General features: G+C 39.1%; 4 protein-coding genes and 2 pseudogenes across 6 annotated transcripts in view; 2 read left to right on the plus strand and 4 right to left on the minus strand.

The window, feature by feature from the left end:
- The window catches only part of cactin, a 15,993-nt gene extending 9,305 nt beyond the window's left edge, over nt 1–6,688 (minus strand). Inside the window, exon 1 of the mRNA XM_017495212.3 lies at nt 6,369–6,688. Within this exon, the coding sequence (XP_017350701.1) occupies nt 6,369–6,646 (278 nt within the window). The 5' untranslated portion in view covers nt 6,647–6,688. The remainder of the gene's footprint in view (nt 1–6,368) is intronic.
- An 8,385-nt stretch (nt 6,689–15,073) lies between these two features.
- On the plus strand, nt 15,074–30,286 carry LOC108262362 (semaphorin-4E-like). Of its 2 annotated transcripts, none has more exons than XM_053673731.1 (15): nt 15,074–15,252; nt 16,395–16,640; nt 17,121–17,266; nt 17,927–17,989; nt 18,953–19,051; nt 19,199–19,298; nt 19,569–19,679; nt 19,875–20,026; nt 22,112–22,284; nt 23,918–24,074; nt 24,526–24,748; nt 24,906–25,021; nt 28,003–28,166; nt 29,269–29,321; nt 29,520–30,286. In XM_053673731.1, exons 2-15 carry the CDS (start codon nt 16,532–16,534, stop codon nt 30,110–30,112), a joined length of 2,259 nt encoding a protein of 752 aa, XP_053529706.1. In that variant the 5' UTR covers nt 15,074–15,252; nt 16,395–16,531; the 3' UTR covers nt 30,113–30,286. The 2 variants fall into 2 exon arrangements, with proteins under 2 accessions (XP_053529706.1, XP_053529705.1); XM_053673730.1 differs by having other exon boundaries at nt 15,076–15,252; nt 27,997–28,166.
- A 57-nt stretch (nt 30,287–30,343) lies between these two features.
- Nucleotides 30,344–31,747, minus strand: LOC108261787 (splicing factor Cactin-like; annotated as a pseudogene).
- Nucleotides 31,748–32,275: 528 nt separating this feature from the next.
- LOC128628852 (splicing factor Cactin-like) lies at nt 32,276–37,191 on the minus strand. The gene is made up of 3 exons (XM_053673826.1): nt 37,110–37,191; nt 32,516–32,708; nt 32,276–32,416 (listed from the first exon to the last, which is right to left on the minus strand). Exons 1-3 carry the CDS (start codon nt 37,189–37,191, stop codon nt 32,290–32,292), a joined length of 402 nt encoding a protein of 133 aa, XP_053529801.1. The 3' UTR covers nt 32,276–32,289.
- A 6,388-nt stretch (nt 37,192–43,579) lies between these two features.
- On the plus strand, nt 43,580–58,843 carry LOC128628838 (semaphorin-4E-like). Of its 2 annotated transcripts, none has more exons than XM_053673781.1 (15): nt 43,580–43,695; nt 44,841–45,086; nt 45,567–45,712; nt 46,396–46,458; nt 47,413–47,511; nt 47,659–47,758; nt 48,029–48,139; nt 48,335–48,486; nt 50,568–50,740; nt 52,386–52,542; nt 52,994–53,216; nt 53,374–53,489; nt 56,485–56,654; nt 57,850–57,902; nt 58,101–58,843. In XM_053673781.1, the coding sequence occupies exons 2-15, from the start codon at nt 44,978–44,980 to the stop codon at nt 58,691–58,693; spliced, it is 2,265 nt and encodes a 754-aa protein (XP_053529756.1). In that variant the 5' UTR covers nt 43,580–43,695; nt 44,841–44,977; the 3' UTR covers nt 58,694–58,843. The 2 variants fall into 2 exon arrangements, with proteins under 2 accessions (XP_053529756.1, XP_053529757.1); XM_053673782.1 differs by having other exon boundaries at nt 56,491–56,654.
- A 109-nt stretch (nt 58,844–58,952) lies between these two features.
- LOC128628839 (splicing factor Cactin-like) lies at nt 58,953–60,684 on the minus strand (annotated as a pseudogene).
- Between the last annotated feature and the right edge of the window lie 6,085 nt (nt 60,685–66,769).

Consider the following 66,769-nt stretch of genomic DNA (forward strand, 5'->3'; position numbering starts at 1 on the left):
CATTAACACAACCATGTGTGTGTAATTTTATATATATATATATATATATATATATATATATATATATATATATATATATATATAAATAAATATAAATATATATATATATATATATATATATATATATATATATATATATATATATATATATATATATATATATATTTATTTATTTTTTTTTTTTTTTAAACTGATGCTCAAGAAAGTAAGAATTAAAACAAAGAAGTAAAACAATTTACACCGATCATCCTGTTCAAAAGTTTACAACCCCTGGGCTCTTAATGTATCGTGTTAACTTCTTGAGCATCAGTGAATGTTATTAACATTGTTTCTATTTGCGTTGAAGCTTTTAGCTATAGATGAAACCTGTTCAAGTCAAATGAAATTCAAATTATGCTTAAAAGAATAGTAGCTAAATATACAATATATATGACAAGTTTCTTAGTCAGTAACAGTTATCTCTGCAAGGTTTTTGCTCACAGACCCCACGTTTAGTGACAAATTAAAGAAAGTCAGAAGTGTTTTAGCAATCAGAGTCACTGCAAATCAATACAGCATTATTCTGACAGATCACCTTTATCAACTGTGTGTGGGTAATTTTTTATATTATATTATATTATATTATATATATATATATATATATATATATATATATATATATATATATATATATATATATATATATATATATATATATAAATAAAAAACACACACACGCACACACAGTATCTCACAAAAGAGAGTACACCCCTCACATTTTTGTAAATATTTGATTATATCTTTTCATGTGACAACACTGAAGAAATGACACTTTGCTACAGTGTAAAGTAGTGAGTGTACAGTTTGTGTAACAGTGTAAATTTGCTGTCCCCTCAAAATAACTCAACACACAGCCATTAATGTCTAAATCACTGGCAACAAAAGTGAGTACACCCCTAAGTGAAAATGTCCAAATTGGGCCCAAAGTGTCAATATTTTGTGTGGCCACCATTATTTTCCAGCACTGCCTTAACCCCCTTGGGCATGGAGTTCACCAGAGCTTCACAGGTTGCTACTGGAGTCCTCTTCCACTCCTCCATGACATCACGGAGCTGGTGAATGTTAGAGACCTTATGCTCCTCCACCTTCCATTTGAGGATGCCCCACAGATGCTCAATAGGGTTTAGGTCTGGAGACATGCTTGGTCATTCCATCACCTTCACCCTCAGCTTCTTTAGCAATGCAGTGGTCGTCTTGGAGGTGTGTTTGGGGTCGTTAAGCTGGAATAAGGGAGGGGATCATGCTCTGCTTCACTATGTCACAGTACATGTTGGCATTCATGGTTCCCTCAATGAACTGTAGCTCCCCAGTGCCGGCAGCACTCATGCAGCCCCAGACCATGACACTCCCACCACCATGCTTGACTGTAGGCAAGACACACTTTTCTTTGTACTCCTCACCTAGTTGCCACCACACACGCTTGACACCATCTGAACCAAATAAGTTTATCTTGGCCTCATCAGACCATAGGACATGGTTCCAGTAATCCATGTCCTTAGTCTGCTTGTCTTCGGCAAACTGTTTGCAGGCTTTCTTGTGCATCATCTTTAGAAGAGGCTAGGGATGTCACGAGAAGCGGTACTTCGGTACCAACATTCTTAAAATGTGACGGCACTGGTTTTTCTGCAGTTCCATTGGTACCGTTTGTAACGAAAGTTCCGAAAGTAAGGAGGTTGCGATTCTTCCGAACCTGAAGGGGGCAGCAAATACGTGCAAGTGTTTTAGTCGGTCCACAAGTGGTAAAGAAGAACTACGCATACGGGGGAAAAACTACAAAAAGATTGCTATGGCGACAAGTTCAGCTCCTCCCCGACTCGTTGAGAGGAAAAAAGGCAAAAGTCGAATATGGAAATACTTCGCATTCGAGGCGGATAAAAACGGACATATAATTGATGCTCTGAGGCCGGTGTGCAAACGATGCCATCGTACACTTCAAACAAAAGGAGGAAACACCTCGAATTTGGCGAAGCACCTGAAAGACAGGCACCCCAATCTCTTCAAAGAATTCAAGGTGAGTGAGTTTCAAGTCATATTAACGTCAAACTGTAAAACTTCTGATCCTCATCCTGAAAGACGGTCCTATATTATGTTTGTTTGAAGCTGTGGGCATTGTAGCCATGAAACGTTATGCTCCATGTAATGTTAGCAATAGCCTGTTATATGTTCACAATGCTAATGCATTGCAGTGTTATAAATTACCTCCTAATGGGCCACCATGCATCGCCATTCAGCCCGTGTCCTGTCAGCTAATGTAGCTTAATGTCACTAGACTAAATAATTAATTTAATTTTAATCGTTTTAATCAATCTTTTCGGCCTGAGACCATGTCAGTGAATTTAAACTAATGCTTGCATTCAGCGTATAAGGTGTGTGTTTAGGAGTGCACCTTAGCACCTGTAGACTCCACTGTTTGTCATTGTCAGACAGTGTTTGATAACTAAAATCTCTCTCTCTCTCTCTCCCCCTCCCTCTCCAGTATCAGCCAGAGGAGGATGTCCACCAGGAGAGTCAGGATCAAAGTCAGCAAACATTAACACAGCCAACCTTAAGAGAAGCTTATAAAAGGCACAGAAAATATGACAAAAACTCAAACGAAGAAAGGAAACTGGATAAGGCAGTTGCTGAATTCATATGCATGGACCAAATTCCTGTCTACACTGTAGAAAAGCATGGATTCCAGCAAATGCTTCAGCAGTTCAACCCCAGATACCAGCTACCAAGCAGAAATTACTTCATGTATACAGAGATCCCCAAAGTATACACCGAAACCAAAGACCTCATTTCAGAACATCTCAAAGAAAAACCATTTTATGCCTACATATTTATTATATATCTATTTTGTATTTTTTTTTATATTATGTGACTGTTGCCACTATTGTTTTTTATAATGCTCAAATGTTTAAATAAAGGAATTAATGTTTAAGTATTATTTATTTATTTTTACACACCATGGCATCGACTTTGGTATCGAGTATCGTGTATTTTTGCTGGTATCGGTACCGACTTCTAGATTTTTGGTATTGTGACATCCCTAGAAGAGGCTTCCTTCTTGGACGTCAGCCATGCAGACCAATTTGATGCAGTGTGCAGCGTGTGGTTTGAGCACTGACAGGCTGAACCCCACCCCTTCAACCTCCGCAGCAATGCTGGCAGCACTCATACGTCTATTTCCCAAAGACAACCTCTGGCTGTGACGCTGAGCACGAGCACTCAACTACTTTGGTCGACCATGGCAAGGCCTGTTCTGAGTGGAACCTGTCCTGTTAAACCGCTGTATGGTCTTGGCCACAGTGCTGCAGCTCAGTGTCAGGGTCTTGGCAATCTTCTTATAGCCTAGGCCATTTTTATGTAGAGCAACAATTCTTTTTTTTAGATCCTCAGAGAGTTCTTTGCCATGAGGTGCCATGTTGAACTTCCAGTGACCAGTATGAGGGAGTGTGAGAGCGATGACACCAAATTTAACACATCTGCTCCCCATTAACACCTGATACCTTGTAACACTAACAAGTCACATGACACCGGGGAGGGAAAATGGCTAATTGGGCCCAATTTGTACATTTTCATTTAGGGCTGTACTCAATTTTGTTGCCAGCGATTTAGACATTAATGGCTGTGTGTTATTTTGAGGGGACAGCAAATTTACATTGTTACACATGCTGTACACTCACTACTTTACATTGTAGCAAAGTGTCATTTCTTCAGTGTTGTCACATGAAAAGATATAATCACATATTTACAAAAATGTGAGGGATGTACTCACTTTTGTGAGATACTGTATGTGTGTATTTATTTATTTAACTAATGCTCAAGAAAGTAATAAGTAAAACAATAAAGAAGTAAACCAATTTACACCGATCATCCTGTTCAAAAGTTTACAACCCCTGGCTCTTAATGTATCATGTTACCTTCTTGAGCATCATTAGCTGTGTTTACATGGACAACAATAATCCACTCTTAATCCGATTAAGACCATACTCTGATTAAGAAACTACCATGTAAAAAGCAATTTTTTCTTACCTTAATCTAATTAAGGTCATAATCGAAGTAAGCAATAATCTAATTAAGACAGGTGGAGTACTCCTGTTTTAGTCACATTATGGACGTGTAGTAGTGACATGTAAACACCTTAATCACATTATGAACATCATGTGAGAGTTTTCACCGCATTTTGCAACAGGACACGATCACACACGGCAGTTTTACGTTTTACGGCGGACAAGAGAGTTCGGCCGTGTCCCAAATCGCATACTTGCCTACTATAGGCAAGTAGTAGGGAAAAATACATGTATCTCGGCTACTATATAGAAGGTAAATACGCGGTTTGAGACACCGCCCACGGCTTCAAGCAGTTGTCTATTAGCACATATAGCATGACAAATAATTAACTGCATTTAAATCGTTCATAAAAAAATGAAATAAAAACACCCAAAACTGTATACGGTACCATAATGAAGACGAACTGTATGTTGATACGTGAAATCCTGGAGGGATGTCGGACGGCGTCGCGTGGTGACGTAATGACGTGTGCCGTTAATCTAATTATGTTCTATGACATGTAAAACGGGAACATGACAGTAGTATTCTAAAAGCGACTCATGTAAACACCTTAATCACATTATTATCTTACTCAGATTAAGATCAATAATTAGATTAATGCTGTCCATGTAAATGTAGTCAGTGAATGTTTATACCTTTTGTAATAGTTTTGTCTGAGCCCCTCAGTGTGAAAAGATCACATCATACAGCCGCTGTTGGAAAGGGGTCAAATACGCAGAATATGATGGAAAAATAAAGAATGTGCAGGACCTGGAGGATTTTTCTGAAGAACAGTGGGCAGTTTAACTGCTCAGGACAAACAGGGGACTCATGAACAACTATCACAAAACATAAAAACAGTCGTGGATCATCCAGGTGACGACACACGGTATTAAGCATTAAGTGCGTGTAAACTTTTGAACTGGTTGATTTGTGTAAATTCAGTTATTATTGTACTTGGGGGGGGGGACAACAAACATTCATTAAATTCATAATGGTTATAATAGGAATTGTATTGGTTTGAATGGAAACTGTAATGTGCCCTGTGGGTCTCTACTGGTCATTTGTTGCCTTCTATTGGTGGCATGTTATGTCTAATGGATACCATTAAGGATGAATAATGGTAATCGTTTTAATGGTTAGATGATAGTTCGTAATGGTATTTATAGTGGAAACAATTAGAATTTCTGTGATGGCTTCAATTGTTTTTTTTCAGGGCTGTTAGAGCAGACAACATGGGAATATCTAAAGATAAAAGATCAAAAACTGAGTCTCGTGCTTATGTGACAAAACTCTTTTTTGCAAGTGTTTGCTCTTCCTACAGGAAAAAGCTTACTATAATATACAGATATACGACAAGCCAAAACTGTTTACACTGGAATAAAGTTGGTTTGACGTTCGAGGATATGCGGAAATTAAGGGACCGTCTCTAAAAAGTTACATACGACATTGTTAAACACGTTTCTAACTTCAATACCATTTGAAGGGAATGGCTTACAGTCACAGAACCAACTGTAAAGTGTTCATCTAGGTGTCAGGTATGAGGCACACCTTTTAGATTTTTGATATTCATTAAAATATGCTATTAAATCATATGTAAATTAGACACTACATAATGGGCTCATACGCAAAATATACCATAATTTAAAGCTCAATAGCATTTGAAGGGAATGACTTACAGTCACAAAACCAACTGTAAAGTGTTAATGTAGGTGTCAGGTATGACGCACACCTTTTAGATTTGATATTTAACCCTACAATGAATGAACCAAAAAAACCTTCACGAATGCATAAAGGGGGTCAACATGACCCGTACTGGATTGAATTGTTTTCTTCAAAAAATAGATGTCCCTTCAAATGCTATTGAGCTTTAAATAATGGTAGATTTTGTGTATGGGCCCATTCGGTAGTGAAAAACATTGCAATATTTATATATGATTTAATAGCTTATTTTGATAAATATCAAAAATCGAAAAGGTGTACATTATAGCTGACACCTAAATGAACACTTTACAGTTGGTTACATGGCTGTAAGTCATTACCTTCAATTGCTGTTTAAGTTAGAGTCGTGTTTAACAATGTCGTATGTAACTTTAGAGACGGTCCCTTTTTTTCCGCATTTCCGCGAATATCGAACTTATAACGTCACATCAACTTTATTCCGACAAGCCAATCAGAACACACAAGAAGTTGCACACAAGCACCAGGACCCGCTCGTTAATTACAATCAGTGCGAGGGGGAAAAAATGCATAAATACATTGGTTTCATGAATATGTTCAGTGTTATCACATACTTGTCTCTGTCTCTAGATCCTCCACGAGAGCGGGGTCTCCTCCGCCCGTTGTCGCTGTCGGAATCGCTCGAGCGGGCAGCTGCTCTGTGTCTTCGCTCTCTGGAAGCGCCGCTGCTTCTCGACCCGCTGCTCTCTGACCGAGCTCTTCTTCGAGAACTTTCTACATGTCGGTTTCTTTCGTGTCTGTCCTCCGGAGATCGTGATCTGAATACCCGACTCTTATTTCTTTCCCTAGAGCTAGACAGAGACCTGGACCGCCGATGTTTCTTCGTCCCCATGTCTGTTCGCGTTTACGTTGGGGTCCTTTTAGTACCGGGTCGCGTAAATAACTAGTCAGAGACTTTGTAATAAAATCTACTATATACTATAATTGTACGTTTTAAATGCAGGAATATAGCTTGTAGTCTGTGAGAAGTACTATTCTGTTGTTGTTTTTTTGTTTTTTAAATTTCTGAGTCAATTCGAGCAGGCAAAGATTAGGATACCACATTCTGGGGGGCCTTCTTGATCAGTTACTACGTATCAAATCTACGTATGCCTTGCTTTAAAATAAATTGTTGTCAGTTGTTTAGTTGTTCAAATAATAATAATAATAATAATAATAATAATAATGTCTACTTTTTACAGTTTACATTTAAATATATAAATAAATGTTATATATTTTATAAATAGTACATATAATATGTATTAACAAATATTGGCTAATTTTACTTAAATTGTAAAACTACATTTGTATTGTTTTTATTCATGTAATTAATTAATTACTATTATATATAAATTTTAGACCGGGTAAGTGCACATAACAGCGGTCGATATTCGCAGATATGCGGAAATTAAGGGATCGTCTCTAAAGTTACATGCAAAATTGTTATACAGGTTTAGAAGGTCACTTTAACAACCCTGGCTACTGGTTTTACACTAAATTATGATTAGCCTACCAACTAATGAACTCTGTTACAGCTGTAAGTTATCTCCCTGGAGAACTTAGCTAATTATTTAATTTACACAATATCGCAGTGAGTATAAAGGTAATTAGCTCGATGAACTCGGTTAAAGGTTTTAATAATTCGACAGTATAATATTTAGACTGATTTGGGTGATGGACAGGAGGTTTTAGAGAGTTTAATCATGTCACCTGTACAGACACACGCACATACACACACTCTTTCTCTGCCTCTGCCTGTCTCTGTCTCTCTCTCTCTCTCTCTCTCTCTCTCTCTCTCTCTCTCTCTCTCGCTCTCTCTTGTTCAGACGTGTTTTCATTTAACATTAGTAAATAAAACATGTTTTTAATTAGAAAAAAACTACTTGGTAACACCAGAGTATCATCTGTGTGTTTGGGGGGGAACTCTGGTCTAACATTAGCTACACTGCTAACAAACCTGGCTAATTAGCTCGGCAGCTAAGATTAAGATAAATATTATATTGAGCAGAGTTAAACATGAAAATGAGTAGCTGGTAAAATATTCCCGTTTCCTATTAATGCTGGGACATGAATTATACAATTTAATAGTTAGCTGAATGCTGGTGCATTGGAAAATATGGCTACCCATAGTTTTAGGATTACAGTTACCGTTTGAATTCACGAGATTTCTGAGTGACAGAAGCTACCACGGCATTGGGAAATTGTGGGGTGCTGTGGGCAGATGTATTTTCTGCTCCATAACTAAGCAAAGGCGTTCAAAGAGAAAAAACATTTTAGGAAATTTTCTAAGAATGTGATACAAAGATGTAGAATCTTTACAGACACATGCAAGCAGGTTACTTCCGATTCCGATCGCACCTGCCAAATAGAATTATGCAGTTTCCAGTAGTAGCAAATAGAATAACTTTTAATGGGTACAAATTACATATCCAAAATATGTTTATGTAAATGATGTGACTAGAACAACCAATGCTGTACTTGAACATATGACAGATTATTCTGTTATCAAATTTAAAAAATGCAATAGACTTCCAGTAGATGTCCAACTTTATTATTCATATATTTTTATATTAAAGTAAGTATGCATTTACATTGAAAAGTGTAATGTGAATGAATGACGTATAAAAAATGAAAGTAAAAACCTTGACAGACAACAAAGGTAAAAGCAAAGTTATGAATAATCTTGTTGTAAATTAAATTATGTGAGTGTTGAATGAGTGTTGGCATCAGTGTCAGCAGTGTAATGTTAGATTTATGGCTCTCTGGGTGTAAAAATGGGGTGAGTATGTGTAAAGGTACTGCAGCTACAGACAGTGCAGCAAGGGGTGGAGATGGAAAGGTATCCTCTAAATAAATGACCCAAAAACTTGGAGGCCCTCATCATTGAACTCAACTAGGCTCTGACAGATTTGTGTTCTGTCCAATGCATCCAATTTCTCTTGATGCACATGGCGAATGGTAATATTGTTTAGCCGCGTCTGCGTTATTGTAGTTCTCAGCCATGTCTTGAGTGTCTTTTTTGTTAGGGACTGGGTCTCAATGAAGCAAGTATTGGGCTGGTGTGGGCAGGTACCAAGCTCCTCTAAGCACTGATCTAAACTACTGCTCTGTCCATCTGGTTCTGTCCCTACATCCCTGTGAGTCTCCTGAAATAAACATAGTATGTAGTGTTGAAATAACCGCATCTTATCACCAATGAATCAGTGACTGCAGTTAAATGGACGGCAGTATGCTGATCTTAAGATTCAAATAAGATTCATAAAACTGCGATAATCCATACACAAGATGGTTAATAAAGGCACAAGATGCCTGCAGTGCCTTTACTAAGGTACCTATTAAGCTAGGTAGCTATGTGCTCTACTAAACTGCATCATTGTCCACAACATAATTTCTCACCTGATCATCTGCTTGTCCACTGCATTCAGCTTGTCTCTCCCTCTCCCTGTCTTGTTGCTGTGCTGCCTGCATTGTGACCAGGTACCATTAACTTCCCAGAAGAGCAATGACTGACTTAGATAATCATTTTAATTTGATAAACTGAATATTCTGCTTGTGTAACTGGTGTCATTTATTATTTTAATGTCATCATGCTGTTTAGCTTGCTATGTAATAAGTGTACAAAATATAGTGGTAACCTGAAACGTTAGCTAATTAAAGGGTACTGGAGTTTTCTTCTCATAATTCTGAAGACAAACTGCCATAACTAGTTCTGAATGGATAGCTACAATATGGTCACAACTCAGACGTTAATTCCATATCTCTCATTGCCAAGCTAGCACATCTCAGCATTATGTTGAGCCTTATATTTGTGAAACGTTAATAAAAATGTGTGTAAAATGACAAAACACAGTACACAGTAACAAATTTACTGTTTTGTCATTTTACACACATTTATTAATTTATTCAACAAACTTGTTGGAGATGTTGTGGATATTAGAGGTCATCTTTTTCATTTGGAGTGTGTAAATGATCTAACCTTCATTAGGAATGTCAAAAACCAAGCCAGAACCTTGTGCTTCACTGTTTCACATGCAACAGGGTGGAGTAGCAAAACCATGGCCAAAACAAAGTGTATTATAGGAGCTTGATCTAAAACTGACACTAAATGCTGTGAAAGAGCACCACCTACTAGTCATGCAAAGAAGCAGCCTGAACTCATGACCTTTTACTTCAGCTGTTTTCACTTCACCACTAAATAATCAGATAAATAATTAAGAACTGCAGGATGGAATTTTCCAAACCAAACAAGTAAAGATGCTGACCTTATAGTTTCAAATGGCACATTAAGAAAAGGAATTTAAAAATGCTATAAACTTAGTAGTGTTGTGTTATAGTGTTGGGCAATAAAAATAGCAGTGTTCGAGATCAAAATCTTGTTTAGGTTTTCAGGAAAAAAAAAAATTTGCATTCCCCACTTAATTCACATGGGATTAAAAATGTAAAGTTTTAGAAAGCATCTTGGCATGTTGATTCCCTTTAATGTGTTTGTTGTGTATCATCAAATAAAAGTGGTTTGCCCACCTATTGTCTGAATGTCTCCACTCAGTGCACATTTATGGTCCATGAGGTACTACTACTTATTCTTCATTAAGTGTAAATATAAAAAGATACGAAAAACAAATGGTATTGTATACTTCATAAATGTTAGGGTTTTAGACTGCTCAGAAACCCGTTCTGTTTTGTGTATGCACAAATCCGACTTGAACTAGTTAGAGCAATGTTAAAAAGAATCCTAGATAACTAATCTGGCACTGTGAAAAATTGGTACGTGAGGAAATGCTGTACACGCTCTACAAGCAATATTTATTTAACCATATTTATAACCATCCTTAACCATAAATATTTTCCCATATTTATTTAACTTAAACAGTTAACCAACGAACAAAATTAACAGGTGAAATAAAACCTAACGCTTGACAAATTACATTGCATTTTACCAAAAAAACAGCTATTTCTCAATTTTTATGTTTCTAAATAATAATAATTTTAAAAAAAGAAAAGAAAAAAGAAGTCATGCTTGATGGGATGTAAATGTCCCAAAACTAGAAACATTAATCAACACATTAACATTAATAATCAACACAAGTTGCTGAGTAACTGCCAGACGGTGACGCGTGTCCTTTCACAGATAATAGAACAACTCATCCAGGTTGATGTTGGGCTCTCTGTGGATGCTCTGACCAATCAGGAAAGCCAGTTTGTGGGCATACTGACAGGGCGTAGGAACTGGCACAATCCCCTACATGAGGGTCGGGGGTTGGGAAGAGAGATGCTGCCACCTGCCACTAGTACATATATTATATCCACTCCCACAACAACTAACAATACTTATATTCATGTTACTATAACTATATATACTGCAATTATATCATGTAATCATACTGTATTGGTTTCTCCCTTCAGTCTCCTCATCAAGTAGAGGATTGCATGTTCAACTGATTGACATGGCCAGTCTAAAACCTTCTACCTTCCCCCTGATAAAGTCCATTGTTCAGTTGGCTGTGTGTTTTTGGATCTTTGTCTTGCTGCATGATAAAGTTCCTAAATTTTAATTAATTTCTCTGTAAATTGGCAGACAAAATGTTCCTGTAAACTTCTGAATTCCTTCTGTTACTACCATCATGAGTTACATCATGAATAAAGATCAGTGAACCTGTTCCAGAAGCAGCATGCAAGTCCAAGCCATGACACCACGTTTCACACATGAGCTTGTATGTTTTGGATCATGAGCGGATCCTTTCTTTTGCCACACTTTTGCCTTTCCATCACTTTGGTAGAGGTAAATCTTGGCTCCAGAACTTTTGTGGCTCATTTCTGTATTTCTTTGTGAATTCCAATCTGGCTTGTGTATTGTAATACCTTCACCCCTGCCCTGTGGAGGTTGTTGGTTATGTCACTGAATGTTGTTTTGGGGTTTTTCTTCACAGCTATCACAATGTTTCACAATGTCATCAGCACTTGTTAATTTCCTTGGCCGACCAATCTGGTGTCTGTTGCTGACTACACCAGTGGTTTCTTTCTTTGTCAGGACATTCCAAATTGTTGCATTAGCTATGCCCAATGTTTGTGCAATGCCTCTGATTTTCCCACTTTTCTCAGCTTCAAAATGGCTCACCATAGACAGCTCTCTGATCTTCATGTTGGTTTATCCTTTTTAACAACAAATGCACTCTTTACAGGTTAAACTGAAGGCTAAAACCAAGAGTAGATGTTCAGAGCTATTTATTGTTTCAACAATCAATCTAACATGACACACTTGGGTAACAAGAAACACCTGCCAGTCACGGTCCAATATTTTGGCTTGCCTACAAATTGGGTGGTCTGATACAAAATGTGCTATGTTCTATGTTGTTTAACATGTCTACATATAAATACCAGGGGGAAAAAAATGTAAACTCTCATTTCATCTTTTGATCTCAAACCCAAATGTCTTCAGTCTACAACAAAAAGTTGTAGGAAACGTCCTGTCGAGGTAACTGACTGTAGTAACAACAAACTGACATAAAATTTCATGTTAATAAGTCAATTGGAATTTTAATTAGAAACTAATGGGTCAACATCATTAAGAGAAAATGGTCATAACTGAGTGCTGTTTATAGAATTCTTGAATACCGATCATGTGTGTAACACTATGCTGCTCAGAGAACACAGCAGATTCAGGTTAAAAACACACGTGAGATCTAATTTATTAGTGCTCATGCTGTTTGGCCCAGTCATTGTGCAGCAATGTAAAATTTAAATAAATAAAATTCTCGGGTTGATCCCTCTGCCTCAGCATTTATTAAGGAAGAAAACATAAATAAGGCTTTACAAGCACTACCAAATCAATCGAGTTGTCATGTAACGGGGTTGGAGACAGATGCAAGTGCAGTTAAAGTTTTTATTGAAGAGAGTCAGGCAGACGAATCCAAATTGTAGTGCAAAACATGGTCAATAAACAGGCAGAGGGACGGGTGATTGGCAAACAACATAAACAAGGCTTAGATAAGAGTTGAGAAACGCGAGGACAAAACAGGATCAAAACCATGAAACAACGAACAAAGATCAAAGGCTTGCTACAGGTCTGGCGGAAAACAAAGAAACACACATTTACATACACTGAACAAAGACACACAGGGGTTTAAATATACAAACTAATCAAAGAGGGAAACGAGAACAGCTGAGACATTAGGAAGGAACAAATTACATAAGGGGGCAGAGACAGGAGAGAAACCAAAACAAAACACGTGTCAAAATTAAACAGTCAATGAAAACCTGGAAGTGTGCGCTGTTGCGCTTTGGGCAGTACATGTGCGCTGAATGCTCTAGCACTCAGCATGAGGGGAAAACAACCTAGGCTCGCTGGGGTCAGGTGGCTGGGCTGGGACATGTTCTCCGTAGTTCTTAGGCAGGAACCAGGCTTGGGAAGCTGTGTCGTCTGCCTCAGGCGTGAGCAGAGCTTGGTGGGTCGTGTTGTCGGCCTTAGGCATGAGCAGAGCTTAGTTGGCCGTCTCCCTGGCCTCTGACTGGAACATGGCTTGGTGGGCTGTCTCCCAGGCCTCTGACTGGAACATGATTTGGTGGGCTGTCTCATCGACCTTTGACTGGAACATGGCTTAGTGGGCCATCTCGTCGGCCTCAGGCGTGAACAGGACTTGGTAGGCCGTCTTGTCGGCTTTGGGCAGAAACATGGCATGAGAGGCCGTGCCTTTGACCTCAGACAGGAACATGGCTTAGGAGGCTGTCCTGTCGGCCTCTGGCAGGAAAATGGCGTGATGGGCTGTCTCATCGGCCTCGGGTGTGAACAGGACCTGGTAGGCAGTCTCGTCGGCCTCTGGCATGAACGTGACTCGCTAGGCTGTGCCGTAAACTTTTAACTATAATTGAACCTGGGAGGTTACCTTGTCAACCTCTATCATGATCATGGCCAGTGTGAGGGAAATTACTCATTTTTACTTTGTAATAAGTTTGTTCTTGTTCATGTTCATCTGAGGATAACGCCTAAGAAGGCCATGTCATGTCACTGAGATCAGTACAGAATGTTTAGCTGCTTACAGAGACACAAACATATTCTTCTGTTCAAGGTTCGTCTAAACATCTTCCAAGATCCTAAAACAAAGCCTGTTTGAACTGCCTCAAACTGCTTCTTATCGGTACAAAGAATTATGTCATGCACCGCGTTTCATATATATATAGTAGTGTTTTAGTACAAGGGCTTCAGCGCGCTCTCATTATTCTATCCTGCTTTATTCTATCCTGTATTAACCATCTTTCTGTAATAAACCTTTTTATCTTCAGAGGACGAGTCTGCGAGTGTTGTCTAATTTCCATGACATATAACATACATATAACATGTCATACAAGAGCACACACACACCTTACACAATCAGCTTTATTTCATATGTGTGCATGTATATACGCTTATTTAAGGCTGTTGGAACAAATAATATATTTATTATGACATTCACTAAACACGTTGAAACCTGCAGGGATTTCCTGCAGGAAAATGGCACTGGATATATTTTTTATTATGTATTAAGTTTCTAATTAAATATATATATTAAAAAAAAAAAAAAAAAAAAAAAAAAAAACCTTTTAGTATCCTGAAAGTACTATGACATAATTTTCCAACAGGCACTTTTTTTTGTTTTTTTTTTTGTCAAATGTTATTTTATTGGTTATGTAGTGCACCATGTAGGTTCTAGAATGCCATTATGGTGTAGTGAGCATATACAAAGATCAGCCATAAAATTAAAACCACTGACAGGTGACGTGATTAACACTGATTCTTGTTACAAACTGTCAGGCGGTGAGATATATTAGGCCGCAAGTGAACAGTCAGTTCTCAGGACCATGGAGCAGTGGAAGAAGGTAGCCTGGTCTGATGAATCACGTTTTCTTTTACATCATGTGGACGGCCAGATGCGTGTGCGTCGCTTATCTAAGAGAAGAGATTGCATCAGGATGCACTATTAAAATGTGTTGTTATTGAACAAAGAAAAATGTATAATGTATAATATGGTGAACGGGATTTGTTTTATTTTTATTTTATTAATTTGAAGGAAAAAAATAGAGTGGTGAGAGAACGTTTGTTAATAGCTGCTAATGCAAGTGATGACAGGATCTAACTGGTGTTATATACGCGTCAGTATATATTTTAGTTTTGAAGCTGTGATCTAAGAAACACCAATATCTCTGCTGTCACAGAGGCGAAGTTCCTGGAACTTCTTATAAGAAATCGCGCCATTTACGATGACCTCATAAAATTCTAAATCATTGACTCCTTTCCACACAGACAGCGATACACGATGACATCATAAAATTCTAATTCTCTAATTCTAAATTCTTGATGATTCCTACCAGTCAGTGATCCTCCGATTTGCTTGTTGTCCAGAAAAGCTGAAAGACTCGCAGCCAAGCAAGGAGATTCTTCAAATTATCGTGGAAATTAAACAACACTCATAGACTCTTCCTCTGAAGGTAAAAAAAAGAGGTTTATTACAGAAAGATGGTTAATACAGGATAGAATAAAGCAGGATAGAATAATGAGAGCGCTCTGAAGCGCTTGTGCTGAACACTACTATATATATGAAACGCTCTATTACATCTGTTCATTTCTCAAACTGTATGAGTAAAGTAGGCTTTTCCCCAGATTTCTACTACCACTAGCTCTGTAAATCTCAAACTCACCATTTTTACAGCAGAATGCTTCTATAGAGGACTTATTTGTGTGAAAATTTCTGGTTCTTTTTTAGTCCCCCATCGGAGATATTCAACCTGCAAATGAAGGGATTTTTTTTTTTTACATTGCGATTTCTCGCCCTCATAAAAAATGGAGAGAGAGAAGTCTCAAACCTGAAATATTTTTCAGGTTACCTAGGTACCCCCTAAAAAAAATTAAGACAAGACCTGAACCCTTCTTATTATAAATTGACCCTAAACGTGGAACTGTAAGCAATCTTGAGCATTACATTTGGACTTAAGTTCTAAGTCTAAGGAACAAGAATGTGCTGAATGTTTGTATGAACATGTACCTTGTAATGTACTCTAGAGATCAGTTTTTGTCCCAAGGAGCTAGGGCCATCCTGAGCCGAGATATTCAGGTTTTTGAAAACAACTGTATGACCAAAATCTGTGTGCCATGACACAAAGATGGCCACCGCAGTTAAACCAAGTAAAATAAAAATTTTCAAAAAAACTGGTGGTTTTGCAATGCTAATACATAGAGATAATCAATGGAGAAAAAAAAATTGGAAAATTAAAAATGGTCAAGCAACCTGCATTGGACCACTTGAGATGGAATGACCCTAATCCAAGCACTTAATGCTTCATGTTGGGGGAAAAAATAGTATAGTATCACATTTAGTTAAGAATTAAAATGGGTCATTTTGCCTCAGGAGTTGAAGTGACATGCACCTGATGTGCTACTTAAACCAACCAACCAGTGGCTTTTGACACATGTGCTTTTGCTACATCCAGTACCAGCCTCTATAACGTATGGCCTGTGCAGAAGGAGCTTTTTGAAGCCACATGTACATCACTATAGCAGTTTAACAGAATTATTGCTGCTTCTTATGCACTTTTTTTCTCTTTAATCTTTCTTTGTCTCTCGAATTTCCCAGATGGCTTCACATGGTTCCTTGTTCTTTGAAGAGGCATCCTACATGAATTAAACCAAGCTATATATCTCGTTGTTGACTGTAAAAGAGAAGTAACATAGTGAGGCTGAGCTTGTGCTGTAACAGAGACTTGAAGAGCTATGGACATGTTGTTCCTCCTCATCCTGTGTTTTTTTGGGACAGCCATATTGACTTCTGGCCAGGTTGGGCCTTTGTACAGCACACCACGCAAAACAGTTACTCTGAACAGTAAGTGTCTTTGTCTTTTTTTGTCTTTTTTTTTTTTTTGCAACTTGGCTGCACAACATTGCTGCACAATATTACTGTGATAAGCCTTGCATTAAAATAAAAAGCATGTTGATGAGCTGTTGAAGTCATATGGTTAAAAATTGTTGATTTAAAATTCTTACTTTTGTTAAATCACACACAATCTCTTCCTGGAAAGATAGAAGATCCTCACAGTATGTAATAAAAATATATTTTTTTTAACACATTTTAAAGCATTTGAACATCGCAGCCTTCATGATATCAGTAGTGCATATACGAATAACACAACGCATTACTGAGTTCCTGATTAACCAACGATACACTATTTTCTCCAAATGAATCACCAAGTCTTACTTCTACTTCACTTCTTTGCACTCTTCTTTATTACGATCAGCACAAGTCTTCCTTTCCAATAGCTACTCCACCACACTGGTCACTAAAAGCCTGTTCTGCTGTTGCTAGGTAACAGAGGACATGTTTTTCGAGAGGAGGGAGTGTGGAACTACTCCACCATGCTCCTGAGGGAAGACATTGGTGTGCTCATCCTGGGAGCTCGAGAGGCCATCTTTGCCTTGGACCTCACTAACATCACGCACAAGCAGGCTATGGTAAGGACAATTTTATTTTCCCAATATTTATTTAAATCTTGTTCACAATGCTCGGGCAGCAATCATTTCATTTAGAGTTCTATAATTTTTTTTTGCTAGTTTTTAAATCACTTAATAGTAGAGCACCTACATCTCAAAATGTTTTCCAACTTTTGTCTAAAGCCCTTTTCAGGTTCCACTATGAAAGCCATGAAGCAACATCTTCATTTTATGTACCAAACACGTTACTGTCACTGATTAAAAAAACAACAACAGTTACAAAAACATTGTAATAGACTGTTGTTTATTATTGGATTACTCTTACATTACATTGTACGTTGCTTTAAATTATTTTAATAGTTGCACTATTATTTTAGTTTCACACATTTGTTCTATTTTTATATATTGTATTGTTTATATATTTATATATTTTCTCTTTTTGTCACTGCTATAATTTATTATATATTTGTTTCACTAATATTTTTGAGTACACTTTTTTCATTATCTGTTTTTTACGTTATTATTATTATTTATTTATTTGTTTGTTTATTTATTATTATTATTATTATTATTATTATTATTATTATTATTATAGGACTCTGCTAGTAGTACATTTTCACCTGCACTGTACTTATTTAATGCCATATCAGTGGAGAAATAAACTGTTTATCTCTTTCGTAGGTAAAGTGGGACGTGTCTCCAGACAACAAGAAGATGTGTTCATACAAAGGGAAAAATTTGGAGGTGAGATCTTTTTTTTTTTTTTGGTGCCCTAAAAATTATAAGTAAATTATTCAGACAAAACCTGGGATGGTTCCATCCGGTGGTTTTGTTAGATTGAATGTTGAGGTTATGCATTTCCTGTCACATAGTGCATGCCATGATCAAGGCTGGCTAAAACTGGAGTTTAATACCTTTTGACTGCCTTTTGTTTCTATTCACATTTAGCACAGCACCATTATCCAGGGTAACTTGAACACCCTGATTCTAATTTTATGGATTTGAAGGTGTAATAAATGTAGGGGTGTACTTACTTTTTCCATGTGACTGATTTGTTTTTGTTTTTTTATTTGTTCATTTAAATTGTTAAAATTACTACAAAATGTCAATGTTATGTCTCTTTTGATAGTATATCTCCTTTATTAATAGGCACTGTTTCAAAGAGAATCAAACGAGTGCTTGTCCATATGTAAAAAAACAAAAACAAAAACAAAAAAAACAAGCATTTCCATGGGGTGTACTTATTTTTTCACATGACTCAAATATGGGTAACAAATTATACATTTCCTAATAGAGTACAGAACTAGCATTACAATCTGAGTTTTAAGACGACTAAGAATGAACTTTTCTACACCCCCCAAGGTCATGTTTCTATCTAGCATTGGTTAGACTTGGTTAGACTTTTGTGCATTAAACATAAAATGTCTTTTGGAAAGAGTCTATTAGTGAGTACTGTATGTAAAATAAACATTATTACTGACAGACCGTCTGATTAGAAACAGGTATACTATCAGATAAACCTGGTCGTATAAAATGATGTGCAACTCGTCTTCAGTGAGTCCTAACCTAACCCATGAAATTATTCCACATTATTCTCCTGTCTTGTGTTGTTCTATGAACTAGTCTGGAATGAACTGAATCTCTGTTTTCTGACAGTCCTGATTGTCATAATTCACTGGACTCTATTTCCTGTTATTACTTTTCTAGACTGAGTGTCACAACTATATCCGGATCCTTCATAAAATGCCAGACGGCAGGATGTATGTGTGTGGTACCTATGCTTTCAGTCCAACTTGTGATTATATGGTGAGTAATTTCTCACATTATTTCACTGCAAAATATCATTATTATATTATTGTAGACATTAAAGTCTCAGTCTTTGTGAATGTGTTGTTGTATTTTACCACACCATGGAAATGTTTCATGTAGCCTTTGCTGTGCTCTGTCTTCCAGTCTTATACAGAGGGTAACCTGACTCTGGAAAGTAAACAGCATAAGGGGAAGGGAAAGTGTCCATTTGATCCTTTCCAGAGATACGCCTCTGAATTTGTTGGTAGGTGCTTCTCTCTTAAGTGTAACTGCTCCATGATGTAACATACCAAAGAACACAATGTTCAGTTAGTGAGTTATTTAATTATTATAGTCGCTAACTTTTATTCCAGATTAATAAATGCATTCATATATTCATTATAAATGTCCATCCACTTTAATACAGATGCTGCTCATAACAGCTGATATAATAATTTTGATTGTTTTAAAGAAAAGTAGCCCAATGCTATCATCATAATTTTCTAATAAAATTACCATTCTGGTTATCATTTAGATGGAGAGCTGTACTCTGCTACATCTATGAATTTCCTGGGCTCTGAACCGGTTGTGATGCGAAGCTCTAATAAAACTATACGAACTGATTACTACTCTTCCTGGCTCAGTGGTAAGAATGTGTGTGTATACACACACATATTTTGGAACTGGAAGATTTTGGAGTTGAAATTAAACCATTTCCTGTGCATAAATTAAAACTTCTAGTTTGCATCTAGTTTAGTTGTGACAGTCTTTAATTCTTTGAACTTGCGATTCTTCTACTCAGCTTAAGATTGAGTATCACTGATTAGTTCTGTGATTTCAGAACCCCAATTCATTGGCATGAAGTACGTGGCTGAAGGAAAGGAAAACCCAGAGGGGGATGATGACAAGATTTACCTCTTCTTTAGTGAAACAGCTATGGAGTACGACTCCTACAATAAGCTGGACGTGTCGAGAGTGGCCCGCGTCTGTAAGGTACTTTCCCCATCACACACAACAGCTTTTCTAACTGTTCATGCAACAGCCTTAGGACAGCTGAATATGCTTGGAGGAGAGCACTAACTGTCTTCTTTCATATACAGTCATGGCAAAAAGAAAGTGCGCTTTTTTTATTGAATTCTATGCTTTTATTCATCAGGGCCTAAATAACAATTGTGTGGTCCTCCCCAACTTTCATAAACAAACAAATAACCACAACAGATTTCAATATGTAGTCATTTTTCCCCCAAAGAAGTAAACCAACATTCAGAAACCAGGTGGGAAAATATAAGTACACTCTTCCTAGATCTTAATGACAATTATTAAGAGTGTTTTTAGCAGCCCGGTGTTACTAAATAAATGCAAATGATTTGTTAATCATCAAGAAGTGTGGCTACCTACGTAAATGAAGAACTTTTGGCAGTTTGGTGTTCTGAAGCACTCAAGTGTGTGTCTGCATCGTGTCAAGGAGAAAGGACATCAGCCATGACTTAAGAGAAGCAACTGTTGCTGCTCATCAATCTGGGAAGGGTTATAAGGCCATCTCCAAACAATCTGAAATTCATCATTCTACAGTGAGAAGGATTGTTTACAAATAGAGAACCTTCAGGATAGTTGCGAATCTTCCCAGGAGTGGGCCGCCCAGTAAATTTAGTCCAATGACAGACTGTTTAATGCTCAGAGATATAAAGAAAAAACCAAGAGCTACATTATGTGACATTTAAATGTTTATGTTCATGACAGCACATTCAGAAAAAGACTGAACAAATTTGGCTTTCATGGCAGAGTGGCTAGGAAAAAGCCCCTTTTCTCCTAAAAGAATATGTATAAATGAATAGTGTGACTTAGGTTTGCAAAATTACATCTAAACAAACCAAAAAAGTTCTGGAACAATATCCTTTGGACTGTTGCGGCCCAGGTGGAGATGTTTGGTCATTATGCACAGCACCATGTTTGGTGAAAACCAAACACAGCATATCACTATAAAACAGCTCATACCAACTGTCAAGCATGGTCATCTGTCTAGCAGCCAAACTTGGGTTATGCAAAATGACAATGATCCCATGCTCAAAAGAAACTTGACATCTGAATGGCTAAAGAAGAAAAAAATCGAGGTGTTGGAGCTGCCAAGTCAAAGTCCAGTCCTCAAACCCATTGAGATTTTGTGGCAGGATCTTAAGAGAGCTGTGCATAAACAAATGCCCTCAAAAAACAATGTATGTAAAGAACAGTGGGCAGAAATTTCTCCAAAACAACATGAGAGACTGATAAACTCCTACAGAAAATGTTTACTTCATGCTATTGCTAAAGGTGGTTCTACATGTTGGTTTATCTTTTGGAAAAAATGACTACATATTGAAATCTGCTGTGGTTTTCTGTTTGTTGTCACCTGAGATTATTTGTGCTTGTTTATAGAAGTGTTCGGGACCACATAATTGCTATGTAGTCCCTGATCAATAAAAACATACAACTGAAGAAGTCTGCACTTTCTTTTTCCCATGACAGTACATGATCTATCAGACAGTTAGTGTTGACTTGTGGATAACCATACATGTAACCTATTATATAACCGGAGTTATCTCAGACTCCTGACCATGAATGGCTTTGTCAACTTTCAAACTCATGAACTCCTGACGACTGAGTAAACATTTTATCCTTTGCTCTAAACAAAACCACCAACTATGTTCATTTCCATTCCAACCAACAAGACCACATTCCTACTGCCATATTGTCTGCACTGCAAAAACAAAAATATCTTAGATAAATTTACCCATATTCAAGATGTTTTCAATTGCTAACATTTCTATTTTAAGATAATTATAAATTAAATATTATAAGATTATTCAGCCTGCTTTTGATGTTTTTATACAGCAATAGAATCCATTTTCTTATTCTATTGGCAGATACTTTTGCTTCTTTCGAGAAATAAATGCTTAAAATTTGAAATATTATCTGCCCATAGAACAATACTTTTCCAATAAATATTTGGTTACATTTTATAATGTAAAACACTAAATAAATAAATGCCTTCTTTTTTTTTGCAACATTGTATCAATTTTTCTCATTCCCTCTCCTTGCTAGGGGGATATGGGAGGACAGCGGACACTGCAAAGGAAGTGGACATCGTTCCTAAAGGCTCCCCTGGACTGTCCTGTCCTTCAAACCAGACTTCCTTACATCATACAGGATGTGTTCCTCTTCTGCCCAGGCAGCTGGACAACCTGTGTGTTCTACGGAGTCTTCACTCCTCAGATGTGAGTATATTTCAGTTCAAACCTGGTAGCAAAAGACCCTGCAAAAATCACCATTTTGAAACAGTTAAGGATTTTGAATGTAATCACAATTGTGGTTCAGTACCAGTCCATCATTGCACACACAGTGGAAATTAAACCCTAAAATGGAGGACTTAAACACTTTACCACTTGTATTAGATCAGCCTCAAGGTCAATGGAGGGTCCAGGTGGTTAGATCACATGGGTAACCTAAAAGGCTTTTACATCTCACTGGAATTTCTAATCATTTATGGCAATTTAGTGTAGCTAATCATGTACCAGCATGTTTTTGAGAGGTGGGACAAAACTGGAGGAAACGGGCACATTTGAGAGACCATGCAGAGAATCTCCATACAAACTGTAACCCGAGCACAGGATCAAACCGGGAGATTTGATGTGCTGTGACATGGCAATGCTGCACCACCTTGCCGTCTATATATTGCATCCACCAGTGTACAGTTGAGGTCATAACTTTACAAACACCTTGAAGAATCTGCAAAATGTTAATAATTCAAAAATGATAATAATAAAAATAATAAGTGGGATCGTAAAAATTGCATTTAGTTTTTTATTTAGTCCTGCCCTGAATAAACTATTTCACATAACAGATGTTTGCCTATAGTCCACAAGACACAGTAATAACTGAATTTACACAAATGAACCAGTTCAAAAGTTTAGATACGCTTGATTCTTAATACTGTGTAACTCTCATTACCTGGATGATCCATGACTGTTTTTATGTTTTGTGATAATTGTTCATAAGTCCCTTGTATGTCCTGAGCAGTTAAACTGCCCACTGTTCTCCAGAAAAATCCTCCAGGTCCTGCATATTCTTTGGTTTTCTAGCACCTTCTGTATATTTGACCCCTTTCCAACACGGGCTATATGATTTTGAGATCCATCTTTTCACACGGAGGATGACTGAGGGACTCGTACACAGCTATTACAAAAGGTGCAAATGTTCACTGATGCCCCAGAAGGCAGCAGGATGATCAGTGTAAATTGTTACTATTTTGTCTTCTGGGAAACATGTAAATATCTTATGTAGCTTCTGAAGGGCAGGACTAAATGTTTAAAAAAAAAAAAAAGATCTTTAAACAATATTAAATGATTAAATTTTGCCGATTCATCAAGGTGTATGTAAACCTCTGACCTCAAATGTATACTAAGTACCGAGCCTCCTAATATGCAGTATGTGAGAATTATTATTTGGTTTAATACACAATCATGTGAAAGTGTGAATGATGTCAGTCAAATTCAATCATGGATACAGTCGCCTCAGAAACAGTGTAATTTTTGTGTTTTACTATGCTTGTTAATGTATTCACTTTTTGAGATTACATGATGCAATGAGGTGAGGACTAAATTATTTAAGGGAGTCAAAACCTACCTTCATTTCAAATTGGATTGCAATGTAAACCCAGTAATTGTTTCAATATTGTTTCCTGTTATTTTTTTTGAACTACTAAGATATCACAGCCAGTTAAAGGAAAAAAATACCAATAAAGAACTTGTTTAGAAAATTTTCCAGCATATTCCAGAACACATAATTAGAAATAGTTTTATGAATCTCCTTCCTAATACACTTGTTTCATTGCTGTGATTTGATTGACAGGGACGCGTTGCAGTACTCTGCAGTGTGCACCTACAGTATACACAGCATCAGGGAAGTGTTCTCTGAAGGCAGGTTCAAAACGCTGTACAACGACAGATCTGTTTTTAATAAATGGGTGACATACTACGGAGATGTGCCTGACCCTCGTCCTGGAGCTGTGAGTTCAACATTTATCAATTTATTCTGCAACAGTACAGTGATGGAAAAAGAAACCAAACAGAAAATGAACAATAGTTCCAGTTGTAAGGGTTAAATTAATGCTCTTGTTATCATTTCCATAGTATTGTAACTTACACAGGGACTTGCACCCTAAAACAACTTGTATTTGTACTTACTGCCTTTCTTCCTACAGAATATGTTAAGTATAAAAGTATAAATATAGTTTATGAATTCACCTAAGTAACACGTTGGATAATGTTAGTTGGGTAAGATGTTAGATAAACTCTAAAATTTCAGGAGGAGATTATAATTATTGTAACAAATTACAATTTTGTTTGCCATATTACTTGTGCTATTTTGTATAACTCCATACCTGGTTAGCTATGAAGATGTTATGTCCGAGTTATTTATATGTTATCTGTTGCGCTCTCTCTCTGTGGTGTGTCTAGTGTATTAACAATGATGCAAGGAAGAAAATGATTTCCACGTCCTTGGACCTGCCTGATAAAACCCTTCTGTTTGTGAGAGCAAAGCCACTGATGGATGAAGCAGTGAAACCATCTTCTCAGCAACCCCTGCTGGTGAAGAAAGGAGCTGCGTTTACACGGATCGTAGTGGCCAGCACTACTGCCCTGGATGGGAGCACCCATCAGGTTATGTTTATAGGCACAGGTAATCATTTAATTTACATTTTACATCATTTTATCAAGATTGATACATTTTCTGTTACAATAATCTAACCAAAACACCCTTAAATACATCCAGGACAGCAAATTCTAGTGCTTTACACTACATAAGCATTAACAAATCAAATGTGTATTTATAACAGCAAGCGGTTCAGTACTGAAAGCGGTCAACTATGACGGAAAGATGGTGATAATAGAAGAGGTGCAGCTGTTTAAGCATTCAGAGCCAGTGAAGATACTGCGCCTCTCCAACACCATGGTAAGCCTCAGAACACTTTTACGTTTGATTTTCTCCTCTCTGAAGCTACACCAAGTGTTTATAGGTTATAAGTTGTTTTTGAACCTGGGTGCTGGGTGCTTTGAAATGGTGGACTGAGGTTTGTTTCAGGACTGGATGTTGGTTAAAGTTGTTTAGTTGTCATGCTACATCCTGTTTTAATGTTCATAATGGCAGGGATGGGGATATTGTACTGTACATATTGACAGAGTATCTTCTGGTTGTATTGAGCAAAGAATGAGGCTCCTATTTTCTTGTGGATAAGTGAACAATTTTGCCTCACCTTGCCTCACCTTGCCTTATGTAACAAAAATTCATTAACTAGCTACATCTGTTGTGAATTTTTTTCTAATGTTACCTAACTAATTCTGCTTTGTTTCTGTGGGGATCTTTTCTCTAGTGTTAGGTAAATTAGTTTGGGGATTATCGCTAAGCTAGTTTAAAAAAAAAAAAAAAAAAACATTTTACAGTTAATACTGTTGTGGGATGTTTATGTTCCCAGAGGAATTTAAGATTATGACTTGTGTTTCAAAATAAATCTGAACTTTAGTTTTCCCAGTATAATCGCCACCAGATTTTCTCATCATTCTTTCACTCCGACTTCCCGTTTTACGCTAAACTTTCCTGCTAGCAACTGTGAATGATCAGCGAGGCATATTAGAAACATACCTGTATACCTGTACAACATAGGGCTGAATGTAATGGCAATATATAGCCAATGGAAAGCCATTTAGGGTTCATAGCAAGCTCTTATTAAGTTTAGCAAATTTATATTTCAATTCAGTTCACCGATAGTTATCTTAGCTGAGCTCTAAGCGAAATATGTTATTAGCAAGTTATTAGCAAAGCTGCTACTAACGCTATGCTATGGTATATGTGTAGCTGCTTTTTTAAAAAAATAAATAAATGAATTTATATATATATATATATATATATATATATATATATATATATATATATATATATATATATATATATAAATTTTATTTATTTGTTTATTTGATTATTTTTTATAGCTGTAGATGTATCCATGTAGATAATTCTCAGCAAATTGTATATAAACTGTATATAAACCCTCTGTATCAGAGTATAGTATGTAGTATATGGAGTCCACAGATTAGTGATGGACTTTAGCTGCTTTTGGCATGAAGAGAAAACTAAAGCAAAATGTGACTAAATGTGTCCATAATGACAACTTTTATGATATGTGAAAAGACACTCAGAGACTGTCGGGCCCTGCCATGCCCGGTGTAAGAATCTGACAGGCTTTTTTCCCTCATTGAGACAAGAAGACAATTGGTTATTTATAATTATGTAATACCTTGCTAAGTGTTACACACTGCCACATTCATATTTCAAACAGTGGCCTGTCTCTACTACATACAGTCTCTGTTCACACTCTGCACAATCACTTGTGGCTTATAGATAGATGCTACACTATTGTTAAAAAAAATGTGTGATGAAAACAACAGCAAATATTCAATTGCATGAACAAATTACAAATAACACTGAACATAAATATTCAATACAAGTTTCTGTTTGTGCTGATTTATGTTGGTTTGGGTTTTGAGATTGTAATGTCTACAATTTAAAGAAATTCTTTTTAGCCACATTAGTATAATTTATTTATGCTGATTTGTGCTACACAAAAACAGTTTTCATTTTTAATTTTTAGCTTTGTTATACATTCAGTTCTTTTACGTTTGCTCGTGTGGCTGATTCCTGGTGGTGTTGTCTCTCTCTGCCAGTAATATGTAAATGCTATAACCTCTGAAAAATTAAACCGCCAGAAATATTTTTTTTATGGCACCAATCTGCATGAACAGTTTGTCAGTCCTTCCAAGATTTTGCAATTGCAGAAATGAAAGCAAAATCAAGCAAACTCCACAATATTTTTCAAAATTACCACAGGTTTTCCACAGATTTGGGCCAGACGCATCATGTAACATCATCATAACGTCATTCAGCCTAAGCCCTCTTCGATTCATGTGCGTCACACATGAGTGCAGCTAAAAAATCTCATTTGTCAGCAAACATCACTGCGAAAGACTGTGCAAAACAAGTTTGTGCGATTGCAATTTCACCAATTCAAGTAGTTTTCCGCAAAAATATCACAAAATTTTGAACAAAAGCCACAGCAAGATCAAGTATTTTTGGCAAAACAATCACACAAAAAAAATGTTTGAAATCCTGCATGGACTCATATTTATGAGTCACTATACACTATACGGCCAATAGTATGTGAACGCTTTACCATAACTCTCATATGTGCTTGTTGAACAGCCCATTCCAGATTTAGTCCCCTCCTACTTTTTAAATAAATTTCCTTCCTCTGGGAATCTTTCCACTAGATTTTGGAGCATGGCTGTGCCCATGCAGCCACAAGAGCATTACTACTATAGATTGGGTACTGATCTTGGGCGAGCAGGCCTGGGACACAGTCTGCGTTCAAAATTAATGCCAATGGTGTTCAGAGGGGTTGAGGTCAGGGCTCTGTGCAGGCCTTTCAAGTTTTTCCACTCCAACCTTGGCAAATAGTGTCTTCATGGAGCTCACATTGTGTGCAGAGACATTGTCATGCTCAAACAGGTTTGGAGCCCCTTTGTTCCAGTAAAGTGAGCAAATGTTTCAGCATACAGAGACATTCTAGACAATTGTCTGCTTCCAATTTTGTGACAACAGATGTGTTTCTTGAGTGGATTGCTCATATTTACTCATATTGAACATATTTTATGGAACATGCACACCTAAAATATGAATTTTGTGCCATCATCAATCACACTAGTATAGCATAAAATAACTATATATCATTGCTTAATGACTTTCTTATTGTGATTTATCCCAGTACTCATCCGATTCATTTAATTGTTTCTACTTAACAGCGTTAGATTCAGTTTGAGTTTGATTCAGTTTTTGTTTGACCCTCATTTCTATAACTGGTGCACATATTTTGTCAGGGTCAGCTGTATGCAGGCTCAAACGAGGCAGCGGTGCAGATGTCGCTTAGCGCATGCGACCATTACATCTCCTGTATAGACTGTGTGCTGGCCAGAGACCCCTACTGCGGCTGGAACCTCAACACTAGTAGCTGCATTGCTATAAACAGCATTGACCCAGATACACACAGGTACTGAGCATACACTACTCAATTCAATTCAATTCAGTTTTATTTGTATAGTGCTTTTAACAATGGACGTTGTCCCAAAGCAGCTTTATAGAAATAACTACTCGTATGCTGTAATGTAGTGTTGTAAGGAATTAATCAAGGAATTAATCATGATGTGGTGTGATGTTGTTATAGTAAAACATGAATAGAAACAATGGGATGGTGTGATGCGGCCTGAAGTTTATCCTACAACAGTCTTATTCCTTTTACACCACAGCAATGTGTCAATGATAACAATTTGTATATTTAATTTATTAATTAATTACCAGTGTTTATTCAGGGACAAATTGACTGAGCATAAAGCTTTTTTACAGCAATGCCCTGAGTTCACAGGCATACTAGCCGACAGTCAGAGAAAAGGAGGATAAACCATATGTAATAACAACAATAACAATAAAATGAAGAAAAAGTCCAAATAATAACTAACATGTCTGCAAATCAACCAAAGCAGGATCACTGTACTGCACCCATATCATCATATCAACATCATTTATTCAAGGATGTCATCATACTTTTAGCCAATCTTAGTTACATTTAATGTTGTGTAATATCCGCTAAACAAGTTAGTTCTTGTTATGTTACAGCAGCTATAAACACCCCCCCCCCTGAAATAAATAAATATATAAAAGTGATAGCTTTACCTCTGACAGTTACAATGAGCTGACACTGGAGACTCCTTAAAGAAAGAAAGTATCATCAATTATTAATGTTTTTATTTATTAAATAATGACACATATACTACCTGGTTTTTTTTTTCATTTAAACTGTTTACTGAATTGGATTATGTAGAGTGCCTGCCATACCAGTCCCTGTGAATATGCCGTTACTATAGAAACAGTAGCGTATTCGAATATCCACATTCATATAAACCTGTGATGTTCCTTGCAGTTAGCACTACTGTCATTTGCTGCTATAGAAAATTAATCACCTTCTGAATCAAGAATTAAACAGCACTGTTGTCTAACATATTGTACTGACTGTACTAGAGCCTATGTGTGAAGTGGGAATGTTAGATATATTGGAAATTTCTGTCATGTCTCTGTGTTTTCTTTTTCTCCTGAAGTGACGTGGTTCAGAGTCTGAGAGATGGACATGCTACACATTGTCCTGCAGTCGGTATGTTAACGGATTGATTTTTATATCCACTAGTACAGTATTTACACTAAAAAGTCTTAATGAACTTCTTCATTGACTGTATGTGTTAACATACATGCAGCAGATCTGGTTCAAATCCATTGTGACTCAAGTAGTAAATAAAAATTAGAAATGAAGTAAAATTAAAATGACTGAGTCAAGATGCGGTTTGTGTTACAGAGAGCACCAAGACCATTAAAACCTTCTACCCGGGTAACGTGGTCAGGCTGCCGTGCCAGCCGGCATCAAACCTCGCCCAAGTGCAGTGGCGTGTAAATGATCACCCAGTTGAAAACTCCAACATGTACCACATTCAACACAACAGCCTGTTCATCCTCAATGCCTCGGACAGCGACGCCGGCCACTACACCTGCACCTCTGTAGAGTCCTCCAATGGCAAAGACTACGTCATTCAAACTGTTACGTATGAGCTGAGACTGGGGAACTACATGGGGCATCCTTCAGTCCTGGCACTGGTGCAGGAACAGCTGAACACCCCCTTGATCCTCAGGGCTATGGTCATCATCATATCACTGTTATTAGTGGCGCTTTTAATATGGAACTTCTACCACGGGCATTGTCCTGTCCTGAGATGCTTCAATAAAGCTGTGGAAAGACCACAGCCTATGTCTGGCTTTCAGGAGCCACTGCAAATAGTAGACAGAAATAAAGCAGCATCAGTAGGATGCAGCAGTAACAGTAATAATAATCATAACAGAACATCTGAACTCCCCAGTACTGGAAGCCAGCATAATGGAGACAACATTGTCTAGTGAGGACCCTGTGCACATCTTTGAGAACATTGGAGATTGGAGAACATCTTCGCCTCTCTTATTACTCATTGTGTGCAATGTCAGCCCCCTCACCTCTAACGTTATGTGATGAATTTATTTGTTTTTGGATTAAATGAAGTTGTGAATGTATGATTTGTCATTTTTTCTGTGTACAGAACCATGATTCTTAGTGTATGTGACAAATAAAAAAAATCAGAGGGAAAGATTTTATAATATAATCCATTTTACAGAGGCAGCAAGAACAAGTTAAGAAAAGATTTTTATTATTGCAAAATCATAGAAAGACAAACACTGGAATATGATCATTTGAGAATAATCGATCGGTTATACAATACCAAAAAAAATACAGAATTTGCTTTTCCATCACTTTAAGTACAGGGGCCGATGTTCTCATATGTTCACCCGTTTCTTTCAAATTACTCTTATTCTCACGAGGCCTGGTGTAAAGATAATTTTTATTTATGCAACATCACGGTTTTACATCCACTTCATACAGAACATTATTCTGAAAATGCAGCACTACAAGGTGAAATTTAACAAAAGTAGAATTCACATAGAAAGATCCATCACGTAACCGTCCAGATGTCTTCAAACTTGAGCGTCAGCCCCTCATCTCCTGTAGCGATAGCGCTTGAAATGAAACCACAGCTGGAAGATGCCGTTGGCGAACTGGCAGTGGAAGCCGTGTCGATGCGAGTACTCCCATTCGCGGTTGACGATCTTGAACGCGATGTACTGCAGTACTGCGGGGTGGAGCGCTTGTCGATCAGGTCCGGGTAGAAGATGTTGAACTTATAACCCTGGACGATTTTGGGTTGCGAGTTGTCGAAGTCGTAGTGCGTCTTGTTGTACTTGTTCCACTCGAAGCCTGTGTGCATGCGATTGAAGAAGCGAGGTTTGCGTGGCCGGTACTTGTCAGCCCACATGTACATTTTCCCAGTCAGGGGCATCTCTACGCTGAACTGGGCCTCGTCACCCCCCATGCCCTCTTTTGCACGTCGCACAAACGCGTCTTCTGCACTCTCGCTGGCGTCGCCTGAAGGGAAACTATATATATATATATATATATATATATATTTAAATCATCACACTTCAGATGACAAATCTAGCGTAAAGACAGAAGGACGCGAGTGTTAATTGTGTCAGGAATAAAATACTAGGTTATAATGTAGGAATGCAATCCACACTAGAGTGCTGTAATGTTATTAAGGAAGCCATCCTGGACAACCAGAATAATTAGCTAATACTAATTAATAAATTTGTTTCAACACTCGATTTGTAATCAGATTGCACACAATTAGAGCTTAATGATGAAGTTTTTGAAGATTTAGAACACTGCATTGCAAAACTAAAGAAGCAAATATCAGACGCCAAAGGTGTCATAGCTGATGTTAAATTTACGTCAAACTTAATCCGAGTCTGAACAAGTCCAACTGCTGCAATAGAGCAGATGTATATATGAGGTGCACAGAGTACGTGACATGACACACACATCTGACCAATTCGTCATTATTCCAGCCTTCATTTCAGTTCAAAGAGCTCAGGTTTCATGTACATACCCGTGACCTGCAACTGCGAATCGTAGGCGTTGGAGGTCTTCCTCAGCATCCACGACGTGCGTGTCGAGTAGATAGACGTATGTGAAGAAAGAAGTCATTTATGAAATACATATTTTATACTTGATGTATACACTTCAAATGAATATATAAATGAATGACACTGCGTGTGTGTATTAATTAATAAATATACCTGCACATTAACATAAATAAATAATGCATAATTAAGATGAAATATATGAATACTCATTATTGTATGCTCACACATACTGTATATAGTTAATGAATACGTACTAATTAAAATATTGTTCAGTAAAGAGTACCACTGTATTGTAGAAATATAATTATTGTAGAAAATATTAAAATGACGAAGCTTAAATAATGAAAATAATACTTAACAAATCTGCAATGGACTGGCACCCTGTCCAGGGTGTACCCCGCCTTGTGCCCGATGCTTCAGGCTCCAGGTTCCCCCGCAACCTTGGGAAGGAGTAAGCGGTTGAAGATGGATGGATGGATGGAATACTTAATAAATTACTGAAATAGACACAAAGCTAGATTATTATTATTGTCAGTCCTAACCAAGACTGGAACTGGATCTCACACTGGATTCTCAGCCTCGGGTTCCTCTTTGATAATGGGGAAGAGTGGTTCGCTTTCCACCCCCTGCTCCTGCTTCAGCTTATAGCGTTTCTGCCTGAGGACTTCCTGATGCCTCTCCCTCAGTCTACACAACACAGAAGTAATACACAGCATACAATCAGTGAGGCATGTATCATAAGCATCATACAGCATCTCATGTACGCTACTAGTAGAAGACTCGTACCTTGCCCGTGCCATGTAGACTCGCACCTGCTGCAGCAGGCTCTCCCAGTAACCGATGTCCAGGTTCAAGCCACCAGCCTGCATCTTATTTTCTATGTTCATGTGCAGCGCCTGCAACTGGCTGTACGTTTTACCTTTGAATACAGACTGCACATCTGTACTCACCGAAGTGTTGATACCCTCACGAAGGTCACCTGTGTATGAACAGAGACAGCTATAAATCACACTGCAAAGTTTGTGTGATGCTTCACACATCTTCAAGTTCAATGTATTTTCTGGAAACTAACAGTAATCAAAATTACTTAAATAAACCTTAATATAATAAACAAAAATCCAGGGAACTTTTTGAACTTTGTATTGCTGTATACCGTGTAATAATTCATTTGGATTTTTAAATCATTTGGCTTTTTAAAACTGAAAAGCATTCATTCAAATGTATTACTTTTTTTTTTTTTACTTATTGACCGGGACATTGTGCTTTTTACATGGTCTCTCAAACCTATAAATGAAAACTTCTGGGACAAAAAGAATAACTATTTCAGTCAAAACATTTTTCTTTCAGAATAAAATTTTCAATGCCCGAAATTTTGCTTGATCCCCAAGATTTATGTACTCCGCATATTCCAGACAACATACAGTGATCACATTTTCCACATTTTGTTATGTTACAGCCTTATTCCAAAATGGATTAAATAAATTATTTTCTTCAAAATTCTACAAACAATACCCCATGAGGACAATGTGAAAGAAGTTTGTTTGAAATCTTTGCAAATTTATTAAAAATAAAAAACAAAAACGCATGGATGAAAAAGGTTGAGGATTTTAATCCGAAGAACACCATCCTGACTGTGAAGCTTATGGCGGTAGCATCATGTTATTGGTGTTGTTTTGCTTGAAGAAGCTCTTGTAAACTTCAAAAGAACAGATGGCATCATGAGGAGGAAGAATTGTCTAGAAACACTGAAGCAAAACCTCATAACATCAGCCAGAAAATTAAAACTTAAACCTAAAAACAGTTAGCTGATGTTAGCTGCATCTATACTTGTGTAAATGTTAGCTAAGAATTTGAACATTCTTCATTTACCGTTACAGAAAGTAGGGATATTTCAAGCAGGAAACGCAAGACATTGAAAACACTTACACAACTGTCAATCACAAATCAATATTGAGTGATGACGAACGTATTTCGATTTTATGTTAAAATTTGGCCGTCGGCAGGTTTATAGTGTCTGCAGCATATGTGATGATGAGCAACTCTTATCCCACATATCGGGGTTACGCATGGGAGTATGGGAGCGCCCTTGCACACGTGACCGGTATCTGAAGCTTGTGTAAAATCATCACTCTACTTATAGGCCTGCCATGATCAGGTGACGTGGCAATTAAGCGCGTCGCATGATATATATATGGCACCTGTGAACCATGCCGCCAGCCTCTATTATCTAAAGCAAAGACACAATTCACAGGCCTGCCCTGGTATGACAAAGCTATGCAACGTCTCGTTCCCCTCTCAACTTCGACGTTGCATTTAGCATAACAGTATGGGAACGGGAATGCCCACTCCGACATACCGAGGGTACAGCCTGTTCAAAAAGACCCAAGCCCAAGGGTCACTGCAAGACACTCGAGCCCGGGGTGGAATGAATATCCAGGCTGTAATAACGGATGAATGTGTGTGGCGTAGACCATCCCGCAGCAGCACACACATCCTGCAAGGATACCCCTTTGTACAAAGTCTTCGAGGAGGCGACCGCCTTAGTGAAATGAGCTCTGTCACCGCCAAAGCAGACCAGCAGCTGCTCCGACTTACGCCACTAGCCGGAGCAGTGGACGTAAGTACAGAGAGCCCTTACTGGACACAGCAGGTGCATTCCCTCTTGTTCCAGTGTGAGGAATGGAGGGGGGCAGAAAGCCTGCAACACCATCGGGTGGGCACCCGATGTAGGCACTTTAGGAATATAATCCGGCCTAGGATACAGGAAGGCCTTGGCTAATCCAGGGGCAAAGTCAAGGCAGGAAGGGGCAACAGAGAGAGCTTGTAGATCTCCCACTCGCTTGAGAGATGTCAGGGCCAGCAGAAGAGCTACCTTTAGAGTCAGAAGCTTCTCAGGGGCTGACTCTAAGGGCTCAAATGGTGCCCCTGACAGACCTTCCAAGACCACAGAAAGGTCCCAGGAAGGTATGCGCGGCCTGAAGATGAGCCTCAGCCGTCTGACACCACGCATGAACCTCGAAGTTAGAGGATGTTGCCCCACAGAGGCTCCATCAACAGGGGCATGGCTGGCCACGTAAACATTGATTGTAGAAGGAGCCAACCCTGCTGAGAAATGTTCTTGTAAGAACTCCAGGACTGTAGTTATTGCACAGTTCACTGGGTCTAGCTGACATTCCTCACACCACAAGACAAAAAGCCTCCACTTGAGCGCATACAATTTCCTTGTGGATGGTGCTCTAGCGTTTAACATGGTCTCTACAACCTCAGTTGTGAGACCAGAATCTATGAGCTGGTGCCCCTCAGGGGCCAGACCTACAGTTTCCATAGTTCTGGCCAAGGGTGATAAATCAGCCCTCCGGCTTGAGACAGTAGATCCCTGTGGATGGGAATCTCCCAAGGAGTGCCGTCAAGCAGGGAAATTATCTCCGAGAACCATATTCGAGCTAGCCAATAAGGTGCTACTAGCAGCAGATCTAGACGGTCTTGGCGAACTCTCGCTAGAACTTGTGGGAGCAGAGCGATCGGGGAAAAGCATATAGACGTGACCTCGGCCATGTATGCACCATAGCGTCCAGCCCCAATCGTGCGGGAGGAGTGAGGGCGAACCACAGCGGGCAGTGTGTTGTCTCCTCGGAGGCGAATACATCCACTTCCGCTTGTCCGCACCTCTGCCATATGGACTCCACCACTTGTGGATGGAGCATCCACCCCCCGGGCCTCAGCCCCTGCCTCGACAGGATGTCTGCCCCTACATTCCGGCTGCCCGGAATGTACATTTCACTCACTGACAAGAACTTTCCCTCTGCCCAGAGAAGGATTAGTTGTGCCTGCCTGAATAGGGGGCGTGAACGTAACCCTCCCTGGTGGTTGATATATGAGACCACCGCTGTGTTGTCTGACACAACTAGCACATGGTGACCTCTCAACTGAGGAAGAAAGAATTTCAGTGCTAGGAATACGGCCCGCATCTCTAGGCGATTTATATGCCACTCCAGATGAGGGCCGCTCCAAAGACCGGAGCTGGACAGCCTTTTATGACTGCACCCCAGCCCATGAGGGACGCGTCTGTCATTACCGTCTTGCGGTAAGGAGACGCCCCTAGAGTGTGACCCGAGGCTAGAAACTGCGGGCACCACCAAATACTCAGAGCACGTAGGCATCGCCGCGTGACATTGATTACTTTTCAGCCACTACTGAAACAGTCTCATGTGCAATAGGCCCAACGGTATGACGTTGGCTTCTGCTGCCATAAGGCCCAACAGTCTCTCGTAGAGACTGGAGGGGATGCCCAGACCTAGCTTTATCTTGCTCAAAGTTGATAGGATCAATCCTACACGTTGGTGATAGAAACGCCCTCATCGTAATAGAATCCCATATAACACCTAGAAAAGTTGTCCTCTGCACTGGAGAAAGCATTTTTTCTTACTTTTCTTGAGGTTCAACCTGAGCCCCAAGCTCCTCATGTGGACGAGAACATCATCTCGATGTTGAACCGCCTGTTCCCTGGATTGTGCTGGAATTAACCAGTCGCCCAGGTAGTTCAGTACACGGATGCTCTGGAGTCGCAAAGGAGTCAGAGCAGCATCCATGCACTTTGTGAAGGTGCGAAGGGATAAAGCTAGCCCGAAGGGAAGAACCCCAAATCGGTATGTGTTCAGGCTGAAAACGTGGGATGGCCTTGGCCAGGGCAGGCCCTGCAGTAGCACTGGGGGCTAACTGCCCTAACAACCTCACGTTCCCTGATACGTCCTTCCGTGGCCAATCAGGACCATTCATTCCTAGCCTGCTTTGCTTTTATGATCATTCTTAGATCAGACCTCTTAGCAGGCTGTGGCTGTGGCCGCCTGGTCCCCCTGGCTTTCTGCAGGGGGAGGCGGGCCACCACACTCGCCTTCTGCGCCTCCCAGCCACTAGCGAGTCGATGGGGAAGGAACTGGCCGAACGCCGCCGAACGCCACCGTTTACTGTTTTGCCTTGCGAAACCTGTCGGCGATGGCATTAACCGCGCCGCCAAACAGGCCTGAAGATTTAACAGGGGCGTTCAGCAAGGAGACCTTATCTTTGTCGCCCATACCTGAGAGTTTGAGCCATAGGTGCATCTCCACCACAACCAGGCAACCCATTGAACGGCCGATATGACGGGCCGTTTGTTTGGTCGCCCGGAGAGATAAATCTGTGGTGCGGCGCAGCTCTGCCACTGCCTCGGGCCCAATTCCCTCCCCAGTATCGAGCTCCCTCAGCAGGTCTGCTTGGTAGGCCTGCAACACTGCCACTGTATGCAGTGACCCACAAGCAAGACCCGCTGCTGCATAGTCTTTACCCACCAACGCCGAGGTGGCCTTACATGGCTTAGAAGGTAAAGTTGGCCTCCCTAAATTACTTGCCGTTGATGAAGACAGGTGGCTCACAAGCGCCTCCTCCATCTTTGGCATCGCTATATAGCCGTGCTGCTCACTCCCCATGACGGCCGAGTAATCAGACGTCGTAGGGTTATAAACACGCTAGTGTATGGTGTTCACCAGAAGTGTTATATCTCATCATGCACTTCCGGAAAAAAGGGGAGTTTTCTGCGGTGTGAGGGAGATTTATATTTATTTTCACTGGAGAGGAAGCGCTCATCCAGACTGTTACGAGCCAATTCCTCTTCCCCGTGCCAGTCTATATTCAACTTTTCAACCGCCCTAGTGATCACCTCAAGCAGCTCTTTATATGCTTGTGAGCTGCTGTCGGTTTTTGGTGCAATGGCATCCTCTACCTACTCCTTGGAGTCAGCGAGGGTGTTTTGGCTTTCCATAGGGGAAGGAGGAGTCACAACACGAGCTCCAAAGTCAGGTGGAGAGCTGGACCCGGAAGACAGAGCAAGAGATAGAGCAGCGCTCGTCTCTGGCTCCTCTTCCTAATCCATGCGAGAACCCCACGACCTCAGCGGCCAGCCCAGATCCGTGAGGCTCTGAAACCCAACTCCCTTCGGACCAGAAGAGAGCAAGCCAAGAGCGTAGTTGCCTAATCGTGAAATGTTCACAATGCTGACAGTTAGACCCCTCGAGGGCTGCTGTAGCATGTTCTATGGGAGCAAGGCGTAACACACTTTCTGAAATCTTTCTTGTTCATTATTTCCCTCTCTTTTCTTTTTTCTAAAAAAGGGATAGAAAAGTTGAGAGATTTTGAGAAAATATAGAGTAGAAATTAAGCATTTTTTGTCACACAAACAACAGACATGCAGTGTCGCTGAAGATAATAAGGCTGGCAGCGTGGTTCACGCGCTTAATTGCCACATCACCTGATCATGACAGGCCTATAATTAGAGGCATGATTTTACACAAGCTTCAGATACCGGTCACGCGCTCTAGGGCACTCCCATACTGTTATGCTAAATGCAATGTCGAAGTTCCCTTTGAAAGGAAACACATCGATTTCATGCTGTATGTAAAGATGATGTCTCTTGTGTGGAATGACGATAAAACTGCAATTTATAATCTCTGCACTGCTAAAATTTTAGACCAGACCCTGCAGCAGTGAAGCGGGAGTTTCGGCATCGAGTCTAAATTACTTTTTTTTTTTGCCCGCACTGCCCGAGCTGAATTACAGGGCCAGTACACCGTTGAAAGATTTAAATGAAGTTGAGTTTACAAAAAATATATATATATTGCACAGAACAATATACAGTATCTCACAAAAGAGAGTACACCCCTCACATTTTTGTAAATATTTGATTATATCTTTTCATGTGACAACACTGAAGAAATGACACTTTGCTATGTAAAGCAGTGAGTGTACAGCTTGTGTAACAGTATAAATTTGCTGTCCCCTCAAAATAACAACACACAGCCATTAATGTCTAAACCACTGGCAATAAAAGTGAGTACACCCCTAAGTGAAAATGTCCAAATTGGGCCCAATTAGCCATTTTCCCTCCCCAGTGTCTTGTGACTTGTTAGTGTTACAAGGTCTCAGGTGTGAATGGGGAGCAGGTGGGTTAAATTTGGTGTCACACTCCTTCTCACTGGTCACTGTTCAACACTGCACCTCATGGCAAATAACTCTCTGAGGATCTGAAAAAAAAGAATTGTTGCTCTACATAAAAATGGCCTAGGCTATAAGAAGATTGCCAAGACCCTGACACTGAGCTGTAGCACGGTGGCCAAGACCATACAGCGGTTTAACAGGACAGGTTCCACTCAGAACAGGTCTTGCCATGATCGACCAAAGAAGTTGAGTGCACGTGCTCAGCGTCACATCCAGAGGTTGTCTTTGGGCAACAGACATACGAATTCTGCCAGCATTGCCGCAGAGGCTGAAGGGGTGGGGGGTCAGCCTGTCAGTGCTCAGACCATACACCGCACACTGCATCAAATTGGTCTGCATGGCTGTCGTCCCAGAAGGAAAACCTTTCTAAAGATGATGCACAAGAAAGCCTGCAAACAGTTTGCTGAAGACAAGCAGACTAAGGACATGGAGTACTGGAACCATGTCCTGTGGTCTGATGAGACCAAGATAAACTTATTCTGTTCAGATGGTGTCAAGCGTGTGTGGCGGCAACTAGGTGAGGAGTACAAAGACAAGTGTGTCTTGCCTACAGTCAAGCATGGTGGTTGGAGTGTCATGGTCTGGGGCTGCATGAGTGCTGCCGGCACTGGGGAGCTACAGTTCATTGAGGGAACCATGAATGCCAACATGTACCGTGACATTCTGAAGCAGAGCATGATCCCCTCCCTTCGGAGACTGGGCTGCAGGGCAGTATTCCAGCATGATAACGACCCCAAACACACCTCCAAGACGACGGCCAAACATGTCTCTAGACCTAAACCCTATTGAGCATCTGTGGGGAATCCTCAAACAGAAGGTGGAGGAGCACAAGGTCTCTAACATCCACCAGCTCCGTGATGTCGTCATGGAGGAGTGGAAGAGGACTCCAGTGGCAACCTGTGAAGCTCTGGTGATCTCCATGCCCAAGAGGGTTAAGGTAGTGCTGGAAAATAATGGTGGCCACACAAAATATTGACACTTTGGGCCCAATTTGGACATTTTCACTTAGGGGTGTACTCACTTTTGTTGCCAGCGGTTCAGACATTAATGGCTGTGTTGAGTTATTTTGAGGGGACAGCAAATTTACACTGTTACACAAGCCGTACACTCACTACTTTACATTGTAGCAAAGTGTCAATTTTGCAACAACAATTTACACCGATCATCCTGTTCAAAAGTTTACATCCCCCTGGCTATTAATGTATCGTGTTACCTTCTTGAGCATCAGTGAATGTTTACACCTTTTGTAATAGTTTTGTATGAGTCCCTCAGTGTGAAAAGATCACATCATATAGCCGCTGTTGGAAAGGGGTCAAATACACAGAATATGATGGAAAAGTAAAGAATGTGCAGGACCTGGAAGATTTCTCTGAAGAACAGTGGGCAGTTTAACTGCTCAGGATGAACAAAGGACTCATGAACAAGTATCACAAAACATAAAAACAGTCCTGAATCATCCAGGTGACGATACACAGTATTAAGAATCAAGTGCGTGTAAACTTTTGAACTGGTTCATTTGTATAAATTCAGTTATTATTGTGCTGGGGGGAAAAAAAACACCAATAGAAACATTCATAGAATTCATAATGGTTTTAATGGTTATAATAGGAATTGTATTGGTTTGAATGGAAACTGTAATGTGCCCTGTGGGTCTCTACTGGTCATTTGTTGCCTTCTATTGGTGGAATGTTATGTCTAATGGATACCATTATGGATGAATAATGGAAATGGTTTTTTATGGCTGTTCGCGTTTACGGTGGGGTCCTGGTAGTCCCGGGTCGCGTAAATAACTGATCAGAGACTTTGTAATAAAATGTACTATATACAATAATTGTACGCTTTTAAATGCAGGAATATAGTTTGTAGTCTGTGAGAAGTACTATTATGTTGTTGTTTTTAAATTTCTGAGTCAAATCGTTACTACGTATCAAGTCTACGTATGCCTTGCTTTAAAAAAAAAAAAGTCAGTTTTTAGTTATTCATTTGATAATGTCTACTTTTTAGTTTACATTTAAATATATCTTACATATTTTATAAATATTAAATATAATATGTATTAACAAATATTGGCTAATTTTAATTAAACAGTAAAACTACATTTGTACTGTTTTTATTTACGTAATTAATTAATTACTATTATATATAAGTTTTAGACTGGGTACATGCACGTAACGGCGTTCGATATTCGCAGATATGCGGAAATTAAGGGATTGTCTCTAAAGTTACATACGACATTGTTCTACACCTTTAAGGTCACTTTAACAACCCTGGCTACTGGTTTTACACTAAATCATGATTAGCCTACCAACTAACAAACTCTGTTACAACTGTATGTTATCTCCCTGGAGAACTTAGCTAATTATTTCAGTTACACAATATCATAGCGAGTATAAAAATGTAATTAGCTCACTGAACTCAGTTAAAGGTTTTAATAATTGGACAGTATACTATTTATATTGATTTGGGTGATGGACAGGAGGTTTTAGAGTTTAATCAGGTCACCTGATGCTATAAACTTAGTGTTGTGTTATAGTGTTGGGCAATAAAAATAGCAGTGATCGAGATCAAAATCTTGTTTAGGTTTTCAGAAAAAAAAAACTTGCATTCCCCACTTAATTCACATGGGATTAAAAATGTAAAGTTTTAGAAAGCATCTTGGCATGTTGATTCCCTTTAATGTGTTTGTTGTGCATCATCAAATAAAAGTGGTTTGCCCACCTATTGTCTGAATGTCTCCACTCAATTCACTTTTATGGTCCATGAGGTACTACTACTTATTCTTCATTCAGTGTAAATGTAAAAAAGATACAAAAAAACAAATGGTATTGTATACTTCATAAATGTTAGGGGTTTTAGACTGCTCAGAAACCGGTCCTGTTTATGCACAAATCCGACTTGAACTAGTTAGAGCAATGTTAAAAAGAATCCTAGATAACTAATCTGGCACTGTGAAAAATTGGTACGTGAGGAAATGCTGTACACGCTCTACAAGCAATATTTATTTAACCATATTTATAACCATCCTTAACCATAAATATTTTGCCATATTTATTGAACTTAAACAGTTAACCAAAGAACAAAATTAACAGGTGAAATAAAACCAAATTGTGACAAATTACATTGCATTTTACCAAAAAACAGCTATTTCTCAATTTTTATGTTTCTAAATAAAAATAATTTTAAAAAAAGAAAAGAAAAAAGAAGTCATGCTTGATGGGATGTAAATGTCCCAAAACTAGAAACATTAATCAACACATTAACATTAATAATCAACACAAGTTGCTGAGTAACTGCCAGACGGTGACGCGTGTCCTTTCACAGATAATAGAACAACTCATCCAGGTTGATGTTGGGCTCTCTGTGGATGCTCTGACCAATCAGGAAAGCCAGTTTGTGGGCATACTGACAGGGCGTAGGAACTGGCACAATCCCCTACATGAGGGTCGGAGGTTGGGAAGAGAGATGCTGCCACCTGCCACTAGTACATATATTATATCCACTCCCACAACAACTAACAATACTTATATTCATGTTACTATAACTATATATACTGCAATTATATCATGTAATCATACTGAATTGGTTTCTCCCTTCAGTCTCCTCATCAAGTAGAGGATTGCATGTTCAACTGATTGACATGGCCAGTCTAAAACCTTCTACCTTCCCCCTGATAAAGTCCATTGTTCAGTTGGCTGTGTGTTTTTGGATCTTTGTCTTGCTGCATGATAAAGTTCCTAAATTTTAATTAATTTCTCTGTAAATTGGCAGACAAAATGTTCCTGTAAACTTCTGAATTCCTTCTGTTACTACCATCATGAGTTACATCATGAATAAAGATCAGTGAACCTGTTCCAGAAGCAGCATGCAAGTCCAAGCCATGACACCATGTTTCACACATGAGCTTGTATGTTTTGGATCATGAGCGGATCCTTTCTTTTGCCACACTTTGGCCTTTCCATCACTTTGGTAGAGGTAAATCTTGGCTCCAGAACTTTTGTGGCTCATTTCTGTATTTCTTTGTGAATTCCAATCTGGCTTGTGTATTGTAATACCTTCACCCCTGCCCTGTGGAGGTTGTTGGTTATGTCACTGAATGTTGTTTTGGGGTTTTTCTTCACAGCTATCACAATGTTTCACAATGTCATCAGCACTTGTTAATTTCCTTGGCCGACCAATCTGGTGTCTGTTGCTGACTACACCAGTGGTTTCTTTCTTTGTCAGGACATTCCAAATTGTTGCATTAGCTATGCCCAATGTTTGTGCAATGCCTCTGATTTTCCCACTTTTCTCAGCTTCAAAATGGCTCACCATAGACAGCTCTCTGATCTTCATGTTGGTTTATCCTTTTTAACAACAAATGCACTCTTTACAGGTTAAACTGAAGGCTAAAACCAAGAGTAGATGTTCAGAGCTATTTATTGTTTCAACAATCAATCTAACATGACACACTTGGGTAACAAGAAACACCTGCCAGTCACGGTCCAATATTTTGGCTTGCCTACAAATTGGGTGGTCTGATACAAAATGTGCTATGTTCTATGTTGTTTAACATGTCTACATATAAATACCAGGGGGAAAAAAATGTAAACTCTCATTTCATCTTTTGATCTCAAACCCAAATGTCTTCAGTCTACAACATGTAATACCTCTCTCAATATAATACACGCATTTCTTATATCATTGACTCCCTTCCACACAGACAGCAATACACGATGACCTCATAAAATTCTAAATCATTGACTCCTTTCCACACAGACAGCGATACACAATGACATCATAAAATTCTAATTCTCTAATTCTAAATTCTTGATGATTCCTAGCAGTCAGTGATCCTCCGATTTGCTTGTTGTCCAGAAAAGCTGAAAGACTCGCAGCCAAGCAAGGAGATTCTTCAAATTATCGTGGAAATTAAACAACACTCACAGACTCTTCCTCTGAAGGTAAAAAAAAAAGAGGTTTATTACAGAAAGATGGTTAATACAGGATAGAATAAAGCAGGATAGAATAATGAGAGCGCTCTGAAGCGCTTGTGCTGAACACTACTATATATATGAAACGCTCTATTACATCTGTTCATTTCTCAAACTGTATGAGTAAAGTAGGCTTTTCCCCAGATTTCTACTACCACTAGCTCTGTAAATCTCAAACTCACCATTTTTACAGCAGAATGCTTCTATAGAGGACTTATTTGTGTGAAAATTTCTGGTTCTTTTTTAGTCCCCCATAGGAGATATTCAACCTGCAAATGAAGGGATTTTTTTTTTTACATTGCGATTTCTCGCCCTCATAAAAAAATGGAGAGAGAGAAGTCTCAAACCTGAAATATTTTTCAGGTTACCTAGGTACCCCCTAAAAAAAATTAAGACAAGACCTGAACCCTTCTTATTATAAATTGACCCTAAACGTGGAACTGTAAGCAATCTTGAGCATTACATTTGGACTTAAGTTCTAAGTCTAAGGAACAAGAATGTGCTGAATGTTTATATGAACATGTACCTTGTAATGTACTCTAGAGATCAGTTTTTGTCCCAAGGAGCTAGGGCCATCCTGAGCCGAGATATTCAGGTTTTTGAAAACAACTGTATGACCAAAATCTGTGTGCCATGACACAAAGATGGCCACTGCAGTTAAACCAAGTAAAATAAAAATTTTCAAAAAAAACTGGTGGTTTTGCAATGCTAATACATAGAGATAATCAATGGAGAAAAAAAAATTGGAAAATTAAAAATGGTCAAGCAACCTGCATTGGACCACTTGAGATGGAATGACCCTAATCGAAGCACTTAACGCTTCATGTTGGGGGAAAAAATAGTATAGTTTCACATTTAGTTAAGAATTAAAATGGGTCATTTTGCCTCAGAAGTTGAAGTGACATGCACCTGATGTGCTACTTAAACCAACCAACCAGTGGCTTTTGACACGTGTGCTTTTGCTACATCCAGTACCAGCCTCTATAACGTATGGCCTGTGCAGAAGGAGCTTTTTGAAGCCACATGTACATCACTATAGCAGTTTAACAGAATTATTGCTGCTTCTTATGCACTTTTTTTCTCTTTAATCTCTCTTTGTCTCTCGAATTTCCCAGATGGCTTCACATGGTTCCTTGTTCTTTGAAGAGGCATCCTACATGAATTAAACCAAGCTATATATCTCGTTGTTGACTCTAAAAGAGAAGTAACATAGTGAGGCTGAGCTTGTGCTGTAACAGAGACTTGAAGAGCTATGGACATGTTGTTCCTCCTCATCCTGTGTTTTTTTGGGACAGCCATATTGACTTCTGGCCAGGTTGGGCCTTTGTACAGCACACCACGCAAAACAGTTACTCTGAACAGTAAGTGTCTTTGTCTTTTTTTGTCTTTTTTTTTTTTTTGCAACTTGGCTGCACAACATTGCTGCACAATATTACTGTGATAAGCCTTGCATTAAAATAAAAAGCATGTTGATGAGCTGTTGAAGTCATATGGTTAAAAATTGTTGATTTAAAATTCTTACTTTTGTTAAATCGCACACAATCTCTTACTGGAAAGATAGAAGATCCTCACAGTATGTAATAAAAATATATATTTTTTAACACATTTTAAAGAATTTGAACATCGCAGCCTTCATGATATCAGTAGTGCATATATGAATAACACAACGCATTACTGAGTTCCTGATTAACCAACGATACACTATTTTCTCCAAATGAATCACCAAGTCTTACTTCTACTTCACTTCTTTGCACTCTTCTTTATTACGATCAGCACAAGTCTTCCTTTCCAATAGCTACTCCACCACACTGGGCACTAAAAGCCTGTTCTGCTGTTGCTAGGTAACAGAGGACATGTTTTTCGAGAGGAGGGAGTGTGGAACTACTCCACCATGCTCCTGAGGGAAGACATTGGTGTGCTCATCCTGGGAGCTCGAGAGGCCATCTTTGCCTTGGACCTCACTAACATCACACACAAGAAGGCTATGGTAAGGACAATTTTATTTTCCCATTATTTATTTAAATCTTGTTCACAATGCTCGGGCAGCAATCATTTCATTTAGAGTTCTATAAATTTTTTTGCTAGTTTTTAAATCACTTAATAGTAGAGCACCTACATCTCAAAATGTTTTCCAACTTTTGTCTAAAGCCCTTTTCAGATTCCACTATGAAAGCCATGAAGCAACATCTTCATTTTATGTACCAAGCACGTTACTGTCACTGATTAAAAAAACAACAACAGTTACAAAAACATTGTAATAGACTGTTGTTTATTATTGGATTACTCTTACATTACATTGTACGTTACTTTTACATTATTTTAATAGTTGCATTATTATTTTAGTTTCACACATTTATTCTATTTTTATATATTGTATTGTTTATATATTTATATATTTTCTCTTTTTGTCACTGCTATAATTTATTATATATTTGTTTCACTAATATTTTTGAGTACACTTTTTTCATTATCTGTTTTTTACGTTATTATTATTATTTATTTATTTATTTGTTTATTTATTTATTTATTATTATTATTATTATTATTATTATTATTATTATTATTATTATTATTATTATTATAGGACTCTGCTAGTAGTACATTTTCACCTGTACTGTACTTATTTAATGCCATATCAGAGGAGAAATAAACTGTTTATCTCTTTCGTAGGTAAAGTGGGACGTGTCTCCAGACAACAAGAAGATGTGTTCATACACAGGGAAAAATTTGGAGGTGAGGTCTTTTTTTTTTTTTGGTGCCCTAAAAATTATAAGTAAATTATTCAGACAAAACCTGGGATGGTTCCATCCGGTGGTTTTGTTAGATTGAATGTTGAGGTTATGCATTTTGTGTCACATAGTGCATGCCATGATCAAGGCTGACTAAAACTGGAGTTTAATACCTTTTGACTGCCTTTTGTTTCTATTCACATTTAGCACAGCACCATTATCCAGGGTAACTTGAACACCCTGATTCTTATTTTATGGAATTGAAGGTGTGATAAATGTAGGGGTGTACTTACTTTTTCCATGTGACTGATTTGTTTTTGTTTTTTTATTTGTTCATTTAAATTGTTAAAATTACTACAAAATGTCAATGTTATGTCTCTTTTGATAGTATATCTCCTTTATTTATAGGCACTGTTTCAAAGAGAATCAAACGAGTGCTTGTCCATATGTCAAAAAAAAAATAAATTCCATGGGGTGTACTTATTTTTTCACATGACTCAAATATCGGTAACAAATTATACATTTCCTAATACAGTAAAGAACTAGCCTTACAATCTGAGTTTTAAGACGACTAAGAATGAAGTTTTCTACACCCCCCAAGGTCATGTTTCTATCTAGCATTGGTTAGCTTCAGGACTTTTGTGCATTAAACATAAAATGTCTTTCGGAAAGAGTCTATTAGTGAGTATTGTATGTAAAATAAACATTATTACTGACAGACCGTCTGATTAGAAACAGGTATACTATCAGATAAACTTGGTCGTATAAAATGATGTGCAACTCGTCTTCAGTGAGTCCTAACCTAACCCATGAAATTATTCCACATTATTCTCCTGTCTTGTGTTGTTCTATGAACTAGTCTGGAATGAACTAGTCTGGAATGAACTGAATCTCTGTTTTCTAACAGTCCTGATTGTCATAATTCACTGGACTCTATTTCCTGTTATTACTTTTCTAGACTGAGTGTCAGAACTATATCCGGATCCTTCATAAAATGCCAGACGGCAGGATGTATGTGTGTGGTACCTATGCTTTCAGTCCAACTTGTGATTATATGGTGAGTAATTTCTCACATTATTTCACTGCAAAATATCATTGTTATATTATTGTAGACATTAAAGTCTCAGTCTTTGTGAATGTGTTGTTGTATTTTACCACACCATGGAAATGTTTCATGTAGCCTTTGCTGTGCTCTGTCTTCCAGTCTTATACAGAGGGTAACCTGACTCTGGAAAGTAAACAGCATAAGGGGAAGGGAAAGTGTCCATTTGATCCTTTCCAGAGATACGCCTCTGAATTTGTTGGTAGGTGCTTCTCTCTTAAATGTAACTGCTCCATGATGTAACATACCAAAGAACACAATGTTCAGTTAGTGAGTTATTTAATTATTATAGTCCCTAACTTTTATTCCAGATTAATAAATGCATTCATATATTCATTATAAATGTCCATCCACTTTAATACAGATGCTGCTCATAACAGCTGATATAATAATTTTGATTGTTTTAAAGAAAAGTAGCCCAATGCTATCATCATAATTTTCTAATAAAATTACCATTCTGGTTATCATTTAGATGGAGAGCTGTACTCTGCTACATCTATTAATTTCCTGGGCTCTCAACCGGTTGTGATGCGAAGCTCTAATAAAACTATACGAACTGATTACTACTCTTCCTGGCTCAGTGGTAAGAATGTGTGTGTATACACACACATATTTTGGAACTGGAAGATTTTGGAGTTGAAATTAAACCATTTCCTGTGCATAAATTAAAACTTCTAGTTTGCATCTAGTTTAGTTGTGACAGTCTTTAATTCTTTGAACTTGCGATTCTTCTACTCAGCTTAAGATTGAGTATCACTGATTAGTTCTGTGATTTCAGAACCCCAATTCATTGGCATGAAGTACGTGGCTGAAGGAAAGGAAAACCCAGAGGGGGATGATGACAAGATTTACCTCTTCTTTAGTGAAACAGCTATGGAGTACGACTCCTACAATAAGCTGGACGTGTCGAGAGTGGCCCGCGTCTGTAAGGTACTTTCCCCATCACACACAACAGCTTTTCTAACTGTTCATGCAACATCCTTAGGACAGCTGAATATGCTTAGAGGAGAGCACTAACTGTCTTCTTTCATATACAGTCATGGCAAAAAGAAAGTACGCTTTTTTTATTGAATTCTATGCTTTTATTCATCAGGGCCTAAATAACAATTGTGTGGTCCTCCCCAACTTTCATAAACAAACAAATAACCACAACAGATTTCAATATGTAGTCATTTTTCCCCCAAAGAAGTAAACCAACATTCAGAAACCAGGTGGGAAAATATAAGTACACTCTTCCTAGATCTTAATGACAATTATTAAGAGTGTTTTTAGCAGCCCGGTGTTACTAAATAAATGCAAATGATTTGTTAATCATCAAGAAGTGTGGCTACCTACGTAAATGCAGAACTTCTGGCAGTTTGGTGTTCTGAAGCACTCAGGTGTGTGTCTGCATCGTGTCAAGGAGAAAGGACATCAGCCATGACTTCAGAGAAGCAACTGTTGCTGCTCATCAATCTGGGAAGGGTTATAAGGCCATCTCCAAACAATTTGAAATTCATCATTCTACAGTGAGAAGGATTGTTTACAAATAGAGAACCTTCAAGATAGTCGCCAATCTTCCCAGGAGTGGGCCGCCCAGCAAATTCATTCCAATGACAGACTGTTTAATGCTCAGAGATACAAAGAAAAAACCAAGACATAAAATATTTATGTTCATGACAGCACATTCAGAAAAAGACTGAACAAATTTGGCTTTCATGGCAGGGTGGCTAGGAAAAAGCCCCTTTTCTCCTAAAAGAATATGTATAAATGAATAGTGTGACTTAGGTTTGCAAAATTGCATCTAAACAAACCAAAAAAGTTCTGGAACAATATCCTTTGGACTGTTGCGGCCCAGGTGGAGATGTTTGGTCATTATGCACAGCACCATGTTTGGTGAAAACCAAACACAGCATATCACTATAAAACAGCTCATACCGACTGTCAAGCCTGGTCATCTGTCTAGCAGCCAAACTTGGGTTATGCAAAATGACAATGATCCCATGCTCAAAAGAAACTTGACATCTGAATGGCTAAAGAAGAAAAAAATCGAGGTGTTGGAGCTGCCAAGTCAAAGTCCAGTCCTCAAACCCATTGAGATTTTGTGGCAGGATCTTAAGAGAGCTGTGCATAAACAAATGCCCTCAAAAAACAATGTATGTAAAGAACAGTGGGCAGAAATTTCTCCAAAACAACATGAGAGACTGATAAACTCCTACAGAAAATGTTTACTTCATGCTATTGCTAAATTGGTTCTACATGTTGGTTTATCTTTTGGAAAAAATGACTACATATTGAAATCTGCTGTGGTTTTCTGTTTGTTGTCACCTGAGATTATTTGTGCTTGTTTATAGAAGTGTTCGGGACCACATAATTGCTATGTAGTCCCTGATCAATAAAAACATACAACTGAAGAAGTCTGCACTTTCTTTTTCCCATGACAGTACATGATCTATCAGACAGTTAGTGTAGACTTGTGGATAACCATACATATAACCTATTATATAACCGGAGTTATCTCAGACTCCTGACCATGAATGGCTTTGTCAACTTTCAAACTCATGAACTCCTGACGACTGAGTAAACATTTTACCCTTTGCTCTAAACAAAACCACCAACTATGTTCATTTCCATTCCAACCAACAAGACCACATTCCTACTGCCATATTGTCTGCACTGCAAAAACAAAAATATTTTAGATAAATTTACCCATATTCAAGATGTTTTCAATTGCTAACATTTTTATTTTAAGATAATTATAAATTAAATATTATAAGATTATTCAGCCTGCTTTTGATGTTTTTATACAGCAATAGAATCCATTTTCTTATTCTATTGGCAGATACTTTTGCTTCTTTCGATAAATAAATGCTTAAAATTTGAAATATTATCTGCCCATAGAACAATACTTTTCCAATAAATATTTGGTTACATTTTATAATGTAAAACACTAAATAAATAAATGTTTTGCGGGGGGGGGGGGGGGGGGGTGCAACATTGTATAAATTTTTCTCATTCCCTCTCCTTGCTAGGGGGATATGGGAGGACAGTGGACACTGCACAGGAAGTGGACATCGTTCCTAAAGGCTCCCCTGGACTGTCCTGTCCTTCAAACCAGACTTCCTTACATCATACAGGATGTGTTCCTCTTCTGCCCAGGCAGCTGGACAACCTGTGTGTTCTACGGAGTCTTCACTCCTCAGATGTGAGTATATTTCAGTTCAAACCTGGTAGCAAAAGACCCTGCAAAAATCACCATTTTGAAACAGTTCATGATTTTGAATGTAATCACAATTGTGGTTCAGTACCAGTCCATCATTGCACACACAGTGGAAATTAAGCCCTAAAATGGAGGACTTAAACACTTTACCACTTGTATTAGATCAGCCTCAAGGTCACTGGAGGGTCAAGGTGGTTAGATCACATGGGTAACCTAAAAGGCTTTTACATCTCACTGGAATTTCTAGTCATTTATGGCAATTTAGTGTAGCTAATAATGTACCAGCATGTTTTTGAGAGGTGGGACAAAACTGGAGGAAACGGGCACATTTGAGAGACCATGCAGAGAATCTCCATACAAACTGTAACCCGAGCACAGGATCAAACCGGGAGATTTGATGTGCTGTGACATGGCAATGCTGCACCACCTTGCCGTCTATATATTGCATCCACCAGTGTACAGTTGAGGTCATAACTTTACATACACCTTGAAGAATCTGCAAAATGTTAATAATTCAAAAATAATAATAATAAAAATAATAAGTGGTATCGTAAAAATTGCATTTAGTTTTTTATTTAGTCCTGCCCTGAATAAACTATTTCACATAACAGATGTTTGCCTATAGTCCACAAGACACAGTAATAACTGAATTTACACAAATGAACCAGTTCAAAAGTTTAGATACGCTTGATTCTTAATACTGTGTAACTCTCATTACCTGGATGATCCATGACTGTTTTTATGTTTTGTGATAATTGTTCATAAGTCCCTTGTATGTCCTGAGCAGTTAAACTGCCCACTGTTCTCCAGAAAAATCCTCCAGGTCCTGCATATTCTTTGGTTTTCTAGCACCTTCTGTATATTTGACCCCTTTCCAACACGGGCTATATGATTTTGAGATCCATCTTTTCACACGGAGGATGACTGAGGGACTCGTACACAGCTATTACAAAAGGTGCAAATGTTCACTGATGCCCCAGAAGGCAGCAGGATGATCAGTGTAAATTGTTACTATTTTGTCTTCTGGGAAACATGTAAATATCTTATGTAGCTTCTGAAGGGCAGGACTAAATGTTTAAAAAAAAAAAAAAAAAAAAAAAAAAAGATCTTTAAACAATATTAAATGATTAAATTTTGCCGATTCATCAAGGTGTATGTAAACCTCTGGCCTCAAATGTATACTAAGTACCGAGCCTCCTAATATGCAGTATGTGAGAATTATTATTTGGTTTAATACGCAAAAATGTGAAAGTGTGAATGATGTCAGTCAAATTCAATCATGGATACAGTTGCCTCAGAAACCGTGTTATTTTTGTGTTTTACTATGCTGTTTAATGTATTCACTTTTTGAGATTACATGATGCAATGAGGTGAGGACTAAATTATTTAAGGGAGTCAAAACCTACCTTCATTTCAAATTGGATTGCAATGTAAACCCAGTAATTGTTTCAATATTGTTTCCTGTTATTTTTTTTAACTTCTAAGATATCACAGCCAGTTAAAGGAAAAAAATACCAATAAAGAACTTGTTTAGAAAATTTTCCAGCATATTCCAGAACACATAATTAGAAATAGTTTTATGAATCTCCTTCCTAATACACTTGTTTCATTGCTGTGATTTGACTGACAGGGACGCGTTGCAGTACTCTGCAGTGTGCACCTACAGTATACACAGCATCAGGGAAGTGTTCTCTGAAGGCAGGTTCAAAACGCTGTACAACGACAGATCTGTTTTTAATAAATGGGTGACATACTACGGAGATGTGCCTGACCCTCGTCCCGGAGCTGTGAGTTCAACATTTATCAATTTATTCTGCAACAGTACAGTGATGGAAAAAGAAACCAAACAGAAAATGAACAATAGTTCCAGTTGTAAGGGTTAAATTAATGCTCTTGTTATCATTTCCATAGTATTGTAACTTACACAGGGACTTGCACCCTAAAACAACTTGTATTTGTACTTACTGCCTTTCTTCCTACAGAATATGTTAAGTATAAAAGTATAAATATAGTTTATGAATTCACCTAAGTAACACGTTGGATAATGTTAGTTGGGTAAGATGTTAGATAAACTCTAAAATTTCAGGAGGAGATTATAATTATTGTAACAAATTACAATTTTGTTTGCCATATTACTTGTGCTATTTTGTATAACTCCATACCTGGTTAGCTATGAAGATGTTATGTCCGAGTTATTTATATGTTATCTGTTGCGCTCTCTCTCTGTGGTGTGTCTAGTGTATTAACAATGATGCAAGGAAGAAAATGATTTCCACGTCCTTGGACCTGCCTGATAAAACCCTTCTGTTTGTGAGAGAAAAGCCACTGATGGATGAAGCAGTGAAACCATCTTCTCAGCAACCCCTGCTGGTGAAGAAAGGAGCTGCGTTTACACGGATCGTAGTGGCCAGCACTACTGCCCTGGATGGGAGCACCCATCAGGTTATGTTTATAGGCACAGGTAATCATTTAATTTACATTTTACATCATTTTATCAAGATTGATACATTTTCTGTTACAATAATCTAACCAAAACACACTTAAATACATCCAGGACAGCAAATTCTAGTGCTTTACACTACATAAGCATTAACAAATCAAATGTGTATTTATAACAGCAAGCGGTTCAGTACTGAAAGCAGTCAACTATGACGGAAAGATGGTGATAATAGAAGAGGTGCAGCTGTTTAAGCATTCAGAGCCAGTGAAGATACTGCGCCTCTCCAACACCATGGTAAGCCTCAGAACACTTTTACGTTTGATTTTCTCCTCTCTGAAGCTACACCAAGTGTTTATAGGTTATAAGTTGTTTTTGAACCTGGGTGCTGGGTGCTTTGAAATGGTGGACTGAGGTTTGTTTCAGGACTGGATGTTGGTTAAAGTTGTTTAGTTGTCATGCTACATCCTGTTTTAATGTTCATAATGGCAGGGATGGGGATATTGTACTGTACATATTGACAGAGTATCTTCTGGTTGTATTGAGCAAAGAATGAGGCTCCTATTTTCTTGTGGATAAGTGAACAATTTTGCCTCACCTTGCCTCACCTTGCCTTATGTAACAAAAATTCATTAACTAGCTACATCTGTTGTGAATTTTTTTCTAATGTTACCTAACTAATTCTGCTTTGTTTCTGTGGGGATCTTTTCTCTAGTGTTAGGTAAATTAGTTTGGGGATTATCGCTAAGCTAGTTTTAAAAAAAAAACAAAAAAACATTTTACAGTTAATACTGTTGTGGGATGTTTATGTTCCCAGAGGAATTTAAGATTATGACTTGTGTTTCAAAATAAATCTGAACTTTAGTTTTCCCAGTATAATCGCCACCAGATTTTCTCATCATTCTTTCACTCCGACTTCCCGTTTTACGCTAAACTTTCCTGCTAGCAACTGTGAATGATCAGCGAGGCATATTAGAAACATACCTGTATACCTGTACAACATAGGGCTGAATGTAATGGCAATATATAGCCAATGGAAAGCCATTTAGGGTTCATAGCAAGCTCTTATTAAGTTTAGCAAATTTATATTTCAATTCAGTTCACCGATAGTTATCTTAGCTGAGCTCTAAGCGAAATATCTAATTAGCAAGTTATTAGCAAAGCTGCTACTAACGCTATGCTATGCTATATGTGTAGCTGCTTTTTAAAAAAAATAAATAAATGAATTTATATATATATATATATATATATATATATATATATATATATATATATATATATATATATTTTATTTATTTGTTTATTTGATTATTTTTTATAGTTGTAGATGTATCCATGTAGATAATTCTCAGCAAATTGTATATAAACTGTATATAAACCCTCTGTATCAGAGTATAGTATGTAGTATATGGAGTCCACAGATTAGTGATGGACTTTAGCTGCTTTTGGCATGAAGAGAAAACTAAAGCAAAATGTGACTAAATGTGTCCATAATGACAACTTTTATGACATGTGAAAAGACACTCAGAGACTGCCGGGCCCTGCCATGCCCGGTGTAAGAATCTGACAGGCTTTTTTCCCTCATTGAGACAAGAAGACAATTGGTTATTTATAATTATGTAATACCTTGCTAAGTGTTACACACTGCCACATTCATATTTCAAACAGTGGCCTGTCTCTACTACATACAGTCTCTGTTCACACTCTGCACAATCACTTGTGGCTTATAGATAGATGCTACACTATTGTTAAAAAAATGTGTGATGAAAACAACAGCAAATATTCAATTGCATGAACAAATTACAAATAACACTGAACATAAATATTCAATACAAGTTTCTGTTTGTGCTGATTTATGTTGGTTTGGGTTTTGAGATTGTAATGTCTACAAATTAAAGCAATTCTTTTTAGCCACATTAGTATAATTTATTTATGCTGATTTGTGCTACACAAAAACAGTTTTCATTTTTAATTTTTAGCTTTGTTATACATTCAGTTCTTTTACGTTTGCTCATGTGGCTGATTCCTGGTGGTGTTGTCTCTCTCTGCCAGTAATATGTAAATGCTATAACCTCTGAAAAATTAAACCGCCAGAAATAATTTTTTTATGGCACCAATCTGCATGAACAGTTTATCAGTCCTTCCAAGATTTTGCAATTGCAGAAATGAAAGCAAAATCAAGCAAACTCCACAATATTTTTCAAAATTACCACAGCCTAAGCCCTCTTCGATTCATGTGCGTCACACATGAGTGCAGCTAAAAAATCTCATTTGTCAGCAAACATCACTGCGAAAGACCGTGCAAAACAAGTTTGTGCGATTGCAATTTCACCAATTCAAGTAGTCTTCCGCAAAAATATCACAAAATTTTGAACAAAAGCCGCAGCAAGATCAAGTATTTTTGGCAAAACAATCACACAAAAAAAATGTTTGAAATCCTGCATGGACTCATATTTATGAGTCACTATACACTATACGGCCAATAGTGTGTGAACGCTTTACCATAACTCTCATATGTGCTTGTTGAACAGCCCATTCCAGATTTAGTCCCCTCCTACTTTTTTAAATAAATTTCCTTCCTCTGGGAATCTTTCCACTAGATTTTGGAGCATGGCTGTGCCCATGCAGCCACAAGAGCATTACTACTATAGATTGGGTACTGATCTTGGGCGAGCAGGCCTGGGACACAGTCTGCGTTCAAAATTAATGCCAATGGTGTTCAGAGGGGTTGAGGTCGGGGCTCTGTGCAGGCCTTTCAAGTTTTTCCACTCCAACCTTGGCAAATAGTGTCTTCATAGAGCTCACATTGTGTGCAGAGACATTGTCATGCTCAAACAGGTTTGGAGCCCCTTTGTTCCAGTAAAGTGAGCAAATGTTTCAGCATACAGAGACATTCTAGACAATTGTCTGCTTCCAATTTTGTGACAACAGAGTGGGGATGAACCACGTACAGGTATGATTAGTAAGGGAATAAACAGTTCGAGAAACTTATTTAGTTTGGGAGAATATCTTATGAAATGTGTTTCTTGAGTGGATTGCTCATATTTACTCATATTGAACATATTTCATGGAACATGCACACCTAAAATATGAATTTTGTGCCATCATCAATCACACTAGTATAGCATAAAATAACTGTATATCATTGCTTAATGACTTTCTTATTGTGATTTATCCCAGTACTCATCCGATTCATTTAATTGTTTCTACTTAACAGCGTTAGATTCAGTTTGAGTTTGATTCAGTTTTTGTTTGACCCTCATTTCAATAACTGGTGCGCATATTTTGTCAGGGTCAGCTGTATGCAGGCTCAAACGAGGCAGCGGTGCAGATGTCGCTTAGCGCATGCGACCATTACATCTCCTGTATAGACTGTGTGCTGGCCAGAGACCCCTACTGCGGCTGGAACCTCAACACTAGTAGCTGCATTGCTATAAACAGCATTGACCCAGATACACACAGGTACTGAGCATACACTACTCAATTCAATTCAATTCAGTTTTATTTGTATAGTGCTTTTAACAATGGACGTTGTCCCAAAGCAGCTTTATAGAAATAACTACTCGTATGCTGTAATGTAGTGTTGTAAGGAATTAATCAAGGAATTAATCATGATGTGGTGTGATGTTGTTATAGTAAAACATGAATAGAAACAATGGGATGGTGTGATGCGGCCTGAAGTTTATCCTACAACAGTCTTATTCCTTTTACACCACAGCAATGTGACAATGATAACAATTTGTATATTTAATTTATTAATTAATTACCAGTGTTTATTCAGGGACAAATTGACTGAGCATAAAGCTTTTTACAGCAATGCCCTGAGTTCACAGTCATACTAGCCGACAGTCAGAGAAAAGGAGGATAAACCATATGTAATAACAACAATAACAATAAAATGAAGAAAAAGTCCAAATAATAACTAACATGTCTGCAAATCAACCAAAGCAGGATCACTGTACTGCAACCATATCATCATACACTTAATTTGATCTACTGACACACACTGGTCTAATTTCAATACCTCTTGTAATTTGTTCCTTTGATTTGGTGCAAAAACAAACAACAACTAAAAGCAAATTTTCCATTTATTAAAGGATGTCATCATACTTTTAGCCAATCTTAGTTACATTTAATGTTGTGTAATATCCGCTAAACAAGTTAGTTCTTGTTATGTTACAGCAGCTATAAACACCCCCCCATGAAGTAAATAAATAAATAAAAGTGATAGCTTTACCTCTGACAGTTACAATGAGCTGACACTGGAGACTCCTTAAAGAAAGAAAGTATCATCAATTATTAATGTTTTTATTTATTAAATAATGACACATATACTACCTGTTTTTTTTTTCATTTAAACTGTTTACTGAATTGGATTATGTAGAGTGCCTGCCATACCAGTCCCTGTGAATAAGCCGTTACTATAGAAACAGTAGCGTATTCGAATATCTACATTCATATAAACCTGTGATGTTCCTTGCAGTTAGCACTACTGTCATTTGCTGCTATAGAAAATTAATCACCTTCTGAATTAAGAATTAAACAGCACTGTTGTCTAACATATTGTACTGACTGTACTAGAGCCTATGTGTGAAGTGGGAATGTTAGATATATTGGATTTTCTGTCATGTCTCTGTGTTTTCTTTTTCTCCTGAAGTGAAGTGGTTCAGAGTCTGAGAGATGGACATGCTACACATTGTCCTGCAGTCGGTATGTTAACGGATTGATTTTTATATCCACTAGTACAGTATTTACACTAAAAAGTCTTAATGAACAACTTCATTGACTGTATGTGTTAACATACATGCAGCAGATCTGGTTCAAATCCATTGTGACTCAAGTAGTAAATAAAAATTAGAAATGAAGTAAAATTAAAATGACTGAGTCAAGATGCGGTTTGTGTTACAGAGAGCACCAAGACCATTAAAACCTTCTACCCGGGTAACGTGGTCAGGCTGCCGTGCCAGCCGGCATCAAACCTTGCCCAAGTGCAGTGGCGTGTAAATGATCACCCAGTTGAAAACTCCAACATGTACCACATTCAACACAACAGCCTGTTCATCCTCAATGCCTCGGACAGCGACGCCGGCCACTACACCTGCACCTCTGTAGAGTCCTCCAATGGCAAAGACTACGTCATTCAAACTGTTACGTATGAGCTGAGACTGGGGAACTACATGGGGCATCCTTCAGTCCTGGCACTGGTGCAGGAACAGTTGAACACCCCCTTGATCCTCAGGGCTATGGTCATCATCATATCACTGTTATTAGTGGCGCTTTTAATATGGAACTTCTACCAAGGGAATTGTCCTGTCCTGAGATGCTTCAATAAAGCTGTGGAAAGACCACAGCCTATGTCTGGCTTTCAGGAGCCACTGCAAATAGTAGACAGAAATAAAGCAGCATCAGTAGGATGCAGCAGTAACAGTAATAATAATCATAACAGAACAACTGAACTCCCCAGTACTGGAAGCCAGCATAATGGAGACAACATCGTCTAGTGAGGACCCTATGCACATCTTTGAGAACATTGGAGATTGGAGAACATTTTCGCCTCTCTTATTACTCATTGTGTGCAATGTCAGCCCCCTCACCTCTAACGTTATGTGATGAATTTATTTGTTTTTGGATTAAATGAAGCTGTGAATGTATGATTTGTCACTTTTTCTGTGTACAGAACCATGATTCTTAGTGTATGTGACAAATAAAAAAAATCAGAGGGAAAGATTTTATAATATAATCCATCTTACAGAGGCAGCAAGAACAAGTTAAGAAAAGATTTTTATTATTGCAAAATCATAGAAAGACAAACACTGGAATATGATCATTTGAGAATAATCGATCGGTTATACAATACCAAAAAAAATACAGAATTTGCTTTTCCATCACTTTCAGTACAGGGGCCGATGTTCTCATATGTTCACCCGTTTCAAATTACTCTTATTCTCACGAGGCCTGGTGTAAAGATAATTTTTATTTACGCAACATCACGGTTTTACATTCACTTCATACAGAACATTATTCTGAAAATGCAGCACTACAAGGTGAAATTTAACATAAGTAGAATTCACATAGAAAGATCCATCACGTAACTGTCCAGATGTCTTCAAACTTGAGCGTCAGCCCCTCATCTCCTGTAGCGATAGCGCTTGAAATGAAACCACAGCTGGAAGATGCCGTTGGCGAACTGGCAGTGGAAGCCGTGTCGATGCGAGTACTCCCATTCGCGGTTGACGATCTTGAACGCGATGTACTGCAGTACTGCGGGGTGGAGCGCTTGTCGATCAGGTCCGGGTAGAAGATGTTGAACTTATAACCCTGGACGATTTTGGGTTGCGAGTTGTCGAAGTCGTAGTGCGTCTTGTTGTACTTGTTCCACTCGAAGCCTGTGTGCACGCGATTGAAGAAGCGAGGTTTGCGTGGCCGGTACTTGTCAGCCCACATGTACATTTTCCCAGTCAGGGGCATCTCTACGCTGAACTGGGCCTCGTCACCCCCCATGCCCTCTTTTGCACGTCGCACAAACGCGTCTTCTGCACTCTCGCTGGCGTCGCCTGAAGGGAAACTATATATATATATATATATATATATATATATATATATATATATATATATATATATATATATATATATATTTAAATCATCACACTTCAAATTACAAATCTAGCGTAAAGACAGAAGGACGCGAGTGTAAATTGTGTCAGGAATAAAATACTAGGTAATAATGTAGGAATGCAATCCACACTAGAGTGCTGTAATGTTATTAAGGAAGCCATCCTGGACAACCAGAATAATTAGCTAATACTAATTAATAAATTTGTTTCAACACTCGATTTGTAATCAGATTGCACACAATTAGAGCTTAATGATGAAGTTTTTGAAGATTTAGAACACTGCATTGCAAAACTAAAGAAGCAAATATCAGACGCCAAAGGTGTCATAGCTGATGTTAAATTTACGTCAAACTTAATCCGAGTCTGAACAAGTCCAACTGCTGCAATAGAGCAGATGTATGTATGAGGTGCACAGAGTATGTGACATGACACACACATCTGACCAATTCCTCATTATTCCAGCCTTCATTTCAGTTCAAAGAGCTCAGGTTTCATGTACATACCCGTGACCTGCAACTGCGAGTCGTAGGCGTTGGAGGTCTTCCTCAGCATCCACGACGTGCGTGTCGAGTAGATAGACGTATGTGAAGAAAGAAGTCATTTATGAAATACATATTTTATACTTGATGTATACACTTCAAATGAATATATAAATGAATGACACTGCGTGTGTGTATTAATTAATAAATATACCTGCACATTAACATAAATAAATAATGCATAATTAAGATGAAATATATGAATACTCATTATTGTATGCTCACACATACTGTATATAGTTAATGAATACGTACTAATTAAAATATTGTTCAGTAAAGAGTACCACTGTATTGTAGAAATATAATTATTGTAGAAAATATTAAAATGACGAAGCTTAAATAATGAAAATAATACTTAACAAATCTGCGATGGACTGGCACCCTGTCCAGGGTGTACCCCGCCTTGTGCCCGATGCTTCAGGCTCCAGGTTCCCCCGCAACCTTGGGAAGGAGTAAGCGGTTGAAGATGGATGGATGGATGGAATACTTAATAAATTACTGAAATAGACACAAAGCTAGATTATTATTATTGTCAGTCCTAACCAAGACTGGAACTGGATCTCACACTGGATTCTTAGCCTCGGGTTCCTCTTTGATAATGGGGAAGAGTGGTTCGCTTTCCACCCCCTGCTCCTGCTTCAGCTTATAGCGTTTCTGCCTGAGGACTTCCTGATGCCTCTCCCTCAGTCTACACAACACAGAAGTAATACACAGCATACAATCAGTGAGGCATGTATCATAAGCATCATACAGCATCTCATGTACGCTACTAGTAGAAGACTCGTACCTTGCCCGTGCCATGTAGACTCGCACCGGCTGCAGCAGGCTCTCCCAGTAACCGATGTCCAGGTTCAAGCCACCAGCCTGCATCTTATTTTCTATGTTCATGTGCAGCGCCTGCAACTGGCTGTACGTTTTACCTTTGAATACAGACTGCACATCTGTACTCACCGAAGTGTTGATACCCTCACGAAGGTCACCTGTGTATGAACAGAGACAGCTATAAATCACACTGCAAAGTTTGTGTGATGCTTCACACATCTTCAAGTTCAATGTATTTTCTGGAAACTAACAGTAATCAAAATTACTTAAATAAACCTTAATATAATAAACAAAAATCCAGGGAACTTTTTGAACTTTGTATTGCTGTATACCGTGTAATAATTCATTTGGATTTTTAAATCATTTGGCTTTTTAAAACTGAAAAGCATTCATTCAAATGTATTACTTTTTTTTTTTTTACTTATTGACCGGGACATTGTGCTTTTTACATGGTCTCTCAAACCTATAAATGAAAACTTCTGGGACAAAAAGAATAACTATTTCAGTCAAAACATTTTTCTTTCAGAATAAAATTTTCAATGCCCGAAATTTTGCTTGATCCCCAAGATTTATGTACTCCGCATATTCCAGACAACATACAGTGATCACATTTTCCACATTTTGTTATGTTACAGCCTTATTCCAAAATGGATTAAATAAATTATTTTCTTCAAAATTCTACAAACAATACCCCATGAGGACAATATGAAAGAAGTTTGTTTGAAATCTTTGCAAATTTATTAAAAATAAAAAACAAAAACGCACGGATGAAAAAGGTTGAGGATTTTAATCCGAAGAACACCATCCTGACTGTGAAGCTTATGGCGGTAGCATCATGTTATTGGTGTTGTTTTGCTTGAAGAAGCTCTTGTAAACTTCAAAAGAACAGATGGCATCATGAGGAGGAAGAATTGTCTAGAAACACTGAAGCAAAACCTCATAACATCAGCCAGAAAATTAAAACTTAAACCTAAAAACAGTTAGCTGATGTTAGCTGCATCTATACTTGTGTAAATGTTAGCTAAGAATTTGAACATTCTTCATTTACTGTTACAGAAAGTAGGGATATTTCAAGCAGGAAACTCAAGACATTGAAAACACTTACACAACTGTCAATCACAAATCAATATTGAGTGATGACGAACGTATTTCGATTTTATGTTAAAATTTGGCCGTCGGCAGGTTTATAGTGTCTGCAGCATATGTGATGATGAGCAACTCTTATCCCACATATCGGGGTTACGCATGGGAGTATGGGAGCGCCCTTGCACACGTGACCGGTATCTGAAGCTTGTGTAAAATCATCACTCTACTTATAGGCCTGCCATGATCAGGTGACGTGGCAATTAAGCGCGTCGCATGATATATATATGGCACCTGCGAACCATGCCGCCAGCCTCTATTATCTAAAGCAAAGACACAATTCACAGGCCTGCCCTGGTATGACAAAGCTATGCAACGTCTCGTTCCCCTCTCAACTTCGACGTTGCATTTAGCATAACAGTATGGGAACGGGAATGCCCACTCCGACATACCGAGGGTACAGCCTGTTCAAAAAGACCCAAGCCCAAGGGTCACTGCAAGACACTCGAGCCCGGGGTGGAATGAATATCCAGGCTGTAATAACGGATGAATGTGTGTGGCGTAGACCATCCCGCAGCAGCACACACATCCTGCAAGGATACCCCTTTGTACAAAGTCTTCGAGGAGGCGACCGCCTTAGTGAAATGAGCTCTGTCACCGCCAAAGCAGACCAGCAGCTGCTCCGACTTACGCCACTAGCCGGAGCAGTGGACGTAAGTACAGAGAGCCCTTACTGGACACAGCAGGTGCATTCCCTCTTGTTCCAGTGTGAGGAATGGAGGGGGGCAGAAAGCCTGCAACACCATCGGGTGGGCACCCGATGTAGGCACTTTAGGAATATAATCCGGCCTAGGATACAGGAAGGCCTTGGCTAATCCAGGGGCAAAGTCAAGGCAGGAAGGGGCAACAGAGAGAGCTTGTAGATCTCCCACTCGCTTGAGAGATGTCAGGGCCAGCAGAAGAGCTACCTTTAGAGTCAGAAGCTTCTCAGGGGCTGACTCTAAGGGCTCAAATGGTGCCCCTGACAGACCTTCCAAGACCACAGAAAGGTCCCAGGAAGGTATGCGCGGCCTGAAGATGAGCCTCAGCCGTCTGACACCACGCATGAACCTCGAAGTTAGAGGATGTTGCCCCACAGAGGCTCCATCAACAGGGGCATGGCTGGCCACGTAAACATTGATTGTAGAAGGAGCCAACCCTGCTGAGAAATGTTCTTGTAAGAACTCCAGGACTGTAGTTATTGCACAGTTCACTGGGTCTAGCTGACATTCCTCACACCACAAGACAAAAAGCCTCCACTTGAGCGCATACAATTTCCTTGTGGATGGTGCTCTAGCGTTTAACATGGTCTCTACAACCTCAGTTGTGAGACCAGAATCTATGAGCTGGTGCCCCTCAGGGGCCAGACCTACAGTTTCCATAGTTCTGGCCAAGGGTGATAAATCAGCCCTCCGGCTTGAGACAGTAGATCCCTGTGGATGGGAATCTCCCAAGGAGTGCCGTCAAGCAGGGAAATTATCTCCGAGAACCATATTCGAGCTAGCCAATAAGGTGCTACTAGCAGCAGATCTAGACGGTCTTGGCGAACTCTCGCTAGAACTTGTGGGAGCAGAGCGATCGGGGAAAAGCATATAGACGTGACCTCGGCCATGTATGCACCATAGCGTCCAGCCCCAATCGTGCGGGAGGAGTGAGGGCGAACCACAGCGGGCAGTGTGTTGTCTCCTCGGAGGCGAATACATCCACTTCCGCTTGTCCGAACCTCTGCCATATGGACTCCACCACTTGTGGATGGAGCATCCAACCCCCGGGCCTCAGCCCCTGCCTCGACAGGATGTCTGCCCCTACATTCCGGCTGCCCGGAATGTACATTTCACTCACTGACAAGAACTTTCCCTCTGCCCAGAGAAGGATTAGTTGTGCCTGCCTGAATAGGGGGCGTGAACGTAACCCTCCCTGGTGGTTGATATATGAGACCACCGCTGTGTTGTCTGACACAACTAGCACATGGTGACCTCTCAACTGAGGAAGAAAGAATTTCAGTGCTAGGAATACGGCCCGCATTTCTAGGCGATTTATATGCCACTCCAGATGAGGGCCGCTCCAAAGACCGGAGCTGGACAGCCTTTTATGACTGCACCCCAGCCCATGAGGGACGCGTCTGTCATTACCGTCTTGCGGTAAGGAGACGCCCCTAGAGTGTGACCCGAGGCTAGAAACTGCGGGCACCACCAAATACTCAGAGCACGTAGGCATCGCCGCGTGACATTGATTACTTTTCAGCCACTACTGAAACAGTCTCATGTGCAATAGGCCCAACGGTATGACGTTGGCTTCTGCTGCCATAAGGCCCAACAGTCTCTCGTAGAGACTGGAGGGGATGCCCAGACCTAGCTTTATCTTGCTCAAAGTTGATAGGATCAATCCTACACGTTGGTGATAGAAACGCCCTCATCGTAATAGAATCCCATATAACACCTAGAAAAGTTGTCCTCTGCACTGGAGAAAGCATTTTTTCTTACTTTTCTTGAGGTTCAACCTGAGCCCCAAGCTCCTCATGTGGACGAGAACATCATCTCGATGTTGAACCGCCTGTTCCCTGGATTGTGCTGGAATTAACCAGTCGCCCAGGTAGTTCAGTACACGGATGCTCTGGAGTCGCAAAGGAGTCAGAGCAGCATCCATGCACTTTGTGAAGGTGCGAAGGGATAAAGCTAGCCCGAAGGGAAGAACCCCAAATCGGTATGTGTTCAGGCTGAAAACGTGGGATGGCCTTGGCCAGGGCAGGCCCTGCAGTAGCACTGGGGGCTAACTGCCCTAACAACCTCACGTTCCCTGATACGTCCCTCCGTGGCCAATCAGGACCATTCATTCCTAGCCTGCTTTGCTTTTATGATCATTCTTAGATCAGACCTCTTAGCAGGCTGTGGCTGTGGCCGCCTGGTCCCCCTGGCTTTCTGCAGGGGGAGGCGGGCCACCACACTCGCCTTCTGCGCCTCCCAGCCACTAGCGAGTCGACGGGGAAGGAACTGGCCGAACGCCGCCGAACGCCACCGTTTACTGTTTTGCCTTGCGAAACCTGTCGGCGATGGCATTAACCGCGCCGCCAAACAGGCCTGAAGATTTAACAGGGGCGTTCAGCAAGGAGACCTTATCTTTGTCGCCCATACCTGAGAGTTTGAGCCATAGGTGCATCTCCACCACAACCAGGCAACCCATTGAACGGCCGATATGACGGGCCGTTTGTTTGGTCGCCCGGAGAGATAAATCTGTGGTGCGGCGCAGCTCTGCCACTGCCTCGGGCCCAATTCCCTCCCCAGTATCGAGCTCCCTCAGCAGGTCTGCTTGGTAGGCCTGCAACACTGCCACTGTATGCAGTGACCCACAAGCAAGACCCGCTGCTGCATAGTCTTTACCCACCAACGCCGAGGTGGCCTTACATGGCTTAGAAGGTAAAGTTGGCCTCCCTAAATTACTTGCCGTTGATGAAGACAGGTGGCTCACAAGCGCCTCCTCCATCTTTGGCATCGCTATATAGCCGTGCTGCTCACTCCCCATGACGGCCGAGTAATCAGACGTCGTAGGGTTATAAACACGCTAGTGTATGGTGTTCACCAGAAGTGTTATATCTCATCATGCACTTCCGGAAAAAAGGGGAGTTTTCTGCGGTGTGAGGGAGATTTATATTTATTTTCACTGGAGAGGAAGCGCTCATCCAGACTGTTACGAGCCAATTCCTCTTCCCCGTGCCAGTCTATATTCAACTTTTCAACCGCCCTAGTGATCACCTCAAGCAGCTCTTTATATGCTTGTGAGCTGCTGTCGGTTTTTGGTGCAATGGCATCCTCTACCTACTCCTTGGAGTCAGCGAGGGTGTTTTGGCTTTCCATAGGGGAAGGAGGAGTCACAACACGAGCTCCAAAGTCAGGTGGAGAGCTGGACCCGGAAGACAGAGCAAGAGATAGAGCAGCGCTCGTCTCTGGCTCCTCTTCCTAATCCATGCGAGAACCCCACGACCTCAGCGGCCAGCCCAGATCCGTGAGGCTCTGAAACCCAACTCCCTTCGGACCAGAAGAGAGCAAGCCAAGAGCGTAGTTGCCTAATCGTGAAATGTTCACAATGCTGACAGTTAGACCCCTCGAGGGCTGCTGTAGCATGCTCTATGGGAGCAAGGCGTAACACACTTTCTGAAATCTTTCTTGTTCATTATTTCCCTCTCTTTTCTTTTTTCTAAAAAAGGGATAGAAAAGTTGAGAGATTTTGAGAAAATATAGAGTAGAAATTAAGCATTTTTTGTCACACAAACAAGAGACATGCAGTGTCGCTGAAGATAATAAGGCTGGCAGCGTGGTTCACGCGCTTAATTGCCACATCACCTGATCATGACAGGCCTATAATTAGAGGCATGATTTTACACAAGCTTCAGATACCGGTCACGCGCTCTAGGGCACTCCCATACTGTTATGCTAAATGCAATGTCGAAGTTCCCTTTGAAAGGAAACACATCGATTTCATGCTG

Source organism: Ictalurus punctatus, chromosome 20, assembly GCF_001660625.3.
Source record: "Ictalurus punctatus breed USDA103 chromosome 20, Coco_2.0, whole genome shotgun sequence".
Taxonomy (NCBI): domain Eukaryota; kingdom Metazoa; phylum Chordata; class Actinopteri; order Siluriformes; family Ictaluridae; genus Ictalurus; species Ictalurus punctatus.

What these genes read in the sequence shown, in the direction of transcription:
- LOC108262362 (XM_053673730.1), top strand. Translation starts at nt 16,532, where the DNA reads ATGGACATGTTGTTCCTCCTCATCCTGTGTTTTTTTGGGACAGCCATA. An exon ending in TCACGCACAAGCAGGCTATG is followed by an intron (nt 17,267 to 17,926) that starts GTAAGGACAATT and finishes TCTCTTTCGTAG; the next exon opens with GTAAAGTGGGACGTGTCTCC. An exon ending in ATTGACCCAGATACACACAG is followed by an intron (nt 28,167 to 29,268) that starts GTACTGAGCATA and finishes TTTCTCCTGAAG; the next exon opens with TGACGTGGTTCAGAGTCTGA.
- LOC128628852 (XM_053673826.1), bottom strand. Translation starts at nt 37,191, where the DNA reads ATGGGGAGTGAGCAGCACGGCTATATAGCGATGCCAAAGATGGAGGAG. An exon ending in CCTGTCTTCATCAACGGCAA is followed by an intron (nt 32,709 to 37,109) that starts GTAATTTAGGGA and finishes GTTCATACACAG; the next exon opens with GTGACCTTCGTGAGGGTATC. An exon ending in GTCTACATGGCACGGGCAAG is followed by an intron (nt 32,417 to 32,515) that starts GTACGAGTCTTC and finishes TGTGTTGTGTAG; the next exon opens with ACTGAGGGAGAGGCATCAGG.
- LOC128628838 (XM_053673781.1), top strand. Translation starts at nt 44,978, where the DNA reads ATGGACATGTTGTTCCTCCTCATCCTGTGTTTTTTTGGGACAGCCATA. An exon ending in CAAAACAGTTACTCTGAACA is followed by an intron (nt 45,087 to 45,566) that starts GTAAGTGTCTTT and finishes TGCTGTTGCTAG; the next exon opens with GTAACAGAGGACATGTTTTT. An exon ending in TACACATTGTCCTGCAGTCG is followed by an intron (nt 57,903 to 58,100) that starts GTATGTTAACGG and finishes TTTGTGTTACAG; the next exon opens with AGAGCACCAAGACCATTAAA.